Raw genomic sequence first — 72,089 nt, 5'->3', positions numbered from 1 at the left:
GATATATGGTTTAGAAGATACGGGCCTCCAAACAAGGGTGTTTTTTTTTTGCTAACAGACCCCTTGCTCACACCATGAAGCAGACTTCACAGGTTTTATAAATTTTGATTGATTTTTTTTGGCGCAGTTCCTAAGGGCGTGAACCCTTAGGCCATGAAGTTGCAGAAAATGGTTCACGCCATGAACTGGACTTCACAGGAATATTAAATTCGAAATTTTTTTTGGCACGGTTCCCAAGGGCATGAACCCTTAGGCCATGAAGTTGCAAAAATGGTTCATGTCATGAACCGGATGGACTTCACAGGAATAATAAATTTGATTATTAATTTTTGGCATGCTTCTCGAGGGCGTGAACCCTTAGGCCGTGAAGTTGCAGAAAATGGTTCACGCTGTGAACTTTTCACGGGAATATTAAATTTGATTTTTTTAGCACGGCTCTCGAGGGTGTGAACCCTTAGGCCATGAAGTTGCAGAAAATGGTTCACGTTGCAAACTCGACTTCACGTGAATATTGAATTTGATTTTTTATTTTTGGAGCCTGGTGGGAAATACAAATTTTTCTTTTTTGGGGGGAATATTTTTTGAATTTAAAATGAAAGAGATATGGGCATTTTCCCAAAAAGATAAGTGGGAATCAAAAAATTCAACCTTTTAATGACATCCCTTACACTTTTCATAAATGACTCCCAAAATGGACAATTTGACAACTCATAAGTATCTACTCATTGATAATGAGTTATGTACAAAAATGATTAAGAATTAATCTAAGTTTAATTCTTTCACTAATCTTTTCCTCTTTTACACTAACCAAGGACTCTAATTAACCACCACTAATCCCTAATTAATTCATACAATTGAGCACATCATTAGATAGAGCAAGGGAATGCTAATCTTTGTGCATCATCAATTATGTAACTTAATCTAAACTAGGGGATTATTTAGATTCTTAATTATGGTCTCCTCTTTTAAGGTAAAACTAAGCAAAGAGAGTCTAATTTTTCAAATTAATGAAAAAATTGATGTAATTAGGTGTTTTGGTGCATCTAGATGCTCTCAATATACTAAAAAACACCAATTTTGACTACTCATATGATCAATTTAGGCCCCAACTAACACATTTTCTAAATTTTTTACCTCTTGAACAAGATTAATCACCCTTGACAAAAACCAGTCCATTAAGATAAATTAGTCAAATTCAAGGGTTTTTTATGGTTTTAAGAAATTTTTTGAAAGATTAAGCTACTCCTAATGCTTGCTAACACTCTAATCCAAACAATTTCATCAATAAATACATAATTAAACTAAAATTAATGATCTTAGTTCTATGTTTAATACTAAAGGAAGTTACATTCACTAAAAATTACATTTTATTACATTGTTTGATGCAATGGATGTAAACTAAGCCTAATAAAAACTATGTGCAAGCCCTAAGAACATAAAAAACCACAATAACAACAACAAAAACAATAAATTAAGCTCAAAATAAGCAAAAGGCATTCTTTTCAAGATCAAAAAAGAGAGCTATTCTACATCAAATCTCACATAAATCACCATCAAATCCACATCTTTTTCATGGGAAACCATCAATCAAGAATATGGGCAATGGGTAATGTGTAATGTGTAGATTAGAGGAAAAAATGATGGAAAAATCCAAGGGATGGTTCCTCGGTTAGTGGTGCCAAAAATGTTAAGGCTCACCCTAACCCTCCTTGAAACACATCCAAAAAGAGATTACCTAGTGAACCACAACACGAGAGGATCTTTCCAATGGTCGAGCTCGTAACCCTTAAGTTCTCCAAGCTCTACAACTCCTTGAGAAGCAATTCCACCGTGCCTCCCACGAGCGTTGTCACACCGCCGCATTGCACACTACGGGTACTCGTCCCTCCTCTCACCTCACGTCACTCACACACACTCACTAGCATGCATTAGGAAGATAGATTAGCAAGAGGATTAGCAAGAGCCATACTCAATTGCATAATGGGAGAGTATGTTGTATTATGAGAGAAATTCACTTATATACATGGCCATAAGTCTTCACACTCACTTAAACTATGGCCGGTCGGGCACTTTAGGCTCATAAGGGCCCTAATGCTATTACAATGACTACTCTCATAATATATATATGAAGTACATCACTTAGGACTTCATCCTAGCTTTCTTTTACCACACACTCTTGAAGTGGGAATCACTATAAGTACTCTATAAGTACTCCGTCACACCATTATACGGGTGGCCGTCCAAGTTGTAGCTTTGGACACCATTGCTTTATATCTTGAATGTATGACCCTTTGGTGTATCTATCGTGACTCCTTGATGTAAGATAATGGTGATAGCTCTTGTTAACCCTAGAATTGGGCTAACACCATCTTACCCTCTATAAAATTATTTTCCCACTTTAGTAATTTCCAAAAAAAATCAGAGTGCTTTTTGTGTCTCCAAAATCCTTATTTTTACTACAAATTACCATTTTAAAACCCCAAAGTGTCCTAAAAATTACCAAGCAGTTTCCTATTTATTTTAAAAAAATTCTTGAACTTTTGCCAGCAATTCAGTAAGTTTTTAGCCAATTCAAGCCACCAACAGGAAAATTATTTATTGTTTTTCTTTAAAACATGACACACTTAAAAGTATCTTTTTGTCAGAATATCTTGTACACATCTGGATGACTCGAACATCTCCACATAACCTTTCATCAAGTGTCTAAATTCTTGCAACTTATGGCAGAATGTCTTTGACTCGCTTCTATATTGGAATGCCATTCAAACTTATTTGAGGCATTGGGGAGGCATTGCTACATCTTCAATGAGACAAACTCAAGAATGGTAAAAAAATGTGGACGCATTATCATGAAGGGTGTTTTGTCATGATGAGGCATTGCTTCATATTCAATGACAAACTCAAGGATGAATGGTCAAAAATCTAGACACACGATCATGAAGGGTGTTTTATCATGATACCTATTAGCAACACTTGTTTTTTTCCTCCCAACATTCGATTTTGTCAACTCATATAGAACAACACGAAATCAATCGTCGTCGGTATTGAATCGCTGAAAGTCAAATATGAACACTTTCTTATTTAAATCATCTTAAATCTCACTTACCCCCCCTCTGAAAAAGATATTTCACGGTTCATACACATGGTTTTAGAGGATTATGAAATAACAACTTTCACATTTTATTTCATAGCACATAAACCATCCATTAAAGGTGATTCGAATAATTTTTTCTTTACCATTCTAATTCATAGTAAATAGTTTTTTCTTTCTCAAATATGCTCTTGTACTATTAACCATCTTGGCTACCTGATCATGCCCTCATCGTTGCTTATCCATCCTTGATTGCATCTTATGTTCATACTAGCCTCCATGATGATTTTTGATTTTGTGTCAACTAAGGACAGTTGCTTCTCACCCTTGGGGCATATTATGAGGAGTTAATTCATGGAATATTATATTCCCACATTTCTCATTATTTATGAATACTCTTGGACCGGTTTAGATTGGGACGCCTTTCTAAATCCGGGTGTTTGTAGCTTACTTTATGTGTATGGGTGATCATAGCTTACTTTATGTGTATGGGTGATCATAGCTTACTTTACGTGTATGCGGGTGCTTCCATACATACATCCCAATATGGGCTACATCGTCTTGATTTTATGAGTTTCATGTGGTTATTTATATTTTTAATGAATTAATTTATGAATTGATTGGAATAGTTGATGTAAGTGTAGATCCTTGGGTTGGATAATGGAGGCGAGCTGATGGTGGTAGGACGACGGTGAGACGAGCGGCTACGATGGAGCTCTTGAGCCTAGCTCGAGCTTGGCGGATAGGCAACTTCCCATGACACGTTAAGGTAGGGTTTCCTTAACATCTTTGGCATCATACCAACCTAAGTGTACGGCCGTACCATTCTCAATAAAAGTTTTTTTAAAAATAATTTTTAAAAAAAACTACGGGCGTACTATCCTTTAAGCATATGTCCGTACTGACCCTAGCCATAGACGTACCATCCTAAGCATATGACCGTACGAACCTAAGCGTACGACCGTACCATTCTTATATGACCATACGAACCTAAGCTTACGATCGTACCATCCTAAGCATATGACCGTACGAACCTAAGCGTATGGCCGTACCAACCCTAAGCAGAGGCGCACTGTCCTAAGTGTACAGACATACCAACCTAAGCGTACAGTCGTACCAACCTAAGCGTACAGTCGTACCATTCTTGGAAAAAAAAAGTAAATTCTTTTTCACCACCATGAGCGTACCATCCTAAGCATATGCACGTACCAACCTTAGCCATGGGTGTACCATCCTAAGTATACGACTATACCAACCTAAGTGTACGATCGTACTATTCTCAAAAAAAATAACTTTTTTTGCCACAGGCATACCATCCTAAGTGTATGCCCATACCAACCTTAGCCATGAGGATACCATCCTAAGCATACGACCGTACGAACCTAAGCGTACAGTCATAACATTCTTAAAAATTTACCACGGGCATACCATCCTAAGTGTATGCTCGTACCAACCTTAACCACGGGTGTACCATCCTAAGCATACGGCCGTACCAACCTAAGCATACAGCTGTACCATTCTCGAAAAAAACAAAAACTTATTTTTATAAAATTTTTAAAATTTCCAAATCTTTAAAGGTACTTTTGGTCTACCTCCCTGCCTCACTAGGGTTGTTTTTACACGCATAAAATGCCTCAAAAGACCACTTTTAACCTTAAGGGTGCATTCATGCACAAGGAAAAACTAAGCTAAAACTTCTATTTTGGACTCGCACGTGCATCATTAAACCTTAAGGGTGCATTCATGCACAAGGAAAAACTAAGCTAAAACTTCTATTTTGGACTCGCACGCGCACCATTAAAGCTTTTCTAAGCTTCCCCGCACACCATGGACACCCTTTTGTCATGGTTGCATGCACCCATTCCATTCGGCGGCACCCCCTCAATACAAAACCCTCTTTAGAGGTGCTAACCAACCAATAAACACATTTTTTTTTAAAGTCCCTAGGTGATTAGGACCATGGGCACACCTTTTGCCCTCGCCCATGCACCAACAACTACAAATCTCACTGGGCTTTGTCCTTTGCGCACAAACCGCACAAAGCTTCATCGTCAACAACCATCCAAGTACATCTCTAGATATGGGGACCATGGTGGGGGCGCAAGCCTGGTCAATGGTACGACCCATCGTTTGGATCTTCTTAATCACCCCCACTTCACCTGAATAATTGTGCTTCCCATGCCAAATCAATCCTACCCTTAACTTCTTCTTCAGCTCCACATGTCTAGATCCTTGCCATCATATACCACTCCTATCAAACACAGAATCCCAGAGCTCTAATCACAAAAAAAGACAAAGCACAAAAAGAAACACAGAGAACACTGCAACCTGATGACTCAACATCCACGAGAGCCAAGATACCCATCACGGTGTCTTGACAAAGATGCTAGAGCTTCATGTACATCACCATTGACATACAACATCTTGAAGGACAAGCAATCTTCATGCGAGTTTCCTCCTTGTCCCTCCAAAATTCCCCCCTCGCCACTTTCTTACTAACACCATTGTTTTGCTAACTCGTCTTTAATCATACCACCTACTACTACTGGGATACTGGTCATTAAGTATTCCATGCTAGTTTACTCATTCAAGTACTCTGATTCCTCTAATGAGGATCCCGCAAAGGTGCCAAAAAAGAAAAACACTAAAAACAAAATGAAGAGTACTACTAGTGGGCATATACAAAAAAGCCAACTCATAAGAGCCCATAGGACTAGCTGGATAATCGCCAATACTCCGCTAACTTCTTTCCATCTTACTAACTCCCCCATCCCCTCTCATTTTCGGAGAGATAGGAGAACCACCAAGTGCGACCCTTCCCCGCGTGCCTCACCAACCTCTTACCGATCACGAGGATGCGATTGACTTTAGGAAGGGGAGTATGTTAACCACATACTGGTTAACACATGCCTACGATAAGGCACACTTATGTAATGGGCGCCGGCATTATATATTACAAATCCCATCATTTGATAAGGAAAACACCCTAAAGACGCTCCCAAGTATTGAGCTTCAATGGACAGACAAGAGGACCTTGGTTAGTTGGCCAAACCATAGAGAAAAGCCTTGTAATTATGTTTTGGGTGGCCCGGGTCACTTACTAACCGGTGGGCAGCCTAGTGGGAAAAGGCTTAGAACTATAAAAGCCAATTTCTTATGTTTGTAACTCATTCTTCCATTTGTGCAATAGAGTGGAGTATTCTCTCTCTCCCTCTCTCTTGCAACTATAATCTAGCATGTGTGGCATGCTTAGAGTTAGGGTTTGGGAGTGATTAGTGCTAATCACTTGTTCTCTCTCTCTCTCTCTCTCTCTCTCTCTCTCTCTCTCTCTCTCTCTCTCTCTCTCTCTCTCTCTCTCTCTCTCTCTCTTTATTGAGTGATTAGGCTAACCAACGCGATCCTCTTCCATGGAGATCCCACATGATCTTCGCGAGAGAGCTTGCATCACTTGTTGGATTGAAGCAACCGCCTTGGTGTGACAATGAGTGCGGGAGGACTGTACTAACGATGGCTACGGTGGAGCTCTTGAGCCTAGCCCGAGCTCAGCGGATAGGCAACTTTTCACGACACGTTAGGGTAGGGTTTCCTTAACACCTCACCCTCTCAAGGAATCACTAGTGGAGTGACACCCCTAGTGTGGCAAGGTTGAAGCCCCTAACTTCCTCACATCGAGATTTTGGCACTTGCTTTGCAATTACCACCAAACCCTTGCATTCTCCACTTCTTCCCCTTGTGCAAGGCTTAAGAGTTATCCATTTGATGAACATCTTTGGTGCCATTGCCGAGAGTGGTGTTAGCTTAGGGCTCCCTTGTATAATTTCTTATTTTGGAGTCCATAAGTTGCCCAGGTGTGGGTGTAAATCTGTCGATTATGTGTGTTGATATTTGAGTTATTTGTTGTTTTTGTTATTTATTGGAGCTTTGCATTGATGGAGAACCACAATCAATGTGGAGCATCCAAAGATATATGGAAGTTTTTTTGTTGTTGAGCAACAAGCTTAACATAGGGTTTAAATAATTAATTTTTGCTTGATTTTGGTTGCTTTTTATCAAGATGAGTACATAGCTTGCTTAGCATGTTAATTCAATCCTCAAAGTTCCATAAAAAGAAAATAAAATCTCTTGATATTCATAAAATTGCACTAATATACTAGTTTTTGGAATTAGTGATTAAGGAAAAAAATCAAAAGGCATAAATATTAAGCTTAAAAGTATTGATGAGAGTGTTTGTTGTTAGTGATGATGGTTGGGTATAGACCACATGTCATAATCCATTTTCATGCTTAAAAGCATTAATTTAGCTCACATTTATGAAATTAGGTAGTAATTAAGCCTCTTTTTTGCTTCATTAGTGAGTGATTAAGAGAGGGAAAATTTTAAAAACATAAAAATTAAGCTTAAAAGTATATATGTTAGTGTTTGTTAATGTGATGATTGGGTGTAGACATAAAAATTAAGCTTAAAAGTATATATGTTAGTGTTTTTTAGTGTGGTGATTGGGTGCAGAACACATACCATAATCCATTTCCATGATCAAAATCATTGATTTAGCTCACATTTGTATAATTAGGCACTAATTAAGCCTCTTTTGTGCTTCATTTCAAGTGAAATTAGAGGTGATTATTGTGGTGCTTAATTGATATATTAATTACCCCATTAGCACCTTAGAAATCTAATTGCTAAGGTGCTCGACCAAACAATTAGGAGAAATAAGAGGCCAAACAAGGGGATTAGGTAGCCTAATAAGCAAAACTGGATAAGTGAAATTTCTCACTAGACTTCGAGAAATCTCCAATTTCGTGGATACATGTAAGTTTGTAGGAGCCTCCAATGATAGCCGCCAAAGAATATTTGAGAGGAAGTTAGAAAGGTTACATACGAGTTATGTTATGACCTTTCAAAATACATTGTCTAAATTCAAAAAATCCTCCTTTCCTTGGAGTTTCAATGTCCAAGAAAAAAGGAATCCCCCCCTAAATAATCTTTTTCTTGGAAATTTCCACATTTTTTTCTCTTTCTACTTATTTTTTAAAAGTATTTTTTTCTCTTTTCCATTTACCATCATTTATTTCTCTCTTTGATGACAATTCTTCTTTTTTCTCTCTCTCTCCACATTCTCTCTCTCTCTCTCTCTCTCTCTCTCTCTCTCTCTCTCTCTCTCTCTCTCTCTCTGCATACCGTTGCTCTCCTTCTGCTGCCCTTTCTTCCACAATGGCACCACTCTCATGTGAAGACCCATATGAAGTTTCTTGGGGTTGTGCAAAAGAGTTATTATGCTGGTATGTTTGAGTGCCAATATGTTGTGTGGCAATTTTACACAATAACTACACAATAAGATCATTTTTTGTGGCATGATTAGTGAACATAAGTGGACTATACATAGTCATATGAACACTAATAGGTTTTCTTAACATATTATCTTCTTTTGCAGGCCAGTTATCTACATAGTACATTGGGAGGCTTGAGTATACTAGTGTATGCTAAGCAAAGCACATTTAATATGCATGATAATACATGAGGGGTTTCATAGCCACGAGGTTTAGAGAGGCACATCGTGGGCCAAGGAGCTTGTTGAAGAAGCACTTTCCTACCTATCTTCCTTCGGCCCACAAAAGATTCAAATGTCCATTGTAAAGCGGCTTGTCATTGATGTCATGGTGGTTAGAACTGATAATGAAGTACATAAGAAAATAAGCCAAAGGAAGTTGTTTGATCTACTCTCGCACATGCATCCTCTTGTTCAACAAATTACACAATGTTTATTTAAACATCCCTAAGGGGGGTATATCTTTTATTTAGTGTTGTAATTTAGCATCTAAATTTTCCTTATAGGCTCAAGAGAATGGTCAAGAATTCAAAGAAGGTGGGCATGCACACAAGGACCATAGTCAAGCATAATAGAGTTGAAGAAGAAATGCGCATATGAGTTATTTCATGCTAGCCATTTTTCAAAGCAAGAAACCAAGGAACACGAATGAAATTATGTTTTAAGATGTCAACAATTGGGCCTGCCTTTGGAGTGGATTTGATCAACCAAATACATCAAACTGGCAATGGAGATTTGAAGAGGGCATAGGTTTTCTTTGATCATGTACAAGAATTTTCCCTTGTCCGAGAATTTTCTTCCTTGGGTTCTTTATTAGACATGGCATTAACCATTGGTGATTGAGAATTGTTTCTAGGAGTGGCCATTGTAGATGAGGTTTTGTGGTAGAGATCCTTGGTGACACTTGTAGAAGAGGTTCTTGAGACATAGTGGCATGGGCAGCTCTTCCTTCAAAAGATGTGCCCCTTACTTTGAGCCTTGGTGAAATGGAATAGTCATCTTCATGGAGATCCGCAGTTTGAGGACTCTAAGTATATAGATTTGGGGTTGGTTTGTCCTTTAGGGATAAGGCTGATTTAGAAAATCCATCACAAAGGATCTTTGATGAAGAGGGTGGGTCTTTAGCAAGAGTGGCCCTTGATGTAGAAGCCAGTTGTCTCTTTTGGACAAGGCCATAAAGAGCATTGAGTGTTATTTCTTGCGTGTCAAAAAATGGCACCACCACTTCTCTGCTAGAAATCTTCATGGCACATGTTTGGTTAACGAAATTTGGTATAGCTTGAACCAAGGTAGTCCAACCCCTTCCTAGGATAAAATCTACTTCCAACACGAAGTCTAGCATTAAAATCTTACATTTCAAGGGGTTAGACTTCACATAAATTGTGCATTGAGAATATCCTAGACATGTCATGCTTTGAGTGTTAGTTCATGGAATCCATTCGTGAGCTTGCAAGCTTGGCTCACCTATATGACACCATAGCTCATATGTCATGAGATTGTATTTTCTGTAAGGATAGATTTGAGATTGGATGGTTTGGACCCCTAAGCTTATTTCGAAGTCAATTTCTATTCTACAAATCCATTGGAAAGGTTCAGGTTATGTTTTGAAGCTTCAAGCTATTAAGCTTTCAGTGGTTTTGACTCTGGTAAGAGATGTTCAGACTCTACCGTCTCACTTTTAGAAAAAGGTTCCTCTGGTCTAGAGCAAATGTGAAGGATGTGTTAGGGGTTTCCAAGAAAATGGTTTGCTTGCTTTCATCAATGGAGAACCATGTGTTAGGGGTTTCCAAGAAAATGGTTTGCTTGCTTTCATCAATGGAAAACCATGTGTTGGCCAACCAATAACCACCCAAGACAACCTCTTCTAGTTCCTCAGGGATAACTTGGAATTCACATTCGATGCTATCAATTATGTGTGAGAAATAACCCCAGACTTCAAGGTCTTGGACATTAGCATTTAGCACATTCATTTGTCTAGGAGTGAGCATGGGTTGGCCTAAAATTTTCCAAATTCTTCTTGAAACAGTATTGTGATGAGTAGCATTTAGGCCAATCACTAATTGTTTTCTTTCTAGCCAACGTTGATTGGATCCTAAAGAGGTAGCATAGATGTTTCAGTGAATGATTCCTGTTCACTTCCAGATTCATTTATTTGAACTTTTGCCTCAACTCATATTCTCTTAGAGCACTTTTTTCAGATCTACATTTATTCGTTAAAGCCTGATCAAGAGTTTGAAGGTCATTGCTAGGGTCCACAACACTAATTGTGTACAAAGACACATATTTATTCTTCGTCAAAGGCTGATGAAGAGTTTGAAGGTCATTGCTAGGGTCCACAACACTAGTTGTGTATAAAGGCGTATATTGTTTACCCCTTCCCATCCCAATCTCTTTGTCTACTTGCAAAACTTGTTTTTTTCTATCAATATCAAAGATGCAAGTTTTGATGTTTCTTGTGCAGCGGATGCTCCCACATCGACAATTAACTTGATTCCCTTTAATGAGATTGTTTTGATTTTCCTATCCTCATTTGAGATTGTTTTAACCTTCACCTTTTACTTCCCCTTGGTTTTTTTGGGCTTTTGTAGAGGTTTTAGATTCCTTTTATTTGGTTGAGCTTTTGGTTGGTTTGAGACTTATTTATCTCCATTTAGTTTTTGTTTTTTGATTTTTGGGATTCATACTTAAGCTAACTTTGGATCCTCACTGATCTAATGTCTTACAATGTTTTCCTTAGCCCATTTTGAAGTTTCAGCAGTTGTAAACTTTGTTTAAGTTCACACCTTGGCTTACACCCATGTTAACACATTTAATAGTACGGTGGTTAATTGTCCATTATGCAAACTAACAATGTTGAGTGATGTTGATTCTGTTATATGTGGTTTTGTTGTGTTTAGTTTCAGACAGTCTTTGCACAAGTGTTATAACATGCACATTACTCACATTGGGGTTTCAAAGTGTTGGCAGTGCTACTAGAGATGGGGTGTTTCAGATAGGGCAATCTACTATCTTGTGTGGTCCACGATAATAAAAACAATAGAGTGACGGTCTTATCATGTCCTTACTAATTTCTACCCCTTGTTTGGTTCATTCTGGGTCAAGGGCACTACATATTCTAATGTGAGTTCTTGTATTTGCAAGCTTTGAAGGTTTTGTGCCTTGTGTTGATTCATTTGTATAGAATTTTATCGAGTTGAATGTGTGGCATCGTTCCACCCCAAGGTTGGTGTGTACAATTGTGTTTATGATTGATTTGGTTTGGTTGCATAATCTTTAGGACAAAGTGTAGTCTCATGGCCTTGTTTGTAATGATTACAATAAAAAGCATTGGCTTTATGCCCGACAGAAGAGGTTTCAAATTTTGTTTTTTTTTTTTACCCATATTTCTCTTCCCACCATCAAAGCAATGTAAAGCGACTGAGATTAGTGAGCTTCGAAATCAATTTGTTTACAATCCCATGTTTGGTTGAGGGGTTCCCCACTTCTGGGTCATCATCCAACATGTTTTCATCCAATTGGATAACCTCTTTGCAACATTGGTCAAAAGTCTCACGGTTCAATACAAGGATCAAATTGTGTAAGCCATTTTTCTTTAGTCCCATAATCAAACATCATTTTAATTGAGCATCATTCAATTGAGCATCATTTTAATTGAGCATCACTCAACAACTCCCACCATGATTCCTAAGTTTTTATCTAGAGGATAAAATGTCATATGGTTTCATCAGTTTTTTGCTCAATTAATTAAAGTTCATGTGATGCACACCACCACTAACCCTGCCTTGAGAACCCGTAGACAAAAGCTACCTTAAAAGTTTTGAAATCAACTTTGATCTTGGGCTTCTATGTGGTAAACCATCGATTGGCTTTGCCCGTTAAGCACAACGTGAAAGCTTGAACCTTAGATGGGCCGTCAATAGCTCTAAAAGCATCACAACATTGTTCAAACACTTACACAAACTCATATGTGTCTGTGGAACCATTAAATATATTCATATATTTGGATATTTCCCAGGCAATAGGTTTAAGGGCATTCCTTGAGCTATGTGCAACTCCTTCTTGGATTAGGATCTAAATTGTTCAGCAGGGAAACAATTTGTTCACTAAAGGATAAACGTGGAGAAGTGATTGGGTTGGAGTTAGTATTCTGCAAGGAACTTCAGACTGAGCACTTATGTGTATAGTGTCGATGTAGGTATGAAGTCCCTAAGGAGTGTGAGGCCTCAATGGGTGGCATGGGTCTCAATAGCTACCTAAGGCTGGATTCAAGATCTAAATAAGACATCTGCATGTGTAGGGATAAGCTTTGACCTCCTAGGCTCACCATTATTTCCTCTTTTGACCTTGTTCTTGCAAGTCTCTTGGCTAAGGAGGTCCCCTTTCTCTCAAGTTTCTAGCATGTGGGACCCCTTAGTCTGAAAGCCACGTATGACTTTGAGATACCTATGGTGATAGAGTTCAAACTTAAACTTGCATCAATATTTCATAGAAAACACAATTACAAAAAAACACTGCAAGTAATTTAGAAGTGTAGCACTTGTTGAGGCAGTCAGTTTGGACCCCTAGATGATAAAAATTGGACTTATGTGCAAAACAGGGCCTCTAGAAGCTTTCAAATAGGTTGGGATTCTTGAGCCAAAGTGGAAGCTCCTAGCTTTCAAAAGCTTCTCCTCACTCCCTTTTTCTATTTTAGGCTTCATCTACTTTCTTTTGGCCTTGTTCTTGCATTGTGATTTTGTAGGTTTGAGTTTTCACGGTCGTGATTCTGCAGGTTTGCTCGTTTACCATGATTTTGGTTCGTAAAATCGTTATCCATGTGATCACATGAGTCTTTTGCGTGACTTCATAATCACGTCGCTTGTACACCGTGCTTATGGTCGTACGACACCTGATCATGTCAAATTTTTTTGTGACTACAAAATCATGTCGCTCGTACACCGTGATTATGGTCATATTTCATGGTCACGTAAAATTTTTTCGTGAGACTGCAAAATCACCTCGCTCATACGCTATGATTATGGTCGTATGCCGACTGTATAATCATGTTGATTTTTACCATGACTACAAAATCATGTCGCTCGTATACCGTGACTTGTCCGTAAACCATGACTATAGAATCACATTGATTTTCGTCTTGTGACTGCAAAATCACACCACTCATATGCTGTCATTTGTCCGTATGCCGTGCGACTGCAAAATCACGTTGATAAAGATAAGGTAAGGCTTACTATTTTTGGCCTCAAAACCTCAAAAATCATGGTAGGAATCTCGGGAAGATAATCACAGGCATGATCGTTAAGGAATCATGACCGTGATTTTGCAAGTTTTACCCAAAGACGTGATTCTGCAAGAAACTCAAAATTTGATTTTTGGAAAGTTTTTTGATATTTTTGCTTGACCAAATTGTCTAGTAGGGGTCTCCTAAGTATGAAGATCATGAATATATGTTCAATGGAGCCCAATCTACTCTCTAAACTCTCTTTTTTTTTGCCTCGACTTCACTAATAAAAAAAGCAATATATTAGTGAAAATTAGCAAAAATCAAGAGTTTTGTTTTGTTTTTTTAAATGAATTTTTTAGTTGATTAAGCTACCTAGTATGATTGCTAACATGATAATGTAGTCAACTGCAACAAAAAACCTAGTTAACATATAGAAATTAAGCATCTAAGCTATATGTTAACACATAAAAGAAAGTAAAGAGAGCAAAAATCACACCATTTTTACCTGCATCAAATCCCACACTCGTTCATGGCACTCCACTATTCAAGAGTGTTGGAAATGGGTAAACTGTAGATTAGAGAAAAACAAATGACAAAGCCAAGGATTACTCCCCGGGTATAGCAGGCGGCGACGCCAAAAATGTTAAGGCTAAAAGATAGCAAAGAGGGAACCACTCACCTCTACTCACCTCAACGTGCCATGGGGATCTTTTCGATGGTGGCCAAGCTCATAACCCTTGAGGTCTCCAAGTTTCATTGATGAACTACAACAAAATAATGTTGGTCTTACCCTATGAAGGAAAAATTAAAGGTATTTTCTCATTTTCAATACTTTGTTGCTATGGTTGAAAATAAAATTCACTTAAAATTTCAAAGGAAGAGGGAGAGAGAGATAGTGGAAAGAGAGAGAGAGAGAGAGAGAGAGAGAGAGAGAGAGAGAGAGGGAGGCATGATGAGGGGAGAAGAGAGACAGGACAGGGTAATAGAGGGTATAGAGAGAGAGTGGTTGTAAAAAAGAGATCGGTCCATGCCCATACCCCCAAGGTCGGAGTGCAAGATGGTCCAAGAATTAGGTTGCCTTATGCCATTTAACCCTCCCATGCTTGGGGGGGTGATATGCAATAGCCATGGTAGGAGGCCTACGATTGGGATGATGAGTCCTAGTGCTTTCCCAATGGTTATCCATGAGCATGTGTGCATGTTCTTGTTGCTCCAAATGTAGGGCGATTGTGACATGTTTATGTAGAGGTGTATTGAACTAGTACCTTCACACACATTAAAGGACCCTCTTCTTAGTGGAGGTAAATGGCCACGTACTTGAAGATTGCTCCTTCTCTTCAAATAAAGCTCAAGCAAATTGTTTTATCCAAGTGTTGCTACCATGCTAGAAAATTGCATCAACCCCAACAAAACTCTGTTTTGCATCATCATACAATACATTAAGTTCAAGTACGACACCTGAGTCCTTCATATACCACTTCACGACTCTCTCTCTCTCTCTCTCTCTCTCTCTCTCTCTCTCTCTCTCTTATTTTCTTCTTTTTTTTCTATTTTTATAAAGATGGGAGGGCTTCTTATAATATCTTTCATTTCATCAAGTCAAGAAATATCTGTGTGTGTGTGTGTGTGTGTGTGTGTGTGTGTGTCTTTCTTTCTTTCTTTCTAGAAATATCTATGTGTGTGTGTGTGTGTCTTTCTTTCTTTCTTAGAAAAAAGGCGGGACTTCTTGAAAAAACATATTTTGTTTATCTCGTAATCATAGATGTGATGCACGCATCATGTATGAAAGTTATTGAATGGGAAAGTCATCTTCATTGTGGACGAAGTTTATAAAAATTGGAATGTCACCACTTCGTTTGAACTTTACGTGTGTTCTAGAATGATCAAGTTGAACTTTACGTGTGTTCTAGAATGATCAAGTTGAGATAGTTTACACATCAAGAAAGTTAGGTACATAAAAAAAGTTGGTTAGAAAAGGATGGCATGCCTTCATGATAAGGACACTACCTAAGCATATAGGTAACACTTGGGGTTAAAGATCGTCAAAAGAGAACAAGTTGTTAAAGAAAACAAAGCATTCTAACCAAGGAGACCATGTGAGAATTCTAGAAGTTGTAGAGTGGTTTTTTTACTATGGTCAATAAGTGGGTGATCACAAGCAAGGTCCACTTCTTATGGGTTTTCTTTTTCTACAAAAAAATAGCAAAGAGTTTCTAGCCATTCCCCAAACAAATTTGTCCCAAACAAATTTGTATAAACATTACTCAAGCTAGTTTTGCCAAAAAATACTACAGGTTTCTATTACTTGATTTAATTTTTCTCATTGTTAAACTTTTCACATCTGGTGTGTAGTTCTATTGAAACCACTTTATGTTATTATGCCACATTATTGTGCCACAGGACCCTATGAGAACGCTATTGAGATTGGGGAAACTTTTCAATATATAGAGAGAACTCTTCTTTACGTGGAGAAGGTCCTATTGGAATCACCGCAATTACACATTGTTTGGTGTTGAAATTTGAAGGTTGGAAACGCTTTAAAGCCAATTTTAACCTTCAAAAGAAACTCACCTTTGAAAATTGGGTTTCAAAAGGAACCCACCTTTGAAAATTTTAACCTTCAAAAGAAACCCACCTTTGAAAATTGGGTTTCAAAAGGCGGCCACCCTAAGTGATTTTTGTTGAATAATAATAGGTTTCACGTGAGGCCCAAGGTACCTTGTAGGCTTCAATTTTGAAATTCAAGGTGGGGTTGCAAATTTTAGCCCAATGACAATGGTAGTGAGCAATGATTCTAGTATAGGGTTGAAATGTACGTCAGGAAAAATTTGTGGTAGTGTTGTCCACATCCTTAAGGCCTAGAATTTGTGCAGATCATTATGGTCTAACTACCTTATGAGGTCCGTTTTCAGACTCATGAGACCAAGGCTTTGGTAGCCACTCAGTCGAAAAACTTGGTTTGTAGTGTGTTTTTCCATGTTAGAATCGAAAGTTCCCTTGTTGAAATTTGGCACTCCCTTTATTTCAAGGAACAAAAATCATATATTTTAGATTTTATGTTGAAATTTGGCGCCCCCTTTATTTCAAGGAACAAAATTCATATATTTTAGATTTTAGTTATAATCTGGGTATTTTCTTTATTTTTAAGTGAAAAAACCACCTACTTCAAGCATCACCTTTATTTTGATTGCTTGGAAAAAACGCGCATAAAAATGATGACAGTGGATCGTGAGCTGGGCGGGTGACGTGGATGACACCGTGTGTGACGTACGATCCAGTGGTGCCGTCCTGCCACGTGGGCGGCAAGAAACCTACTCCTATAAATAAAGTCCCGCGCATGCGATCATTAGTTCGCTGGTTCTCTGTAAGCATCTAGTTTTTAGGGTTTCTAATTATTCCACGTTAGGGTTTCAGCCTCTTCTCTGTTCCACAGTGTTCCCATCCCAATCCCAATCCCAATCCCCATCTCGATCTCGATCTCCATCTCCATCTCCATCTCCATCTCCATCTCCATCTCCATGGCCACGCCCTTCGAGAACAAAGACGGCCTTACCTGGGCCGACCAGTGGGACTACAAATCCGCGGCAGCCACGGACGGCCAGCAGCAGAAGCAGGAGCAACAGGAGAAGCAGAGCAAATTGGCGGACTACAACAAGAAGATCAAGTCGGCCGCCAGCACTGGCGTGGACAAGGCCAAGGTGGCCGCCTCTGCAGGCGCCAAGAAGGTCAAGTCCGGCACCGCCTCTGGCATCCAATGGATCAAAGACCAATACCAAAAGAAGACGCAAAAGTGAGATCTCCCCTCTCCTGCAGGGCTCCTGATGTACAGAGTTCCTTCATCCATATTGTTTCTTGTGCATTCAGTTGTAACTCCTTTGATTCTTGAAGGGGCAGCATACATATTTTGTATTCATTTATCTCGCATTTGATACGATTTTGATTAAGTTTGATTACCCCATGATTTGATCCATCGCATACCCTTTGCTTGATGCTGTGAGGCATGGGTTGATCCATCTCCTATTTGTTTGATGTTGTAAGGCATGTATTGATCCATCACCTACTATGATGTATGTCCCCCCTTTTCTTGACGTCGTAAGGCATGGGTCGATCCATTGCTTTCTTAGGCGGGCACTTAAATATAAGAGGTTAAGAGTGCTGATTGAGTATTTTAAAATATGGCCTTGAGCTTCATTATTTATTCGCATCTGTGGAGAGCCCAGAGCACTTCGCAGAAAAATAAAACAAGCTCCGAAACGAAGCCGTCTTTTCTTATAGGTGAAACAGAATGGGTAAGGCCAGGTTCAGGAAAAGTCTAATTACACTTATGGTTCTTTGGAGGATTTGTTAAGTGTAGTAACAGCTTACCGAGGCGGATTTGCAAGGGTTTGATTTGGATTTAGAAGCTGTTTTGTGGTCCTGCACTCCCATTGCATGAAGCTAAGGAAAGAACCAGTCCATTTGTGGCACTCTGAATTATTGAATCTTTAAAACGACAAAAGTAAGGGCAGCCCTCCAACAAGATGGAAGAAGGATCCGTGGATAGGCAAGAATTGCTGGCAGGTTGTCAGGAACATTAATAGGCAACTATAACAGCCAGCTATTTTAAATGTCTTGTGACGGTTCACATGTGTGCGCAGCCCGGTATGGGATCATTGGCATGTTATTTACAATGGCAGGCAGCTGTTTTGTAGAGTGCAGCCCATTATGGGTTCACTGGCTTTGTAGTATGTCATGCACTGTACTCCAACAAAAAGTTATGTTCTTGCGCTTCGACTGTTAGTAGAAGTTGTAATTATTTCTAAGGTTGAGAGAATGATTGGTGGGTAGCTGATTGCCATACAAGTCTACGAGATAAAATTCAACATAAACCCACTTCACGTTTCGAACGTTTGATGCTTTTTTCACAAGTTTTGCAAATTACTTGCACTGTCCATCTCAACTTATATGGCCTTTCTCTAGTTTCATTGCCCCTCCATTTTGCCACTCTTCCAGTTTGTAGTCGTCATCCCGGTGGCCGTGGACGACGACTGCAAGCTCAAGTTTTTGGAGCTGAAGAGGAAAAAAACCATTGCTACATCATCTTCAAGACGGACCAGGCCACACAGAGGATCACAGTGGAGAAGATGGGAGGTCCTAACGAAAGCTATGAGGAATTTACAGGCTCTCTTCCCGAGAAGGATTCAAGAAGATCATCCCCTTCTTCTACCCCACTGATTATGTAAACTCCAAGCATGCATAAGTATGGTTTCCTTATTTACTGTCCCTTTAGTTCTTGAATAAGATAGATATTATCAATGGGTGTTGAGGGAATGTAGCCCACCTCATTCATCCTATAAAAGTGGCATTACTTGAGTTACAAAAAATAAAATAACAAATAATAATAGCAACAATACAGATCATGAAACAAAAAATGGCATACTGATTCACTGGGTGTTGAGGGAATGCAACCCACCTACAAATAACAGTAGCAACAATATAGATTATGAACAAAAATATTATACAAATTCAATCTAGCTATAAGTGAGAGAGCCTTTCCCTCATTCGCTTCCTTCATGTCTAGAAGAACAATATCCACATAAGGGTGGTATTGTACTTTTTGTTTAAATGCTAATTGGACACAATCTTGATTTATTATAACTTAATCAATTAGTTAATCTAAATATTATAGCTTACGCAATTAGTCAATCTCAATAGAGTATGAACATTTCAAGAACTTACCTCTGTGTCAACCTCCTCCTCATCTTCCTCTGCCATGTGACTCATCTTTGTCTTCTTACGCCACCTCCTTTGTGGGCGTCTTCCTAGACTTGTTGTTTGGGGTCTTCTTTCTTGGCCTCTACACAATTTCATCTTCCTCATTCTCTTCTTTGTGGGGCAATATATTTTTTAGACCTTCTTTCTTGGCATCATTGTAAAGACATCATGTCTTTACCTACATCGTCGGCCTTATGCTTCTATGTGTGTGCTTGCTTGATACTTGTATGCTACTTTTGGGTGTCTTTGATTTAACTTTTTCTTCATGCACAATAGGTGCATTTGGAGTTACTTTCTCCCATCCTTCAACATTTGAAGAATTTTTTTATCCTTGTATTAATACCTAAGCACAATTTGTAAGAAGAATTTCATGATCCTTATATTAATAACTAAGCACAATTTATAAAATGTCACCTTTTCACAATTTTGCCATAAAATAATATAGTATTAAAGTGAATGATGAAATATTACATTTGTAAATCAAATGATTTAAGCTTTTCATTGTATCATAAAGATACACAATATCTCCATTCTCTATTGGAAACGTGGATGGGCGATAATGACAGGGCGACTGAGAGGGAGGGGTGGCCGACCGGAAGGGAGGGCCAGCCAAGAGGCGAGGGGGAGCGATGGCCCAAGAAGAAGGGGCATCCACTCCTAATAACGGCATGGCTAGGAGGGAGGGGCACCCAAGAGGTGGGGGGAGGTTGGCGACCATATTCAGAGGGACGGAATGCAAGCAAGGCGATGGGGGGGAGAGTGGGATTTAGGGTTAAGGACTTACCCTAACCCCTCCAAATATGGTCATTGGCCGACCATATTTGGGTCCTCCAAATGTGGTCATCACCAATGACTACATTTGGAGAGGTTAGGGTTAGGGTTGGGCCCTAATCCTAAAACCCCATTTCCCCACCTGTTTCTCCCCTTCCCCCACCCCTCTCGGTTGCCCCTCCTCTAGACTCTCTTGGGCTACCTCCCCTCCCTCCTAGCTGGCGCCTCTCCCCCTCGCCTCTCTCGGCTGCCACTACCTCACAGCAGCGGTCATCTCGATACCCCCTCCTTCCCAACCCCACATCCATCCTTCCCTCCATAATACCTTCCTCATTCCCATTTCCCTTAACCCCTATAAAACAAATTCCTCCCTTATTCCTCTCTGTCCCAACCTTCCCTGTTCATTCAGTTTGCAACTTGATGGATTAAATATTAAACCTTGTAGGCAGTGTCTGCATTAACGTGACACCCTTTAGCTTAACCTATGGCACTGAAGTAGTTATACCCATGGAGTTCTTGTTAGTGCCAAATTTTAGAGTGGTTGTACAAGAAAAACTCATTGGGAATATCTTGAGTGCTTGGCTTTTGGGAACTTGAAAAGCTGGATGAAACGTATCTCACAGATGTGTATGGAATGTTGGGCATAAACAGTGGTTTGATGACCAACTCAAAGACAAGGAAATGAATGAGGGGGACATGTTCCTCCTCTATAGCACTAAAAATCACAAAAAAAAAAACTCAAATACCGAGAACTAGGACCTTTCATAGTGATTGAAATAACCCCACAAGGAGTAGTGCGCATCGAAACCCTCGACGATGTCAAGATGGCTAGTTATTTCAATGGTAGCAAACTAAAGCGCTATTATGTCCCACTCACACAAAACACCTTAACGGGCCATTCATCTCAAGAAACCAAAAAAACATCAACATGAAGAGATGAAAGAAATGGCACAACATGGAGCCAAGGAACGACAAGTGATGCTTTAGCGAAAACAAATCATAGTAAACATGGCCCAAGTAGTTGACCGGGAAGAAGAGCACTGGGAAGTAAAACCTGCATGTATGTGGCTAGGAATGACCACTCTTACGGGTTTCACACAAAAACTAGAACTTGTTGATATAGGTGCTAACCATAATTTAATTCCCTATGACACATGGCACTCTCTTGGAAGGCCATCCTTATTGAACACCCTAGCCATTGTCACTATTGTCTCTTCACATTTGGTTCAATGTTTAGGTGTTATTCTTACAGTTCTGTTTCATATCAGGCATAACTCCTTAGAATGAAAGTTTTATTTTCTACTTGTAAGAAAAATGCACAAAGAGATCCTTTTGGGACATGGATGGATGGGACACAACCGATGTTAAATCAATTGGGATGCAAGGATGTTAACACTACAACTGGCCTCATGGCAAGTTATAGCCCTTATGATAGATGAAGAGCCTGAGCCACATAATTCCCCTCCACAAGGTGACCACTTCCTATCACCATCCACAATCACCCTACTTCTTGACCAACATAAAGCTATGCCACCCAAAAAGAGGCTTCTCCTTTGCCAATATACCACACAACTACTCCAAGAGCCTTGTCTGCACCAAGTTCTACCACAATTTTGTTAAGATGTCAAGCTCAACATGAGCTGACACTCACGAGGTGTCTGCATGACCATTCAACATTTACATCACTGGTGGGTTTGGAAGCTTGCATTTACATATCTTCACCAGAGATTCTACAGCTGAACTACATCGACTAGTCCACACCTACACACTCCATTTAGCGCGTTCACATTATGGACCGCTTGTATATACTCTATTATGTGTGTTAGTCACTTTATCTTCTTTGTAGACCTCTTTTATTATGTAAAGAAGAAGAAGAATTTTCAGCCTCTCACCTTGTGTGTTCTCTTCTAAGGTTTGTGTGAGTGTGTGTGTGCTTGAAAGAGCTTAAGCCATCTTCTCCCTTGCATCTTTTCATGGTATCAGAGCCTGGTTCATGCTAAGGTGCGGAAAGCAAGAGAAGCGCAGGAAGCGATATGAGGGTAAGAGCTTTATCTACTCTTTCCCCTTTGTGCTGGCTACTACACCCTTGTCAAGAGCTCTTCAGGAGGCACCGACAAATAAACTCCGATTGAGGAGCTTTCTTCGCGGGAGCAAAGCTACAGAGCAACATTATTTTTTGGGCCAAAATTACATTTTGGGCGCATTTGGATCTCCGTTTTTTAGTTCGCCTGTAGAACTCTATTTTTGGAACTACAGGAAGAGCGATTGGTTGTCCATACACTGTGTGTACTGCAAATATGTCTTAAAGTTGCCATTGTATGTATGCAAATTGAGGTCACTGGTTGTGACAGTTTGGGTCCAGTATAGTACCGCAAAGAATACATCAATTTGTGCAGGTCAAACAAGAGTGTTGTTTTTGGTAAATTTGTGTTGTAAAAAAGAGTTTGAATGATGGAATAAACCAATTTTTTGTAGAGAAGCTTGACAAGAACAACTTCCATGCTTGGAGGTTTAGATTGACAAATTTCCTGATGGGAAAAGGTTATTGGGACTACATTGAAGGTGAACAAACATGAGGAGGCACTAGAGATACCAGAGATTAATCCAAATGCTACGAATGTAAAAAAATTCAAGGATTGGAATCAAGGAGTAAGGAAAGTCATGTATTGGCTTTCTATTAGTATACAGGACAACATTATTGGGCATATACAGGATGCCAAGTCACCTAAGGAGGCATGGGACACCTTGGTGAAGCTGTATGAAACCAACACTAGGGCACGAAAGATTCAGTTGAAGAATGAGCTTCATATTGTGGAGAAGAAAAATATGTCTGTGATTGAATGATTATGCCTTAAAGATCAAGGGCATTGTGGAATCCCTTGCATCAATTGGTGTTTTTGTTGTTGTTGATGATGATAAGGTGGAAGTGTATCTACGTGGTCTTGGGCCACAATACAAGGCAGTCAAGATGTCTATTCGAACTCGAGAGAACATTCCCAACTTCACAGATTTGGTGTTAATGCTGAAGAGAAGAATTTGGGTGAAGATCAACAGTCTTCACAAAACAAAAACACTTCAGAGTAGCAAGCCTTCTACATATGAAAGGTCCCTGCCCTCTCCGCGCAACGAATTTGGGGGTGCTATCAGCAGAAGTAGCACTTTTTACGCAGGGCAGAGCCTCTCACTCGAGGCCTCGCCCACAGATATCCGGACAAGAGACTAATCCCTCGGTTCTTCCAAAACCAAACCCGGAAAAACTTCCCTCGCCCAGTAAACATAGGCGATTCCTCTGGGATATTTTATTCTAACGTAGTCAAGGTCTTAACTAACCAAACTGATATGACCGAACCCGTAAGTCATATGGTCAGATCAAGGAAGAGACTTGTACTTGGATCATAGAGACCAACGCTTTTTCCTCTTCAAGAGAGACAGTCGTTGATTCCTTTCCATAGAACAAGGGTTATCTGAGGTTTATTTCAACTATCGTAACTTAACAGAATTGAGTCTCATTTTAGCTATCCATCATTCCAGCCTAACCCCATCATCCCATGGGTTAGCCAACTGCCCAACCACTGTAGTGATAGGATCCATTTGGGAATTTGGTTATGTTTTGCCTCCCTGCTGATACTAGGAAAAAGAGTTCCCAGGTCCCCTAGCCGACGCTTCAAGCAAACTTCAAGATAGTCACACCACTTACACACCCAATATGAAATTGCCTGTTTCACAGATTCACATCTTTAAAACAATCCTTTAATGAAACCATAGTATCGCTGATCATAATCCTCCAAAATATCCAACTTGAATTCTAATTTCTAATCATTCCTTCATCGGTGTACCTATAGCATCATTGGCAACCAGAACGCTCACCACATGTTCACTCAAGGGCCTTTTCAATAGTTCCTAGCTCATAGTACCCGGCAATATGATCACATAAGAAAATCCAGATGGACTCTTCGTTGAAGATCAGCAAGATCAACCAACATATCCATATAAAAGAGCCATGGACTCATCCATTGAAGACCAGCAAGGACAATCAACCAGATCCATGCCCGAGTTCAAAAAACAACTCTAATACCTTGTTCCATTTTTCTTCCCCGACGCACGTGTGGGTATCTTCGGCGACCCAGAGCCCGAGCACCATATGGTCAGCACCCTCTAGGCTCTTTCGTAGATCACCCAGCGCTTCACTCATAGGTCGCTTCCTTGGTCCCTCATCCACTGTACCGAAAGCTCACCATTTAAATCGAGCCGAGGCTGGTCAAGACCTCGGCCGACCTTGCTACGCGAGACGTCTTCCATTGACTCCGTTAGCTGTTGCAACTTTATCACTTAGATCTCCAAGATCTCATTCACAAGATGGTCAAAATGCTTCCCCAGCAAAACAGTCATTTTAAAACAGGTTTCATAAATATAGTTTCTAACAAACTCTCATCTTTCCACATTATTCCACATCATTTCTCGTTATTCCACATTTTTCTACATCAATTCACATTGCTTATTTCACATCCAGTCATATGTATTCCCATCGTCCTTCATCCATTCTTATCCAATCATATCATATTACATCTCATCACATCACATCACAACATATCCACATCACATCTCATCCATTTATATCACATCACATCCATCTACATTCGTTCAGATCCACATCACATCCACATATCATCACATCACATTCACATCTATTTACATCACACATCCATTCACATTTACCCAAGTCCACATCACATCTCATCTATCCACATCATATGTCATCCGTTCATATCTAACCAGATCCACATCACATCACATCCATTCATATCTCACCACATCTCACCACATCGCATTCATATCTCACCACATCACATTCATCACATTCATATCTCATTACATCACATTCATATCTCACCACATCCACTCACATCTCATCACATCCATTTACATCCATCACACTTATTCACATCCCATATTCATTCACATCTCGTCACATCCATCCTCATCTTATCACATCCATCCTCATCTTATCACATCTTGTTCACGTCCATCCACATCTTATCACATCTCGTTCACGTCCATCCACATCTTATCACATCTCGTTCACATCTATCCACATCACATCTCATTCATTCCATCCACATTACATCACATGCACATCTATCCATATCACACCACATCTTTTCACAGCTCATCACATTCATCCACATCCATTCGTTCATTTACATTCATATCTATCCACATCCATTCATTCATTCACATGCATATCTATCACATCACATCTCATTCTCATCCATTTACATCACATCACATCCTTTCACGTATCATCACATCTCATTCTCATCCATTTACATCACATCACATCCTTTCACATATCATCACATCTCATTCTCATCCATTTACATCACATCACATCCTTTCACATATCATCACATCTTATTCACATCTCATCACATCCACATCCACATCCATTTACATCACATCACATCTCATCATATCCACATCCACATCTATTTACATCCCATCCACATCACATCACATCACATCCTTTCACATATCATCACATCCACTCACAACGCATTCACATCTGTTCACATCGCATTAAATCTCACTTACATTTTGTACCGTTTTCTACTTTCGATACCAATGGGACTTTTCTAGGTTTCTGCCAATTGCTTGGCCTAGTTAAAGTACTTTTCTCGATGGATATTTTCATATTCTTTCTCAAATTTCTCAAGTGACATATATTCAATATTCTTCTTTTTGAGTAAAAGATTCATGGGATTTACAAAAATCAATTCTACCCATATTTCCTAATAAAATTAATAATGCTCAAAATTTCACTTTATAAATACTCATAATTTGAATTATGCCAAAAATCCCTCTTTTACCATTTAATTACTTGGATCTCAAATATCATGGGAATTCCTCTTTTTGCATAGAAATAAATTTACCAAAAATTTCTCTTTTTGCATAAAAATAAATTTACCAAAAATTCATCTTTTATCATTTAATTACTTGGATCTCAAATATCATGGAAATTCCTCTTTTTGTATAAAAATAAATTTACCAAAATTTAATCTTTTCTCATAATCAATTAATTATGCATAATTACAACAAAAAAATATTTCTCATGAATATGATAAAATTATTCCTTTTGCATAGGATGTCCAATCCTAGAATATGGTAAGAAGTCCTCTTTTAGCATTATGCATAAAAATAAGATATGTATTATTTTTTAAAAATTTTACCATAGCTTCGCTGCTATTATTGATAATTCTCAAATTTTTCTAAAGAATAAAAGCTTGTAATGAAAATATGATAGTAGTTCCTCTTTTATGCTTAAAATCAAACTATGAATTTAAATCATAATTTTAACCATAATCATAAACTTAATTATGATTATCCAGTAGATTAAGCTAATTTTATTATTTCTCTTTTCTCAATTTGATAGGATAATCTATTTCTCATTTAGAATCAATCAAAGTAGTTTTTAACTACTTATAAATAATCTAAAAGAAATAACCATTATTTTGTTAACACAAAATCATAAAAATACGATTTTCTTAATCTTTAGCTTATCAAGTCTAGAGTTTAGCTTTGAATTAAGAGACTCATTGAGAAGCATCCTTTTTCAAGGGATTTAACCATAAGGATGTCTATTCTTTTAGAGAGAGAGAGAGATTTACTTAAAGAAAGCATTACAAATAAGCATAAAGATTAACTTTCTCTTAATTATGCATTAAGACTTTAAGGGAAAGCTTGATTTGAATTGAAACAATCATTTAGAAAGCTTCTCAAGCTTGAGAGGGGTTGAGAAGAAGAAAGTTATTGAGAAAATTAGAAAAAAAACCATAAATTTTGATTTTACCTCCAAGTTTGGCTTGATTCTCTAATTGCAGTGAAGCCCCCGACCAATCAATTGGTCCACCAAGAGGAGAAGAGCAACTCCAAGAGTTATTGTAGAGAGAGAGAGCTCCAAGCTCCCAAGAGAGAAACATTTAAAGGATAATAGAAAATATGATTATTTTAATATAATACTGGCATAGTATAGCTCCAATATTCAATTACAAATGACTAAGGGTCTATTTATAGGTGAGGGAGGCCACTAACCAAGTCCAACTAGGTTCTAGAATTTTCCAGGTTCAGTTTGACTCAATTTGGACAAGATTTGGACCAATTTGGCTTCTTTTTTTATTTGGTTTGAGTGAGACACCTAAATTGGTGATCATCACACTGATTATCAAATAAAAAATAATATGCACAAAAATCTTAATACATGATTCACACATGTGAAAGAGACGCCTACCTCAAGAGTCTCCCTTTCCTTACCAAGGTGTCAAAAATGCATCATTATTACAAAATATCTCATTTTTTAGTAATATCTCTTAATTTTTAACTAATAAACCTTGTACTCAATCAACTCTTCATCTTATGTGAGCATTTACTCATTTTTTGATATTTTCTTTTATTCTTTGGTTTTATCTCATCCCAACACTTGGATTAATCTAATTGGCCTGTTGGAACCTTAATTGGACCATAATCCACAAAATTTTTAATGTAGACCCTTAGGCTAAGGTCCCTTATACTATTTTCAATTAATTCCTAATGCACATTAGAAAGTTCATTTTGAACTTCTGTTTCAAGGGAAACCATTTTAGACACTAGGAGGATTTTTATATCCAAAGATATCTCAATTCCTAATGCACATTAGAAAGTTCATTTTGAACTTTTGTTTCAAGGGAAACCATTTTAGACACTAGGAGGATTTTTATATCCAAAGATATCTCAATTTGGATTATCTCTCTCTAGATATTTTCTCTCTCTAGGCCAAAATAAGGTAAAACAATATCTTTCTTTTATTTCAGAGAGGGGAATAATTTCAAGAACATAAGGGGAGGTTCTTACACCTTTACACCTCAAAAGCTGGAGGGAGAAATCTTACAACACAAGTGCAGGTAAAGGACAAGGTAGAGGTCGTGGACGTGGCCAAGGTGGTAGTAGCTGTACAGATAATCAGAATTATGGTTAGCAACATAGCAATAATCCCAAGATTCGTAACAACACATAGGTGGAAGAGGCTAGTTTAGAGATAGGGGGAGTCAAAGAGGTTGTGGTAATTGGCAAAGGCAGCATAATGATACACGAGGTTGTTTTTACTATGGTAATATGTGTAGGCAGATTTCTATAAGAAACAGAGTGACATGCAAAATGAAAAAGTGCAGCAAAATAACTATGCGTCCTCTAGCAGAAATAATGAGGATAATGAGAGGTTATTTGTTATGCAACATGTACTTAATGCTGTGTTTGGAACTGATGTAGCAGCATGTAAGGATAATGTATGGTATGTTGATTCAGGTGCTTCGAACCATATGAAAAGTCATATTGAGTGGTTCAAGGAAATGAAGAGTGTTGAAAGACTAGGTTTTGTTGAAACAAAGGGATGGTACTGCTCATCCGATTGCCCATGTTGGAGATGTGCCATTGTCTATGCAAGATGGTAAGGTGAAGTACCTTACAGATGTACTTCATGTTCCGAACATTACAAAGAATTTGGTTTCAGTTGGTGTCAGATGATTGAGTAGGGTTTGCAGGTGCGGTTTAACCTTGATGACTGTTATGTAGAAGACTTTAAAGATAAGTGCAAGGAGAGTGCAGGTTGGTTGCAAAAGGCAATAGAGTGGGTAGAATTTTTACATTGAATGTAAATATGCCTGAAGTGAGTGCTGCAATGTTTGTAAATGGTTCAGAAGTTGTTGCAGATACAAACATTTGGCGCATAAGAGAATTGGCCAAGTAAATGTGCAAAGAATGAAGTCTATGCAGACTAAAGAAATTGTGATAAGACTAAGTTTAAGGTTGAAGGTATGTAGAAATTATGTGAAGCATGTCAATTTAGAAAGCAAACAAAGCATGTATTTCCACATGACAGAAATGTGAGCAGGATTGTACTAGATGTTATGCATTCAAATGTATGGGGTTCTGTGAAGACTTGTCTATGGGTGGCTGCATGTACTATATGTAAAATTCATTGATAAGTGACCACACGAGGAAAGTGTGGGTGTACTTCATGACGGAGAAGAGTGAAGTGTTCACTCATTTTTATAATTTCAAAGTGATGGCTAAAAAACAGACAAGAGAGCATGACCACACGAGGAAAGTGTGGATGTACTTCATGAAGGAGAAGAGTGAAGTGTTCACTCATTTTTAGAATTTCAGAGTGATGGCTAAAAAACAGAGACAAGAGAGCATGTGAAGTGCCTAAGGTCAGATGGAGGGAAGAATACTTCTCCAATGAGTTCTCTGAATTCTTGCGAAAGAATGGCATTCAGAGACAATTTACATGTAGATACACTCCGTAGAGCAAAATCGAGTTGCTAAGTGAAAAACAAGCACATTACAGAGATAGCATGAGCATTGATGGAAGAGAAGAATATGTTGCACAGATTTTGGGCTGAGGCATATTCTGAGAACAAGACTCCTACTATAGCCATACATGATGTAACGCCAAAGGAGAAGTTTACTGGCAAGAAACCTGATTTGTCTCCGTTGAAAGTTTTTGGATGTATTACCTACTATGTGCATGTGCCAGATGAGTTACGTACTAAGCTAGATCCAAAGGTAGAAAAATGTGTATTTATTGGGTATTCCCTTGAGCAAAAGGGATATGGATGCAATAATCCTACTGCACATGAATTGAGGGAAGCAAAAATGTTAAATTTGATGAGATGAGTAGCTTGGGATGCTACTGAAAAATATGCTATTGCGGGCTGATGTAAGTGGAAATGTGGTTACACAGAAAGCAAGTCAGTAATCACAATCATTGAGTGGACCAAGAGAGTCCTCATCCAGTGGTTCTGTTGATAGACCATGGAGTGGTAGGGTATGTCATAATACCAATCCTAGAAATGTAGGTGGTACATCACATAAAGGCAAAGAGAAAGTGGTTGAGCCCTTTGGTATACCTGATAGTTTTGCAGAGCATTCGCTTGTTGATGGCTCGGAGATGAGCCTTGATGAGGAGCTTGGGATTCAAGCAATTAGGACACTTAGTGTGAAGAAGGTTATGGAAGCCATGAAAGCAAAGTTACGAAGATCTGGAAGAGTCAAAAACCATGTGGAGAGGTTGACTTATGATGGTTATGTGGTACATCACTATGCTTATATGGAAAAAGTTGTGCAGGGTGTAGAACCCATATGTTTTGATGAGACTATTGGAAATATGTGTTGGGAGAAAGCTATGGATGAGGAAATGGATGCATTGTATGGAAATGAGACTTGGAATTTGGTGTCATTGCCTGAAGACAAGAAAGCTATTGGGTGTAAGTTGGTGTATATGGTGAAACATAATAGTGATGGTAGCATAAGAAGATACAAGGCTAGATTGGTAGAAAGCCAAAGGATATGCGCAGACACATGGGGGGATTGATTATGAGGAGACATTTACGGTGGTTGTAGCAGTAAAAAAGTCCCATTGAAGATCATGATGATAAGGGTCCAAGCAAAGAAATTGCAAGAGCAAGCAGCCCTATCCATGATATCTTCTACATCAAAATCCCCCTAAGAGAGAAAAAAGGGAAAAGAACGAGTAGAGACCATAGTAAGGGGAAGGCACTGGCATTGCTAAATGAGCCTATAAGAAAACAACTCGGGCCGAGAACTTCCCAAAGTTGCAAGGTGGTAAATGAGACCAAAGAGAAAAACCCAAGGGATATACCTGGCTATTTTGAGATTAAGGATGTTCCAGATTCATCCACTCAAATTACCTAGAAGAAGAATGGGGAGTGGGAAACTTTGTCGAGCAAATCCTCATGGACATAACATAAGAACTTAGGAAAAAAGTCCAAAAATGTCACAAGCCCATAGGGAGAATGAGATGCGCAAATAAACCAAGGATCCAAGGGATAATCTAGGATATATCATGTTATAAATATATATTTTATCATATTTTTGATGCTTAATAATCATAGAAAAATATGCTTTATTTAATGTGTGCACAAATTGACTTATTGGAATGTGTGAATGTGCACAAGGTTATTATACGTGCGAATGAGCACGAGGTTATTTTATGAGTTTTTTTTTGCCATGTGCCAAATATTTGTACATATTATTTATGCACGTTTGTGCATGGCGTTGCTACATTTCTAGCACATAAGTAGAAGAATTTTGATTATTTACACATAGTGTGTGAACAAGCTCTAGTGTTTGAGCTATTTTTGTAAAAGTGAAAAAAGCAAGCCCAATTTTGTATGCACAATTATTAATAGCTCCTTGGGCTATTTATTGAATAGAATGATAAAAAATAGTCATGTAGTGGAAATGGAGCTACACGCGCATGAGGGGGGAGATTGCACCCAATCTTATCTTGATGGTGATGTTGTTCTATCTCTCTTGTTTATGCTATGTTATGCTCTGTCATGTTATTTTAATTCAAGTCTTTGTTTTAATCTTTGATGTATTTGTGAGTTTTTAATTATTTCTTCGAGAAGTACAAAAAGGTCATGTGTGACAATGGTGTCAGAGCTTTGGTTTGATTCAATCTTCTTGAAGCCGATCAAAGAGTTGTGGACAAAGAGGTGAAAGAGACAAAGGCTAAGGTGATTTTAGTAAATTTTCAATTTAATGTGAAGAAGAATATGTTTATGGTTATGTATGGTTGAAAGAAGGCTTGTTGTTAACCATTGGACAACAAATCTCCATAAATCAATTGTGCCCAAAGGTTAAAGCAAGGTGGAAAACCATTAGTGGGTTTGTGAAAACCACGAAACCATCTTTAATTTCACTAATCCTCTTCATAATCCATCCATACGAATTGAAACAGCAAGGGGAGTAGCATATAGAGCCATAACAAGATTTCTAAGCTATTGGAAGTGTCTAATTTCTATAATGGACAGATATAGGAGCCTCTCAAGTCAATTTATGGTTTAAAAATCAAATCACTTTTCTTCTCTCACATAAATCGAAGAATTAAATTGGCTAATTTTCCCTTCCTTCCCACCAATTTGGTGGCGGTAGCCAACTTTAGGATTTTTTTTTGGTTTTTTTGTTTTAATCACCCTCTTCTTACGACAACGTAGGCCGTGTGCACAATCTGCTGGAGTTTTCTCCCTTGTGCACCGTTTACAGTAGCTGTGGGCGATGAAGCTTTTTACAAAGCTTGATAGCTTTGGTTCCAAGCTTAATAAAGCTTGATAGCTTTGGTTCCAAGCTTAGTAAAGCTTGATAGCTTTGGTTCCAAGCTTAGTAGAGCTTTAATTAAAGCTTCTATTTAAAAGCTTTAAAAACTTAAAGCTAAAAAGGTTAATATTAAAAAAATTCATAAGCTTATAAAAGTTTCACTACTTCATGAATTTCAGGATTGCAAAAAATTACATGAACTTCCTCATATTATTTGGAAGCCTCTTATTTCTTAGCAAGTGGGTAAGAACTTTGACGAAGGTTCTTCTACAAAATATAACATCCCTTTTCAACATTTCTTCAACCCATTATTATTGGCATTATTTCGACATCAATAAATTATTATCCTAGTTATCTTCTTCGACTCTTTTAAAAACTTCTCCAACGAGTTATTATTTGGATTTATTGTCAACAGCAAGGCATTATTGGATTATTATTCTTCGTGGATGCCATCGACTTCAAGTGCTCCAAGAAGGCTTCTTTCAAATATATGAGACTCAAATAAACTTGCTACTTTTTTTTATTTCTGCACTTTCATATTATTTAGCTTCATTCTTCTACAATGGCAATCTATCCTCTACCTCCAACCATTCAAGAACAACTTTAGTCACTTCAAAATCAGATCCTTGTTGAGAAAAAGTTGACGATGGATTTAGAAGACAGGTTATCCCACAAAAAGAGGCATAGACATGTCAGGCTCCATCTTCAAATTCCAATGGTAATCAAATTTAGAGAACCGTACAAGTTACTCTCAAACCTCAGGAGTATACAAAAGAAAAGAAGATTAACTGCAAAGCTTCTACTTTTCATAAATTTGATGGCAAGAAGAAAGCTCACACCATACTTGCTTAGCTTAGTTAACTAGATGATTATTTTTCTAGAGATAAATTTTATAAGAAGGATAAGGTTAAATGTGCTACTAATCATTTGGTAGGTAGTGCAACCCTTTAGTGGAACGTCATTAAAACTAGCAAGCACAAACCAAAATCTTGGAAAAGATTTCAGAAACTCATCAAGAAAGATTTCCTACCTTCACAATACAAAGCTAAGGCTCGACAACGATGGTCTCCATTTAGACAACTTGATGGAGAGAATATATTAACTTCTATGGACAGGTTTTGGCAAACCTTGTTACAAATACAAGTAATCGAGAAGGTTCGCACACCAAGGATCAAAGAATAAAGTTCATAGCAGGTCTAAAATCTACAATTCGATCATGGAAGTGGAGCTACATGCATGAGGGGGGAGATTCCACCCAAATCTTGTCTTAATGGTGATGTTATTCTATCTCTCTTGTTTATGTTGTGTTATGCTCTAGCATATCAATTTGATTAAAGTCTTTGTTTTAATCTTTGATGTATTTGTGAGTTTTTAATTATTTCTTCAAGAAGTACAAAAAGGTCCCGTGACATATTGAAATTGAAGATATTTTGAAACCTTTTATTCAAATCACTTTGAACGAGGAATGAGGGACGAAAAGTAGTGTTGTAGCAATCATGATGGATACGACATATGAACTCTTGAAAATGGCTAAGAAAGTTGTGGGGAAAGACAATACAAATAGAAACCAAAACAAGAAGAACCCCTTCCTAAGAAACTACAAGAATACCCTAATCCGAGAGAGGAAATCTCAAGATTGAGTGAAGCATATAACTCGGTACAATGGACCCAATAAGAAATAGAGGGATCATATGCTATTTCTATAAAAGATTCATATACCAAGCCTCTAAGGCCGATCCTCATGGGGTAGTGTCTGAAGCTAGGAATCACAAAAAGATGGACAATCGAATGACCACTCAAGACAACAATGGGAAAACAAAGAAAGAACTATTGAAGAGGAAACCTGACAAGCCTTTAGAGTGTGAAGATGTAGGAAACCTGAGAGTGCTACATGAACATATCCTAAGGGAATGAGAGATTCATGAGAGGTAGCTCTTTCGTTCGTGAGAGAATCAATGCTAGGAGAAAACACCGAGTGAAGTGAGTCGAAGTGGGCGTGGGTGTCACAACAATCAAAAGAAAACTCATTGTAGACTATGCCTTTAAACATCGGCTCAGAGGAAGAGTCAATGACTATAGCCAACATGTCTTCAATAAGGCTATAACTCAAGGAAGAAACAAGAGCCTTGAACCTTGCTTGCCCTTGCAACTTAAAAGTATATAAAGGAAACCAGAAGCCTAGAATAAAAACCACCAATGGATGAAAAATTAGCTTAAGCCATTAGGAGACGTAAATGTGAGATTGACTAGGAAAACCCATTAGAAGTATATAAAGATATGCATGTTAGTGTAGTGGGTAAATACTTCAAAGGTGATGACATAAATGTTAGAAAACATAAGTATCTCAAGTAAGAGTCGTGAACAAATGTGAGAATGTAAAACACTAAGCTAAGGTGGATGCACACTTATAATGATGAAAGATTAACACTAATAAAGCTTGGACTCAAGTTTAGTTAGGTGATAAGATTAAGAATTTTACTCATAGAAAGACTTGAGAGCTTGCTTGATTTGATTGTTAAAAAATGATCCCTTTTATACGCGGTGGGTATAACTTGGCTTTGTTAGCTCACGTGGGATATTCATACTTGCTCATGTGGCTATTTTCTAGAATGACACTCACTCCCTACCTTCCTTGTGCTCCATGGCACCACAGTTCTTAACATCCCCCCTTAGTGCCATATTCTTAGGCTACTGTAAGGTGGTTGGATGTGAGGTTTATAACTCTAATATCGCCCTTAGGACCATGGCAGGGTGCAAGCCTAGCCCATGATATGACCCATCGCCTAGACCTTAACAATCAACAAGACCCTTTCGTGCCTCATCTTTGACCACCCTAACCATTCAATACACCTTGCCTCTAGCCCACACACTCGACAACACTAGGTCCATTGAGGCATAGAGGCTGTGTGTGGGCACCACCATGTGCAAGTTCATTGCCATGCCTCTAACAAGCTTATGATCTTGACTCCCCAAGAAAAGGGATGTCCTAGTAAATGTCGAAGAGAAAGCAACAAAAAGAGTCAAAGAAAGAAGTTGTGTTGAAGAAGTGCACCCGCATGGGCACGCCTCCGCCCATTGCCCATGCATGTCACTGCATATTTCACTATGGGCATCACTTTTTTTTCACTTCTCGCATCTCCTGTCATGCGCAAACACGTTCCCCTACACCTAACCTTGTCAATGACAATCCTCCAGGTACATCTTTGAATGGGGGGACCATGGTAGGCGCAAGCCCTGGCCATGGTATTACCCATTGCTTAGAGAACTCTTAACCTTGCAAGTACCTCCAATGCCATGCCTATGTCTTCTGCTTTGACTCCAATTTACCACCCCAAAAACCTTGCCCTTGGCCAACATATAATGCCCCATATCTAGGTATCACGCTACCTTGTCGCGCCAAGACGTCCCGAACCTCCCTCTACCCATGCCAATAATTCCATAGTGGTCCTAGCACTCCGTATGTCAAACAAAGGGTGAGGATTGCTTCTACCAACTACCTTATGTTGAATGGTCCACACTACTTTTGCAACCATTGGAAGCCTAACATGAAGAACCTCTACATCACTTATCACTTTCCATGTTGCCTTGACAAGCTGCTTGCCCCATCAGGGTAGCCCAACACATCACTTTGCCATGTATCTAGTTGTGGATTGGTCCCAAACTAACCACATAACCTTGACCCTCAACTTCATGGCATATCCTGGACCATCCACATGATTGATTTCTTAGCTCGAAGTTTCACCTGATGGGTGCCCGCGAGGATGCGACGGTCACCATTAGAAAGGAGGTATGTTAACCACTCCGTTGGTTAACATAGTTTTGCCTGCCTGACCACTTCGCCATCTTACCTGCACAAGAACAAACACTTAACTATTATAAGATGGCACTGGAACATGTAAAGAAGCCTTACTATGCGCTTAATATCACATAAGGAAAGTCTATGGACTTAGTGTACATAGTTGCTTAAGACTAGTAATAGAGGCCGGAACATTTATAAGTTTGGTCAACCTAGTGTGAAAACTAGTCACTTGTATATAAATCACTTTTGACAATAAGGAATAGATAATTATTCCCTTGTAATAGTTTTTTTGTGAGCTCTCTTCTTCCCTCTTATTGCTTGCTTGCATCTTACATGCTTGATGGATGCTTGTTTGGATAAGTGTAATTGTAGGTTTCCCTCTTACATTAGCTTCTTCTTTTCCCGTCTTTTGTTAGAGAGAACCATCACAAAGGACCATCTCTTCTTGCCTCCATCTAGGCATTGAGAGATCTCCCTTCATCCCTTTGGTAAGGAGCATTCCGATGTAACAATGGAGTGAGGACACGACGGGACAAGCTAGCACACCCACATGGGAAGTTACATTTGTAGGCTTGAAGGCAAGACCCAATGACACATGCTTTGGCAAGGCTAAGGTAATCTCTTGACTTGAACAAAAGCCCTTCCCCATATAAAAAAATCTTACTTAATACCTTAGCCTTAAATACCTCTTTTTCAAGTCATAATTGAATCTCGGCTTTGATGACACTCTACGAGTACTGATCAAGACCACACTACATCCAGCAAAGGGCAAGTTGCTAATTAACTAGATCAAGAGGAACTGAGCCATACAGCTTTCTCCCTTCCTTGGGTTTATGATTAAGTTGTTCCTCCTTTGCTTTCTTTTTCTACATGGCCTGGCTACTACCTTTATATTTTTTGTGCTCCTTTATCTCCTCTAATAGCTTCAATAAATGACTTATCATCCCTCTTCTCTCTACCCCTTGTTGCCTCTTGTTTAGCTTTCTTTTTTATATCAATTTCGTCCTAATCAACCCATCAGCCATCTTGGTTCCCTTGTTCCACTCCCTCGTCTCAATCCTCCTTTCTCTCTTTCTCACTCTCTCTATGCTCATGCGGTACATATTCTTCATATTCTAGGTTTATTGTGTCCAGCTTAATGAAATGGAAAATATTCACTCCCTCTATCTCTGCTTATGTGGCACATATTCTTCATATCCTACGTTTTTTGTGTCCAGCTTAATGAGATGGAAGATGAATTAGTCCATTTGAAGGGTTTTGTTAACGAGTCTAATAGGATCCACCCTCTTTTCAAAATTCTCCATCAAATGTCTACATGGATATACTTTCATAAGCATGAGAATTCACTCCTATTCATTGGTGCATTAGGACCACCTCTTCCATGACATCTCTCCTTTGGATAATATTGCATCTTTGGTCTCTGGACAAATGCATACTCTCTTAATTGGCTACTAAAGAGTTATTTCTCTTCTTGGAAATGACTATACTAAAGTTTATGTGCTTATTCGTCATTCTCCCTTAAGATCTCTAAGCTCTATTAGTAATGGTTTAGGCGATGTCAAAGTCTTTAAGCATTAAGAGCTTGGTTACCCAAGTGTATGGAACTATCTTAAAAGTTCTTTCTTTTATTATGTGATTAAACTAAGTCTTTCAAGCATAAACGTGGGAGTGACTTGGGGCATGGACATCTTAGTGTACATGCAATATGTGCTATGTGCACCCATTGCCTACCTGCTCTGTATCTTGAAGCACCTAAAGGGTGAAGGCAAGTGCCTTATTCTTAACAATTTGGTAAAATCATAAACTCCATCATACACATCTATGCTATGACATCCCTACTCAAGGCATCAGTGCACCTAGGAGTAGGTGTATGCTTTAAATCATTAACTTCATCATGCATAGCATAGACTACATGCTATGTCATTAGTGCCTAGGAGTAGGTGTATGCTTCAAATGATCAACTCCATCATGCATAGCATAGACTATGTGCTATATCATTAGTGCCCAAGAGTAGGTGTATGCTCATGCAAAATGATATGCCACCTTAGTAGTAGACACATACTCATAGATAAGCCATTGAGCTAAGATTTTATCACTTCTCTAGAGTTAAAGGGAAGATTTAGTTGATGAAGGCTACTAGCAGTACAAATTGCATGTGCATGCACACAATAGTTGGTTGGGCATGCCTTGGATAGAAGGGATTAATATAAACCAGTTTGCTACAACTTAGTCTTTTTTGAAGGCCTAGACCATTCCTCATAGCCAAACTCTAGTCTAATGTCGTTAATACCTTCCATAAAAGTATAGAAGTAATGTATAGTCTCTATATGACTTGTCAAGCAGCAACAGTTAAAGGTAAGATGATAGGATTACAAGACTTTGAAGACAAGGGTATGCATGGGCTTGCTTGTGTCAGATTCTATATAGTGATCCATTTGAAGGGAACATTTAGCCATGATGTAGGCTAGCACTACAAAACTTGCACACAATAGTTGGTTGGGCAAATTGCACTGCTTTGGATAGAAGGGATTAATATAAACTAGTTTGCTGTAGCTTGGTCTTTTTTGAAGGCATGGACGAATCCTCATAGCCAAACTCTAGTCTATTGTTGTTAATACCTTCCATAAAAAAACAAAAGCAATGTATAATCTCTATGTGACTTGTCAAGCAACAGTTGAAGGTAGCATGATAGGATTACAAGACTTTGAAGACAAGGGTATGCATGGGCTTGTGTGTGCTAGATTCTATAGAGTGACCCATTGTTTTGTGCTATGGCAAGTAGTTTTTGCAAAACTACGGTTTGTACCATTTGAAGTGTACAAACTACACCAATGTGTGAGGTTGGGACACTATGATAAGTCCATAGCCCGTTCGATCCGAGTGTGTAAGGATCCCAATGCGTGAGGGCGCCCTTGCATAACAACAATGAATCACATTTTGGACCAGTAGAAGTTTGCTGCATCATCGTTCGAGGTAGGCCTTTACCTCTTCCCGTCGTCCCCGTCTCTATGTCTGTTTGCTCAACAATTTTCTTGGTTCTGTGCTTTGTCCTTGAATTTGGCTTCTGTGTTGATTCAGACATGGGTGTTCGGGAGGCGGGCTCGCTGACAGGACGGGCTTTCTCTCGGCTTCTGCGTCAGTTGGAGCGTAAAACGGCCGTTTCTCAGGTAAGAATCCACGGCCCTTGGGCTAGGGTTAGGGTTGGGGTTCGGGCATTGCATATTCCGCAATTCCCCCTCTAAACTACCCTGTCTCCTCTTTATTTATAGATCCCCGTTTCCTGTTGTAGCCTCAGTTATTGAAATAATTTAGGGTTTAATTTGCTGTTGTCGGACTTGAGCACTGCATTCGAACAATATAGGATTTTTCTTTGCAATCCAATGCAGGGTTTTTTCCCCCTTATGCTATATGGACTAAGCTCTGTGATAGGTCATCAATACGAAGCAGATCTATGAATGCGGCTCCTTGAATATATAGGGGTTTCATTCACATTTCATGTTCAGAAATGCTAGTGGCGCATAATTAAATGGCCATACCCATGTGTAAGTTCTTTAATACCCTAACCTTATCATCTATTTAAGAAAAGGTAAACGTTATTTTCCTCACGACTTACACACGAATATGCAATAGCAAGTAATGTGGGTAATATTGTTTACCCTTATATATACAACATGTTTGCATGTAAATTATGTGGAAAGTGTAGTTGAATACCCTAATCTTCATGGGTAAAATACATTTTCCACATGGCTTACACATGACATGACTTACACATGAAAGTGCAAGTCATGTGGTCAGTGGGCGCTTGCCTGAGTGGCTCAGCTCATCCCGACCCACAGGGGTGGGTTTGAGCCTTGACATTGTAGGTTTGTGTGTGTGAGTGGTGTAGCTTCTAGCTTGTCTATATCCCCTTGGAAGGGGGTTTTTGAAAAAAAGAGTGCAAGTCATGTGGAAGTTCATGTGCAAATCATGCGGAAAATGTATAGTCGAATACCCTAAGCTTACTATTGCATGTTTCTTAATCTTTTTATTAGACCCGCTATGCTGACCTTTATGAACTATCTTGTGACTCTTTTGACAATGTACCATAGATATAAGTTGTAATGAAGAATTAAGAAATTGAATCTGGCATCCAAAAAGGATTCATTTATGTCCACCAAAAGTGGAACATGTACTATTACAATTCTTTTTGTTTTGATGTTTGTGGGAGACATTTTCTATGGCATTGGAGGAACATGTGATGGCTAGGTATTCTTGCCAGAAGGTTTGAATTCTCATGGAAGCATGTCAAACACGATGGTGTGGGTTATGAGGGGGATGTGCTCTACACCAACGTAGTTTGCAGCCTAAGCTGTTTCTAGCCAAACAGCAATTGCAAGGAGCTTTGCATATCATGATTAAGGGATTCCTTCCATGCTTGGTTGGTTGAAAGAAACCTGAGGTTTAAATTTGTGTTCTCATTTCGTGTTCTCTTCATATGGTGTTCTAGAAGCATGGCTATTTTTATACGTTTCCATGGTGCAGTTGAATTACTAGAATAACGGGTCACTAGTGGATAGCAGATACAGAGAGCATCAAAAGTTCTAAGAGCCTTTTGTGTTTTTTTTGCTTATGATATCATGGGCACTTATGTTCTTTACGCTCAACCTGAACAAGCCATCTTCCAGGGTTGTAATTTTGATCATTGCTTACTTGTCATATCTTACCTAACAATAATGCAACTGCCGCAATATGCTCTTTGCTTGTGAATGTTATGGAAGGGTTTTGCATTCTTTTAACTGTTTTCTTTCTTGTGCTTCAGACAGCTGTCACTGTGAATAGGCAGCAGGATACCGGAGACAGCACCAGAGCAGGATCTTTTAGAGCTTTGGCTTTCTTAGGAGCAGGCGTCACTGGTTTTCTAGGGCTTGCAGGTGTGGCCTATGCCGATGAAGCTGAGCATGGCTTGCCTGCCCCAAACTATCCATGGTCTCACGAAGGCATCCTGAGTTCCTATGACCATGCATCGTATGCCATATGATTGTCATATACACTTTTCAATTATGATATAGTTGGAGCTGTTCTAATGCCAGTCTTGCCTTTTAAATCCTGATTACGTGTGCTGTTGAGTATATACTTACTTATTTTATGGTGCGTTGAAGAGCAGAATTCGGCGAGGGCATCAAGTTTATCAGCAGGTGTGCGCTGCTTGTCATAGCATGTCCTTGCTAGCATATCGTGACCTTGTTGGCGTTGCATACACAGAAGATGAGGTAAAAGCAATTGCAGCAGAGGATGAAGTCATGGATGGTCCCAATGATGAAGGAGAGATGTACAGCAGGCCAGGCAAGCCCAGTGATCGATTTCCCAGTCCCTATCCAAATGAGCAAGCAGCACGGTTTGCAAATGGAGGGGCATATCCTCCAGATCTGAGTCTGATAACTAAGGTCTGTATGCTAAATCCTGATGATGAATCAAGTCTGATGTTAGCACAGCCTTGTTGGTTTTTGCAATTATTACTTTTGTGTTGTTCAGGCACGTCACAATGGTCAGAATTACGTGTTCGCTCTTCTCACTGGGTATCGTGAACCCCCGGCAGGGGTTTCGGTATGTTCTTCTTTACTTCCTATAGCAGGATGGTCCTGCTCTTTTTATTGTGAAAAGTGTGAAGCATTTAGGTGCAGTTGCTTATTACCTCTCATCGACAGCTAGAATGCTCATATTTACCGGGTCACAAGTCTTATATACGAGCTGGAGTCCCTTGAGGCTAAAAGGTGCCTGCTTTGGCAGGTAAGGGAGGGTCTACATTACAATCCATACTTTCCTGGTGGGGCTATTGCAATGCCTAAGATGTTAATTGACGGTGCGGTTGAGTATGAAGATGGTACACCTGCAACAGAAACCCAGGTACCTCACGACTTTTCTCAGCTTAATGAATGTTTTATCTGTTTGGAATACATTGTATTTGGTTAGGAAATGCCAATAGCATCGTCAAGTGCTTGGAGATCATAACCTTATTTCTTGTAAATGTGCTTCGTGAAGCAATGATTTGGTAAGAGGGGCAAGACACTTATTTTTTGACCCCAAGAGGGCAGAGTTCAAGTCCAACCTGTGTCACACAGATTAAGGTTAGGGTTTCACACAGACACACAGAATCAGTAGCAGCAAGCTAGTACACAGAGGATAGTGATTGATGCCCACACAATAGATTGCATTGGAATGAGTGGAGTTGGAGAGTCAACACCATAATATCAAAAGACAATAATAGTAGTGGTGTCCTTTCACACCAGATATACAAGGGGAAAAACCCAAAGGGAGAAAAGTGCCCTTGGTTATCCCATGTTCACATGTGGCACTACTCATAGCATATATGCCAATAAATCTCCCATGTAGTGGCAATGTGAACTTGGACAAGGTCGGCAGTAGATCACTCTCTGGAGGAGAGTAAAGCCTAAAGCCTCGCAGAAAGGTTTAAACTTCTCTCGAGTTAACGCTTTTGTGAACAGATCTGTAACATTGTCCTGTGTAGAGCAGTAAGGTAATGAGATCTCCCTTGCATGTATCCTCTCCTTGACATAATGATAATTAATCTCTATGTGCTTAGTACGCACATGAAACATTGGGTTTCGTGCCACAGCTATAGCACTTTGATTGTCAGTGAGTAGGGTGGTGGGTGTCTGTTGACACTCACAAAGATCATCAATCAATCTCCTCAGCCATACACAATCTACTGTGGCTGTAAAGGTTGCCCTGTACTCAACCTCACAAGTGTCGTAATAGTGGGTTGCTTTTTGCTCTACCATGATGAGCACGAATGTCCCAAAAAGAAACAATTCCCACTGGTGGATTGCCGTGTATCGTGGTTACCAGCCCAGTCTAAATCACTGTAAGCATGTAACTGCAAGTTGTCCCCTTCCCCCCGGGTATACCAAAGCAAGATCCAGGGAGGATTCGCTTCACTGCTTGCCAATTCTTTATACCTGGGCTGTGCATAAACTTGCTACACTGGGAAACCCCATATCTTGGCGTGTGTTGCATAAATAAATGAGGCATCCCACTTCATGGCTGTAAACACTCATATCAAAAGGCTCTCCAACATCATACATGCTCAATTTGAGCCCTGGCTCCATCGGAGTAAAGATGGGCTTACAATCTTGAAACCTGAATTCGTGCAACAGCTTTTGAATGTACTTTGTTTGTTGTACATAAATCCCAACATCTGTCTGCATAAATTGTATGCTCAAATAATAATGCAACAATCCCAAATCTGTCATCTCAAATGACGTTTGCAATTCAGCTTTGAAAGTTGAAATTTTCTCCATATTCCCAGTTAGCAACTTGTCATCCACATAAAGAATGAGCATAATCAAAGTGCCATGATCCTCTTTCACATAGAGGGTGCTCTGTACTGGTCAAATAAGTATGTATCTTCTCATACCAAGCTCGGGGACCTTGCTTGAGACCATAAAGTGCTTTTCGAAGTTTGCATGCATCGCAAAACCAATGGGCTGATTTACATAAACTTCCTCCTACAAATCCCCATTGAGAAAAGCCGATTTTATGTTCAACTGATGCACTTTCCATCCATGATGGGCAACCAATGCAACAACACATCTAACTGTGGCCATACAAGAAGTAGGTGTGAAAGTCTCATTGTAATAGACCCTTGTAGGCCATAATAAACTTTTTTGTATCATGCATGTAGATAAAGTTTAAAAGTGATTTTAGGTAATTTTGGATGTTTGTGCAAAGTCTCATATGAGTATGTTTTGACAGTGACTCATCCCATCTTCACAAGTGCATACATTGGGATTGATTTTTGAGCATGTTATGGATTGAATTAGAAAAAGTTTTGTATGTATGAAATGTAGTCCGTATCACATAGAACAACTTTGCCAGAGTGAAGATTTCATACTTTAGTCGTTTTCAATCTCGTTTGACGCCTTGGAATAGAGAAAAAGTAAGAAAATGCCTGTTTTTCATTCTCTCTAGAAAATTCAATATTAAAGTCTGTTTTTTGAGAATTCGGAGGCAAGTTTGGAGAGAGAGAGTCTCACGGCGCTTGTAGAGCTCGCCGAAGGAGAACAAAACATTATCTCACGAGCGTAGGTAAATTCTCATCAGTTTTGGAGATACGGAAGCTTGAAGAAGGGTCGATTTTTCTAGTGTAAAAAAAAAAAACCTCAACTTTGCTAATCTTTTCGAAAAGTTTTCTTTTGCTTTTTACCACGTTTTGCAGCATCGATCGCGCGCCAAAATTTGCAGGAAAGGGCCGTGTGCTTTTGGAGCACCGTCTCGCTTTTGGCTATTTTTGGAGAACGCGTCTCTCTATATTCGGCATACCGCGAGTGTGTGTCACATATCGCGAGACCTCTTGTGATTGCGATTGTGAATGTGATTGAGAGCGTGATTGCGATTGAGAGTGTGATTGCGAGTGTGAGTGTGATCAAGGCAGCCTATGCATACAAACGGTGGTCGGGTGGTCGAGCTTCTGTATAGAGGTACTTTTTCTGTTGTAACCTCTCGCAATATAATAAAATCTCTCTCTCTCTCTCTCTCTCCATCTATTTGATCTTGTCTTGTTGTCTACCAATATTCTGAATTGTGTTTAGAACGGTCTTGTAACTATTCTGTATTGTTTTTAGAACGGTCTTGTTACAAGACCGTTCTAAACACAATACAGAATATTGGTAGACAACAAGACAAGATCAAATAGATGGAGAGAGAGATTTTACTATATTGCAAGAGAGGTTACAACGAAAAAAGTACTTCTATACAGAAGCTCGACCACTCGACGTTACAAGACCGTTCTAAACACAATATAGAATATTGATAGACAACAAGACAAGATCAAACAGATGGAGAGAGAGATTTTATTATATTGCAAGAGAGGTTACAACGGAAAATGTACTTCTATACAGAAGCTCGACTACCCGATCACTCGGCCACCGTTTGTATGCATAGGTTACCTTGATCACACTCACACTCGCAATCACGCTCTCAATCACATTCATAATCGCAATCACAAGAGGTCTCGTGATATATGTGTTACACACTCGCGATATGCCGAATATAGAGAGAGGCGTTCTCCAAAAATAGCCAAAAGCGAGACGGTGCTCCAAAAGCGCGCGGCCCTTTCTTGCAAATTTTGGCACGCGGTCGATGCTGCAAAACGTGGTAAAAAGCAAAAGAAAACTTTTCGAAAAGATTAGCAAAGTTGAGTTTTTTTTTTAAAAAAAAAAACACTGGAAAAATCGACCCTTCTTCAAGCTTCCGTATCTCCAAAACTGATGAGAATTTATCTGCGCTCGTGAGATAGTGTTTTGTTCTCCTCGGTGAGCTCTACAAGCGCCGTGAGACACTCTCTCTCCAGACTTGCCTCCGAATTCTCAAAAAACAGACTTTAATATTGAATTTTCTAGAGAGAATGAAAAACAGACATTTTCTTACTTTTTCTCTAATCTAAGGCATCAAACGAGATTGAAAACGACTAAAGTATGAAACCTTCACTTTGGCAAAGTTGTTCTATGTGATAAGGACTACATTTCATACATACAAAACTTTTTCTAATTCAATCCATAACATGCTCAAAAAACAATTTCAATGTATGCACTTGTGAAGGTGGGATGAGTCAATGTTAGAACATGCCCATATGAGACTTTGCACAAACATCCAAAATTACCTAAAAATCACTTTTAAACTTTATCTACATGCATGATACAAAAAAGTTTATTATGGCTTACAAGGGTCTATTACATACTATACCTCTAAACTTCTCTGATCTTGATAACAAGGTTGAAGTTTCAAAAGACATGCTTAAACAAATGGATGAACAAATGACAAAAATCAAGAAACACATACGTGAGGCTCAAAAGAGACAAAAGAAACACTATGACAAGAATAAGAGGGGTTTGGAATTTGAAAAGGGAGACATGGTTTTCTTAAGGGTTTTGCCTCAACGAAGTAATTTGGTTTTGGGGAAGGATAGAAGATTGTCTGCTCGTTTTGCTTGATCTTTCAAAGTTTTGAAAAAGATAGGATCATTGGCTTATGAACTTGAACTTCCTTCTCATGTTAAGGTCCATCCAGTTTTCCATGTTAGTTTGTTGAAGAAATATGTTTCTAATGTTCACCATGTTTTGCAAGACAACTCTAAGCTTCAAGATGATGGTTCTCTGCGTGACAATCCCATGGATAGAACACAGTCCAGGTATATACGGGTGGCACCAGTTTGGCTCCCGTCCAAACGACACCGTCCTGCTAACACACGGGTGGTACCAGTCTGGCTCCCGTCCATGTTATGCAAAAATACTGGTCCCTTCACATGAGACATCGGCCTGGCCTCAAGTGAACGAGACAAAAATCTGGGGATGGACCAAATGGTCGGCCAATTGGTGATATCCCCCCGGGCTTCTAAAGAGTTGTCCTCAACTGAAAAGCCTCAAGATATGCCTGCAACAGCTGTGGGTAGTCAATAAAATAATCCTCATTTACCCTCTTTGCATCAATGGGCAAATAATTCTTGAACTTCACAAGGTATCTCCTGGAAAGCTTTCCTGCAGGTAGCTTTCGCTCCTTGTGAAAGACAATCTGTTCTGGCTGGAGGATCTTCTCAAGCTCATCAATCTTTGGCGGATCTTCTGTGACAGGCTTGTCAGGATCTGGCCCGTAATATTTTCGGAAAAGACACATGAAATGCATTGTGAATCTTCCAATGACTAGGTAAAGCAAGCCTGTATGACCTTCATTGATCTTTTGAATCACCTTGAAGGGTCCATAATAGCGAGGAGAAAGCTTAGGATATGATCCTTCTCGTCCTGGCCTCTTCCGAAGCCTAGCCGTCTCAAATTTTAGCAAAACCCAATCACCTTCTTTGACTTGCGTGTCCCTTCTATGCTCGTCAGTAGCCATTTTATGCTTATGTTGTGACCTTGCAATGGGTGTCCATACCTGAGCAAAGGCTACATCCAAGTCACGAATATACTCATCAGCTCAAAAAATCTCATCCTTTGTACGAAGGATGGGTGGCAATACCACTTTGCCATAAATAATCTCAAACGTGGCCTTTCCCGTGGAGGCATGGATCGTATTGTTGTAGGCAATCTCAACAAGTGGAAGATACTTCTCCCATGCAGTCTTTTGATCTGCCACATAACACTTCAACAAATCCAACACGGTTGAATTTGTAGTTGCACTTTGGCCATCCGTTTGGGGATGATAAGCTGATGAAAACTCAAGTTTAGTGCCCATATTATCAAATAAAGCCCTCCAGAAGAGGCTCGTAGTCTTGGGATCTCTATCCCCAATAATGGATTTAGGCATACCATGATGTTTGAAAATGTTAGCAAGAAAAAGCTTTACCATATGATCAACTTTAATGGTTTTTTTGACGGGCAAGAAATGAGCTTGCTTGCGAAACCTGTCCACAATGGTCCAAATAGCATCATTACCATGCTGGGATCTAGGCAAATCCATAATAAAATCCATAGTAATACTTTCCCAAGGTTGTGAGGGAATAGGCAATGGCTGAAGCAAACCTGGAGGTTTTTGCCTGTCAAATTTCACCTTTTGGCAAGTAATACATGCACGTACATAAGCTTCAATGTCTTTACGCATGCTTGGCCAAAAGAAATATCTCTCAATCATGCGTGTAGTGGGCATGATACCTCTATGACCAGCATAAGGCGGAGCGTGACATTCCTCCATAACCTTTGGACGCAAATCCTTCACCACACATAGGCAGTTATCTTTCATAAGATAACTCTCGTTGATAACATAAGAGGCATGTGAGTGACCAGCCCCATCAAATTAGTCCATATATGGCAAAAATCAGCATCCAAATGATATAAATCTCGCATAGCAGATAAGTCCCCATGAGAGGCCACTGAAACTGCAGCTACATAAGGCCTCCTGGATAATGCATCTGCCACCACATTTTTCTTTCCCGGAGTATGCACAATCTGAAAATGAAACATGGAAAGAAAGTTTGCCATTCTCATCTGCTTCTCCGAAAGCTTTGTTTGAGATAGAAAGTATCTCAAGCTTTGATGATCTGTCTTGACTACAAATTCAGCCCCAAGAAGATAATGTATCTATATCTTCAAGGCATGAATTACAGCCAGGAGCTCTTTCTCATAGATATCCATATGGAGCTCAGCATCATGCAAACGACGGCTCTCATATGCAACTGCATGTCCTTCTCGATTTAGGACAGTCCCTATACAATCGCCACAAGCATCACATTCTACTACGAATGACCTTTGCAAGTCAGGAACAATCAATACGGATCCACATATGATAGCATGCTTGAGTTGCAAGAAGGCATCTTGTTCTTTTGGAGTCCATTTGAAAGTGGTTTTCTTCTTTGTGAGATCATGTAGAGGTGTGGCTATCATAGCAAAATGCCTTATGAAACGCCTATAATATGAACATAATCCCAAAAAACTACGTACTTGATGTACGTTTTGCAATTCTGGCCAATTTCGAATGGTTTTAATCTTTGCAAGATCCATTGTTACTCCATCCTTGGATACAATGTGACCCAAATAATGTATCTCTGAAAGGAAGAACTCACTTTTCTTGGCATTAATGAAAAGTTTATGCTTCCATAACTCTTCGAACAATGTGACCAAATGAGTTCTATGTTCCTGCTCATTCTTGGAGAAAACCAAGATGTCATCAAAGAATACACCTGTGAATTTGCGATGGGGTCGGAATATCCTATCCATCATACAATTAAATGTGGCAGGAGCATTGGTGAGACCAAAAGGCATCACCAAAAATTCATATAATCCAAAAGCTGTCCTTAATGTAGTTTTATGGACATCTTGTGGCACCACTCGTATTTGGTGATAACCACTCTTCAAATCAAGACGGTTGAAACAAGCCGAACCATCAAGCTGATCCAAAATATCATCAATACGTGGAATTGGGAATCTATTCTTGATGGTAAGCTTATTTAAAGCTCTATAGTCCACACACATGCAGAATGATCCGTCTTTCTTTTGAACAAGAAGCACGGGAGAGTAATAAGGTGAGGAACTAGGTTGAACCAAACCTTTCTCTAAAAGCTCATTTACCTGCTTCATGATCTCTTCTTCTTGTGCGGCACTCACACGGTATGCGGGTTTGTTAGGTGGAGAACTGCCTGGCACAAGATCTATGCGATGATCCTCGGGCCTTTGGGGAGGTAATTCACCTGGCAATGAATCAGCAAAACAATCGTTGAATGCATGAAGAAAATTCAGCCTATTGTAAGTCATAGCATCCACATTTTGATGACTTGGTACAATGCTAACAAAAACCAAGTACGCAGAAAGACTCTTTTTCATTGCTTTATTAATTTGGATGTGAGATACATGTGGGATGGAATCCCCTTCTTTGTCGGCATCAATGAAATGCATACGGCCTCTATGCATAAAAGAAATCATGTTTGTCTTGTATTCTTTGTGGGGCTCAAGCCGATGATGCCATGGCTTGCCTAGCAATACATCACATCCATTAAGTGGTGCAACTAAGAAATGCTCGTTATCAAGGTAGCCCTGGATATGTATGCGCAACTCCCCTATCAGTGGGGTAACCTGCACCTCTTTACCAACAAAGGCAGCTTTGGCTTCAATCTGAGGTCTCATGTTTTCAACCTCAATACCCAAGGCAGCTGCCATCTGAATAGAGATGAAGTTGTCGGTTGCACAATCATCAAACATGAATAAGGTGGGCTGATCCTTGATTTGATCCCATGCTTTGCATACCATCCGCTCTTTTGCATCATGTTTTGTGTTTCCTTGCACATCGGGAACTGCATGCACATTAGCCTTGGTTTGCTTATCCTCATGCTTTGGTTTGCGGTCAGGGCATTGTCGAAACATGTGCTCTTTGCTGCCACAAGAAAAACATTTTCCCTCCTTGGCATATTGCTCCCTTTGCTCGGGGGTCAAGCCAAATTTGTTTTTCTTTGAGCCCTGATCTTTAGATGAGGTATTTTCAACTTTACCTCCCTGCTTGGTCTCTTGGAAGTTCTTTTTAGGTGGCTGTCCACCTTTTTGCAGATTTGGGACAGCCTTGTCTTTGTCCTTTGAACTGCCTTGATCTTGCTTAATTTTGAGCACCAATTGCTCCGTAGCAAGAGCAGAGGCTGTAAGCTGTTGCAAAGTATGTTTCGGGTGCAATTCAATGCCCGAACAATAAGCTGGTTGCAATCCGGAGCAAAACTTCCTCTTTCTTTCATCCTCCGTGATTTTCATAAAAGGAGTTACCTCAAGCAACACTTTCCAAAACTTATTGACATACTGTTGCACACTTTCATTATCTCTTTGCTCAAGTCTATCCCACTTTTGGGTGAGAGTTTGCTCTGCATTAGGTGGCAAGAACTGAGCATAAAATCTGTCCTTAAATTCTTTCCAGGTGCAAATGGGATCTTTGGTGATCTTTTCAGTGATCCACCAATGAGCAGCGGTCCCCTTCAAGAACATGCTAGCATGGCGTACTTTAGACTTCTCAATGAAGTCCTCATCGCTAAAAGCAATGTCAAACTGTGCCACAAATGCTAACACTTTGGAAGCATCATGCTCTCCATGAAAAACATCAAACTTAACGGACTTGTCACCTGCTTTAAATTCCTTGAGCTTTCTGGCATGAGGCTCATGGTCCTCTCATTTTCTTTTCCCCTTATCCAACGGGGCAGTCCTATCTGCATGGGCTTCATGGGCCATCATGGAAGTTTCATGAAGCACGGTGGCATGTGCTCCATGAACTTGAGAATCAGATGCATGTGACTTTCCTGCATAAGGCAATGTCTCTCCATGAGACAACTCAGTAGGCAAGGCTCTTCTAGTGGCAGACCTGTCACCCCTTCCATGGGATACATGTCTTGAATGCAGGTGACCATCATGCCCTCCATGAGCACTAGCATACATATACCTGTCAGCCTTTGTGCCTTGTGGAGAAGATGCATGACGAGAGGTGAACGTCACCTCTTCCCTTTGCATAAATGACCTCAACCTTTGAGATGCGGGATCTCCATGCTTCAAGCGAGGTGGATTTCTCAATTTCAGCTCTCCATCTTCCCCCTCTTTGATGTCACCTTTGCGGAGGAGGTAGGAAAGTGCCAACTCCCTTGGCTTCTTGCCCACTTCCCGTGCCATGGACTCAAAAGTCACATCTACCATTGCATCGGCTTTCCTTGCTTCAATGGCACTTTGCACTTGGCCCTCCTCTCCCAGAATAGCAACTCATGGACCTTTCTTGGCTTGAGGGGCTGCCCACTTTTATGGGACTGTTTTGTCTTGCCCATTTATTTTGGGACATGATTTTGATATTGGTATTACGGAGACTTATTTAGTCTCGTCCATTTATTTGGGACATGGATACTTACAGTTGTATTGGATTTTTGAGACTCTCGTCTGACCCACTTGATGGGACATGATTATATCTTGGATATATGGCTTGAAACTTAAAGTTGCGGACAATTTTTAAGAAGCTAGGTAGGATGTTACCAGCCTGGACATTTTCCAGTACGAAAGGGGTCTGGTGGACTCCAGGATGTCTAAATATTTGGAAAGTACAAGCTTTGGGAATGGGGGATTATCCTGCAATACAAAGGATCACACTCCTAAAATTTAGGAGAGTTGACCTGTTGTATACCTGCTCGCCCTGCACAGTTCAGTACCAGTGGACTGTACCTGCTGCGCATATCTGAAGTTAATCAGTCCACTGCAGTTTTCGTACTGCATCTGTTGTGCGTACCTGTTCCGTACAGTCGCCGTATAGTCGACTGTACCTGCTCTGTATAGCAGACCAGAATCTGCTACGCCTTCTTCGAACTGTTGTTCACCTACAGTTGACTTGTACCTGCAAAAATCACAGTTGTGGTAAGCTTTACAAGTTTTGAAATTTGGGCATTTTTCTCTGTGAAAAATTTTTGGCAGATACAGGCAGATTTTCTTGCAAAGAAATCTCTACAGGTTTCTTGCAAGGTTTTGGGTGCAGTAATTTTGAGGCATTTCTGGGCATTTTGGCTCTATGTAAGCCATTTGTGCTGCTCTACTCAGTCAGTGGTGCATTGTTTTGCACATTCAGAGGATTGAGAGTGCAGGCATATTTAGGTTAGCTGTATTTAGTGGAGTATAGTTGCTTTCAGGGTTCTTGCTATTGGGTTTTTTGATACACAGGTACAACATTGTGCATTGGCATAATGGCAAATCAACAGCAGAATGATGTATTCACGTATTTGTCTAAGGAAGACAAATTGGACGGCACGAACTACTCCTTGTGGAGTTTTATGTTGAGAAATGTGCTCGTGGCGAAAGGTCTTTGGAATTTTGTTAGTGGTGATGAACCACGTCTAGGTCCATTGGCTCCAGAGACTCCTCCCCAAGGGGGTGCTCGTGGACGAGGACAACAGGTACAGGCACTAGGTCAGCCATTGCCTGTTCAAAGAACAAATGCTCAGAAGACATGGGATGCCAGAGATGCACAAGCCTTGTCACTCATTGCATTGTCAGTACAGGGGTCTATTATACCTCATATTCGTTCAGCTGGCTCTTCACGGAATGCATGGGTGACTTTGGAGCAGATGTATGCTGCTCGTAATGAGGCTCGGATCTCGTTTTTGAAAAGAGAGCTGGAAAATCAGAAAATGCATGAAGGAGATGATATGTCTAGCCACTTGAACAAGCTGTAGGATTTGAGAGAGCAACTCATCAATGTGGATGAGATTATTCCTGAGACACAGCTTGTGTCCACCATCTTGAACTCTTTGCCAAGATCTTACTTGGCCTTTCATACCTCTTTGAACCTCAGCATGAGGATTGCTGTTGAACCCCTTAAGTATCAGGAACTTGTTGCTCTCTTGCTACAAGAAGAGCAAATCAGGAAGAATATGAATATGAACACAAGTGCTGAACAAGCATTTACTACAGGTCAAAAGGGGAAAGACAAATCTCAGCCAAAGAGTTCAAATCAGAATTCAGGTGATGGTGGTTTATCTCAGGATACCAAGAAAGGTGATGGACAGCCCAAAAAGAAGGGCAAATGCCATTACTGTAAGAAGCCAGGTCACTACATCACAGAGTGTAGAAAGTGGATTGCCAAAGAGAAGGCAAAGGAATCTGGGATGTCTGTAAATGATGCCTCTAAAGCTCCTCCAGAGACTGCTTCTTTTGTTGAGGACAGGGATTACTGTTTCTATACATGCAGCTATGATGTCTCTTGGTCTTCACAGGCACTCAGTATGACAGAGCATGCATGTACTTGGTATTTTGATAGTGGTGCTTCAAAGCATATCACATCTTGCAGGGATTTGTTTTGTCATGTAGGCCCTGTCCCTGTTGGCAAAACTGTTGAGTGTGCCAATAATGCCTCGTATCCAGTTCGTGGCATTGGGGAGATTCAGCTCATAGCCATTGATGGCTCTATTCTTCGCCTTACAGATGTCTTATATGTACCAGGGATAAAGAAGAATTTGTTGTCCATTTCTTCTTTAGCACACTGTGGTATGCAAGTCCACTTTGATGATGACAAGTGCATGGTCAGAGACAAAGCTAATGCTTTGACCTTGATGCTTACTTCAAGGCAACGATGGGGTGGCTGGTGACATGGCACTTCAGGGAAGTGGCCTCAATTTTGCCATTTTTCTCCTCCCAAATTTTGGAGAATGCAAGATCTTCAACTTGGCCGAAAAAGCCAGCGTACGAGGAAAGACGGGGTCAAGATCAGCTTGTGCCTGGTAAGGGCCAGTAAGGGGGACACTGCTAGGTGGGGTGCCAGTGACAGAAGCGCGGTCAGGAGCGCCCCCAGCCAGGGGCAAGACCGGGAGGAATCAGAGCGGTGGCGGAGATGCTGGTGGCAGAATCGGTGGGTAGCAGAACAGCACTGGCGGGCACTCACGCTGAAGATAGTGTCGGAGTTAGAAGGTCATGAGTGGCTGGGCGACAGGTGGATTAATGAGTGGCTCCAGCTAACCTGGCTCTGATACCATGTTAGATATCAGAGTACACCACAGGTGATGATGGCGGCTAAGGAGGATGGAATATCTTCATGGTGCCTGTGTGCAGGTGGAGAGAGAAAGAGAGAGATCATTTGCACGCACATTCATGTTTTGATTAATTGAGATGATAACCTTGCTTTTATAGGCTAATAGCCTTATCTTTGACACATCACATAAAAGGGGGCAATGGCACATGGCTAGGCCAATAACATCACTGCTTATCAGCTACACACATAAACAGCTATAAGAGGAGGTGCACACACACTTACTCACTAACATGAGTGACTGTTCACACACACACACACACACACACAAGGTTTGTTCACACACAGATACAAGCAAATACACAAACAGGGGTACACATATACGGTTGATATATACACAGTGACTTTGAATACCCAACAACACATACGGACACACAAGTCAGATCACAGCTGTATGAACTCAGGCGCTTGATCCCTGTGTGCATTGAATCCATCTTTTTACCTGACTGCACCTTGGAAGTGTAAAAATAGAGAACCTCCTGCAAGGTTAGCCCTTAAGGACAGGATTCCAAGCTAGATCCTATAGGAGCCACCCTCTTGCAAAATTCAGTTTTGAGTTTCCTATTCTGTCATGCAAAATATGGTAGGTATGCTAAACTCAGCATTAGCCGTTGAAGTGTCAGGGTTTGCATGCCAAATGTGGTCGGTATGTTAAATCAGCATATGTCGAAGTGTTAGGGTTTGCAATCTTTATGCAAACTGCTTTGTATGCTGGTGCAGGTCATCTGGCTTGCTTGTTCTTTAACCTGAGGTGTGCAATGCCCTTGGCTAGAGATGAATTCTTGTTTTGTCATTCGAGGTGATATGGTCGTTACCCACTTGGGCTGAATTTAAATTATAGCTAAGGTCTGAAGGGCCCATACATGAACAAGCATTTTATTTCTTGAAAATGGTCAATTGTCCCCAATGGGTCATTTTATTTCTTGAAAATGGTCAATTGTCCTGATGGCTTTTGAGGTACGAAAAATTTGGTTTCACTTAACACCATATCTATGCTAACATGGACTTGCCTTGACTTCTATGAGGCGTAGTCATCATCCACTATGAGGTGTGCCTTTCTCTGGCAGAGTAAATAAAAATTATGCGTTCCTTTGTTTGACAGATGACTAAGGACGTGGTAACATTTTTGTCCTGGGCAGCCGAGCCGGAGATGGAGGAGCGAAAATTGGTAAGCTCGTCTACTGTCCTCTTATGACTTCTAAGCACTGGTGACTGAAGGCCCTCATGCTGTGCAAGGTAACCATTTTAGTACTGTACTCATATCCTTTTTCTGTTGGCTCGTCCAGATGGGCTTCAAAGTCATGTTGGTACTTTGCTTAGCCCTTTTGCAAGCAGGTTACTACAAGCGGTGGAAGTGGGCACCCGTTAAGTCACGGAGAGTAGTTGTGGATGTCATAAACTAATGGAAGGGCACACCTAATCTCAGATCCCAAGGTGTACCTAAACAATAATATGGCATTGCGTATAGTGCAGATTGAGGACTCTGGTCGGCGTCTTTGTGACTAGATAAAAGTGATTCAGCAGGAATATAATTTTTGCTAATAATTGATTGAAACGGTGAGGGTTATGAAAATTTTGGTATGTCAAACAGTTGACTCTGTAAGTTAGCTTTTGGTAGTAGTAAATAGCTTGCTAAACGTAAATTTACAAAAGAAAAGAGGAAAAATAAGATTAAACGACCAATTTTCAAGATTACATACTCTATGCTAATTAAAAAGGCTGTGTTCCTCAAGCTGAGCCATGTATTCTGTTTTGGGGGAATAAGCAAGGTCTTTTGCCATCCTGCAGTAAAAAGCTGGCTGTTTGTGTTGTTGAGTCAGTACTATAGGAAGGTCCTGCTGCTTTATATTGACGTTGGAAATTGAAGTAATCACCTCGAAGTCCTTGTTTCAATTGAAGGTTTATATGTTCTCATAGCTCTGCTTTATGTGAGCTCATGGGTGGGTGCTACATACTTGAAGTTTGTTATGGGGTACTGTGTTTCACTTGCACATCCTGGGTGCTTTTTGGTAGAAAGTTGATCCTAACAAAAGGTCTAAGGGGCTTGATACAATGGCATGTATCTAGCTATGTGTCATAGACAGTGGTACGTGACATTAAAAAAACAAAACCAAAAGGTGAGTACATGCTACAAAGTGGCTAAGAAAAGAGGCAAACTTCATGAAGCATCCTTGAAGTTTGTTTTGGAGTGTCGTGTTTCACTTACATGTCTTTTGTGGTTTCTTGTAGAAAGAAAATGTTATTAATGCTTAACAAAAGGCCACGAGAGTTTACCTTTGGGGTAATAGTACAGCGGTGGCGGCCATACTTCCTAGAGTGGGGGTAGTGGGTGTCACCATTTGGCCACCCAAAACTTCACTCACTATTTGTATGCATTGGATTGGCTATGCATGGAATTGATGCTTGTCATGTGATATTGTGGATATGCTTGGAATGTCATGTTGGGGATAAGGTATTATGTTGGGACTTGTGCGAGTGTGTGTATGTTTGGAATATTTGGTGGATTTGGCTTTCCATTGGGACTTGTGCGAGTGTGTATATGCTTGGAATATTTGGACTTGGCTTTCCATTGGGACTTGTGCTTGTGTACATGCCGAAAAACACTTGGAGGATTGGTTTTCCGTTGGGTTTGGTACCTCGTGTACTTGCTCGGAAATATTTCTTGGGTGTACTCAAGAACGAGAATTGTCCATACCAAGGTTGCATTGAATTTGACCAATGTTGTTTGCATGGTTGTCCGACCAATGTGTAGTTTTGAGTAAGGGAATGCTTGTCCTTGAACCGTGCATGTGAAACTGTATGTGGACATGTAGTATGTAGTATTGGTCAAATTGCATCGATTTATCTCTTAAGACTTGTGTTAATTAATAAGTGAGTGTATTCACACTCTAATAAGTTATGGGAGATGGAAGCTCATAAATTTTGACCAGTCCTATGTACACACACGTAAGTCTTGAGGCGGTCACAACTCAATGTCTGCTCAAGCCTTATCTCTTTGTCCAAAGTACGTATCTAGCTATGTATCACCTCTACCTTGCATCCCTTTACACTTACCTTTTATGGGTGGACCTCTCTCTCTCTCTCTCTCTCTCTCTCTTTCTTTTTAAAAGTGGGCCCTTGCTTCAAGAGCACTAGATGGTTGTATTTTTTGCTCTCCTCTCCCAACTCCATATCCAAAAGCTTAGTAGAGTGTTTCTTAAGCATATCCATGATTGTTTCTAGGTCATATTTTTCTTCTTACATATCCATAATGACTTAAATTCAATAAAATGATCCATTTGTTTGTTGTAATTCTTGATCTTTTAGTTGAAAACTCTAATCTCCATTTCAAAGACTTCCGTTGTCAACAACTCTACTTGTGATTGGTAACCCTTCATGATCAATTACGGAAGCAAGTAGTAAGAGGACAGGGTAGGGCTTCATTTTCATATCTTGTGTAGTGTTCTCTTGCTCTATGTGCTCTTTTGAAGATTGTTTTTACCATGTTTGGGTGGAATGGTAGAGAGAAAATGGAAGGGAACATGGGCATATGAAAGGATAGTGTGAGAAGGCATAGTCTTCATCGACAACCAGATTGTTTGCAATATTGTTTTTTTATGCATTGGTATGGAAATTTAGTCATAAATACCCATGATATAATGTACTTGATTCTCTCAAGGTAAATATACGTTATCTGAAGAAGGGACCGATCATTTTGGCTCTTTGTGCATCTCCTGTCAACTCCTCGTGAGAGGTTATGGTTGGAAATGTACCAATGTATGTTCAGGGACCAACCATGCCTCATGCTTGTGAGAGGTTATGAGTGAGAATGCACCAATGTATGTTGAGGGGCCAACCATGCCTCATGCTTGTGAGAGGTTATGAGTGAGAATGCACCAATGTATGTTGAATTGTCAATCATGCCTCATGCTTACATGGCTCAATGCATTCTCTTTTGTTTCCAAAACGATGCTAGTCATAGGGGCTATCCCAATGGATACAGACATAGGGAAACATGTTGAGATACAAGATAATGTATCAAAAGCTCATAAGCATGTTCTTGAAAGGCACTGCAGCCGACTCCCAACAGAGCTCAAGTTAAATGGAACTCACAAGGTTAACCCCGCATTCCAAACAAAGAGTGGAGCAAACTAGTAGACAACCACCTAAATGTTGGAATTAGGGTTAGGGTTGCAACAATGTACACACATGATAGAGAAGCTTGAGAGGTCTTCAAGATTAAACCTCTTCAATAGCTTCTGTATATATTTAGATTGTAGCATAACAATGCCATCATTGCGTTGCATAAACTGAATCCCCAAATAGTAATGTAAGGGTCCCAAATCTGACATCTCAAACGATGACTGAGAAAATAAGCCTTAAGGGTTAAAATTTGAACTATATTGAGTCCCATGAGCAGGATGTCATCAACGTAGAACGATGACAAAAAATGTGTCCTTACTTATCTTCACATAGAGGGTACTTTTTGTTAGACTGTTGCAAAAATCATTTGCAACCAAGTATGCATGAATCTTCTCATACCATGCCTAGGAGCCTGCTTACGACCATAAAGAGCCTTTTTCAACCTGCATACTTTAGACTCTTCTCCTTTCATAGTAAAACCAAGAGGTTGCGATATACATCTTCTCATGTAAATCACCACATTCAAGAATGCAGTCTTAATGTCCAACTGATGTACATTCCACCCATGATGTGCTGCCAAAGCAACGAGACACCTAATGGTAGTCATACGAGACATGGGTACAAAGGTCTCATCATATGCAGTTTTGTTGGGCATACCCCTTTGCAACAAGTTTGGCCTTGTAGAGCGATCAATGCTACCATCTGCTTTTTGCATTTTAACTTGTAAACCCACTTAGTACAATGACCTTGCCATGAGGTAGATCTGTCAAATACCAAGTGTCATTCTTGAGGATAGAGTTATATTCATCCTGCATAGCATGCATCCAATGATCATCATCCTGTGCTTCCTCCTAAAAGGAAACAGGTTCCTCCTCATTACATAAAGTAGAAATGAGAACATGATCCACGTGAGAATAATCTGCATGATGAGAACCTGCTTGAGTTCTGCTAGGTAAAGGAGATGTCGACTTGCTATCCCTCAATGTATGCAGAAGCCATTTTGGCATACGCCTAGATTCGTCGATGGCTGCTCTCTCCTCATCCACTACATCCTCAATAATTACCTCATCAAAAGGTTGATTTTGCACCTGCGCAAAGGTTGAATTTCAGTACTTGGTTGAGCATTCAATTGCTCTACATATAGTTGCCCTCCATTAAAGAAAGGTAGGAGCGAATCAAACATGTCTTGTGAGCATACATTCTGTAATTTTTTGCATGAAATCATGAACTTAGTTTTTGACAAAAACATCTCTACTTACCAAAATCCACTTTAAGGCATCGGATGAGTCTACATCCCTTGCATTTTGAACTGTATTCCAAAAATATGCATTTAGCTGTCTTATCATCAAGCTTACTACGTTGTTGCTTGCTCAGGCACAGGAGCATAAGCAAGAAAACCAAATACACGTAAATGAGACACAGAAGGCTTCTTGTTGCCATGCCAAGCTTCATAAGGAGTTTTAGACTGCAAGGCCTTGGTAGGACATTTGTTCAACACATAGTTGCCTCTAACCAAAAACCATGAGGTAAATCTTGGGCTTTCACCATACATCGTGCCATCTCCATGAGAGATGTTCTTCCTCTCAGCCACACCATTTTGCGGAGGTGTGTATGGCATTATACATTGATGCCTTATGTCTTTTTCAACCATATATGCATAAAATTCCTTGGATATATACTCCCTCCCTTGATCTGAAGAACGAAGGGTGCTATCTTTACATTCACATGCATTTTGCGGAGGTGTGTATGGCATTGTACATTGATGCCTTATGTCTTTTTCAGCTATATATGCATGAAATTCCTTGGATATATACTCCCTCCCTCGATCTGAAGAACGAAGGGTGCCATCTTTACATTCACATGCATTTTTAGCCACAGATACAAAGTGTCTAAAGCACATAAAAACCTCTAACTTCTACTTTAATGGATACACCTAGCTATATCTGGAGTAATCATCAATAAAAGTGAGGAAGTAGAGATATCCCCCAATAGATATTGTCCTCATAGGACCACATACATCACTATGTATAAGCTGTAATTTCTCAACAGCTCTCACAGATCCATCCTTTTTGGAAATGATGCCCGATGCATTTTACCAAGAATACACCACCCCACATACATGTCTAGCATGGGTCTCAAGAGTTGGCAACTCAGACACCATATCATGCCTTTGGAGGCATAACAAACTGCCATAATTCAGATGACCAAATCGTGCATGCTATATTTCTGTATCACTCATAGCAAGAGTCATAGAGATTGAGCAAGAATCATGCTGTAAATTCTCAAATACATCCATCTTGTATAGGCCCATGAAACAAGGTACCTAAGGTAATGATAGAATAATCATCATTTCTATCATGAACTGTACATCTGTCATCCACAAATTTCACCATTAAGCCTGACAAGGCTAAGGCTGAAACTGACAGCAAGTTCTTCTTAATGCCTGGCATATATAAAACTTTAGAAAGAGTAAATGGGTCCCCATTTGTAGCAGTGAGCACAACTCTACCAACTCCTTTGACATGATAGGAGGAACCATTTGCACATGTGATAGTTCCTGCACACTTGGGACAGATTCCAGAGATGAGAACAAATTTTTTTGTGAAGTAATGTGCTTACTAGCACCACTGTCAAAGTACCAAGCATTCGATTCTACCACATATCCGTACATCATGAACAGAAGGGTCATAACTACAATGTATAGTCCATACCCAATCATCTTAAGAAAAACTTATAGATTCCTTCTTCTCTGCACTTGGTGCAGATGCATTAGCCACAACTATGCCGCCGATTCTTTCTTTTTCTCCTTCTCTAGCCTTTTCTTGCACTGATTTATGTAGTGCTCTGGTTTCCTGCAAATAGTGACACTTCCTCTCCTTTTTTGGCTTATCACCTTCTTTCTTTGCATCCTTACCTGAGGATTCTAATTTTGGCTTATAGCCACCATGCGAAGAAGCTTTATCTTTGTCTTTCTGACTGAGCTTAGTCACCAACTTACATAACAGATCTATTTTGCCTAGACTGCTCTTATTGCAAGAGTATTGAAACCAGCTTATCAAAAGTAAGGGAATTTGGATTTCCCTTCATCATGAGTCTAAGGGTAGAGGCAAAACTCTGATAAGAATTAGGCAATGCATTGAGAACTATGGGCACCAATGTACTATCAGGATATATCTCATCCACACTAGTGAGCTGCTCCTTAAAATCTTTGATCTTGGTCAAGAAGCTGTCCATTGAGTCTCCCTCATTCATGTGCTCAGACTCCAATTGTTTGCGTAGAGATGCAACACGTGCTTCATTGTGCACTTGGTATAATGCAACAAGTGCGTTCCATGCCTGTTTTGAAGTCTTATATGACGGAATATGAGGAATAATGCTTTGCTTCACAGAAAGTGCAAGTAATGCATGTGCCTGTGCATCTCTTCCATCCCCCATCTCGTTTGAGCAACAATGGGAGGTACTAGTGGTGCATGTGGAGGAGCCAAATTTGTATCAGATTCTACTTCAAATATACCTGCAGCACCTGGTTGCACTGGTAGTTGTGAAACAGGATGAGTTTCACTACCATTGACCATATTCCAAAGGCCTTTAGCAACCAGTACATACCTCATTATATAGGACCACAAAATGGGTAGTTAGTTCCATCAAGTTTGTCCACACAGTAGCACAGGCAACATGTTGAATACATCACTACTGCTAGCCATGACTGCCTACCAAATGTAAAATCTTTCAACACACTGCAAGTACTCTCAGTGTTCAGTGAATGCAACCCCGGATGGCTGCCATCAACAACTGACTGAATCACCTGCAAAGTGTATGAAAAATAACACAGAGTAGAGAATAGAGTGTTACTGGCGAAAGCATGATGGTCAATGTTGTTGAAGACACTGTAGATGTTGCTGCACACCAAATCTTTGCCGCTGCACAGTCCAAGCACCCAAAATCGAGCAGAACCATCCAAAATGATGCCTCTCCAAAACGTCTACCCAAAAAGCACCCGAAACGCACTTGAATCACGTCGCGGACCTCAAAAATTTTGTATACATTGTATATAACACACTACAGTATATAACTTCTTCTCCTAAGAGGGTATCTCAATTGGAGATAGAAAAATAGGGTTGTGTAAGGAGGGAGGCAGACTACTAGATCAAGTGTCAAGGAAGCTACCTCTAATACCAATTGTTGGACTAAGGGTTAGGATTGCAACAATGCACACACACAAGATAGAGAAGCTTGAGAGCACACAAACTCACTAGATAAGAATAATCAAATGTGTGCCAGATACAAAAGATAAGTATACACCCCAAAATGATAAATAAGAGGGTGTACATACGCACGGGGGAAGAACCTCCTAGTGAGGAAAAAAGTGCCTCGATGGTCCTAAGTGTGTTCACACACATCACTACCATATAATACTACAAAACGGGACCAAAACTAAGCTAAAAATGATCCAAAAGCTGAAAATAAGTTTGCTAAGAAGCGTACCTATAAAGTGGCAAACTAAGGTCTTACTGCTGTGGAGTAGAAAGAGTAGTTAGGTGATTTATAGACGCACAAAAGGGCTCTCTTAAGGAAATATTAAAAAAAGAATGGGCTAACCAATGAGCGAGCTAGGATTCTAGATCCATAAGGTGCCAACAGCTTGAATCCGTGCCATGGTGCAAGAGAATCATGAGGGAAAAGAAGCAAAAGATAGGCAAGAATTGGATCGCACACAAGCAGTTACCCCCCCCCCCCCCAGGTGTAGCAGAGAGGCCTGACATGGGTCCGGGGTAGAGACAGGCTCAACATCGAATCTTCTATCACCAAATCTTACAAGATCAAGCTAGTGGAATATAATGTTAGGACTAAATATTAAAAAACTAAAGAAATGTTAGATTTACATTGTCTTCACAATAAAATATTATAATATCAAAGTAGTGAATTTTCTTTCTACATCACGAATTTCTTTCCCTCTTAATCGTGAATTTCTTTCCCACTTTCTCTTTTCATACTTTGATTTTCTCCCCTTTTCACTTTCCCTCCTTTTGTCCTCTATGAAATTTGATTTCATCATATTTCACACTTTCTTTCTTTGTTTTTTTTATAAAAAATGAGTGTAAGCATCCTCTCTAGTATGTCTATCTTATAGTAAAATGTTATCTCTTTTGGACATAATCTCTTTGAGATATCACTGATTTCTCATGACGTTCTCGAAGATAGTCTCTTTTCTCTATTTTTTTGGAATAAATTTACAGCTAGGTTTCTCTTTAGTAGGTAACATTTTATCTCCTTTGAATTGAAGCTCAATGAGATAATTCTAATTTTACATGGTATTCATCAAGTTGGTTCTTTTTATTTTCGAAACAAAATTTAGAGTTAGCATTCTCTCTCATATATTGATGTTCCAAAAAAAAAATACTTCGTTTAAATAGAATATTTATTTCGCCTTATTACATTTTCTATTATATTTTTGGAGTCATAGAGGTCCAAATACATTTTTTTTGGAAGTTTGAGATTTGTAATGGAAAATATTAAGAATAATTTTTAAAATTCTAGTTTAAAATGATTCGCATGCTACTGTTAATTTTTAAAAATCTAGTTTAAAATGATTCGCATGTTACTGTTAATGTTAAGAGTTTGTCTTTTGTTGGTTTTGAAGATCTGAAGATTTTTTACTAAATAACTTGTCAAGTAAGAAGCTTTTTACATTTTATTATTCTTTAAAATTAATCAAAGTTCAGGTTATAAATTGAATATTTTTTAAATATGTATTATAGGTTTTTGAATTTTTAGTGTTGCTATGGAGATCTTTGGTGTGTTGCTCTATAGTTTTTGAAGCTATGTGTTGCTCTATAGTTTTTGAAGCTTTGTGTTGCTATGGGGAGACTACTTTAGGAAAGAAAAAGGTAATAAGCAAGTTTCATTCTCTTGTCATTCAAAGTTTGCTAATCTTTAAATGATAAGTTTTGGATTTTGCATTTTGTTGGTAATCTTGATAATGTAATACAAGATATGCTCAAATAGGTTTTTAAAGTTGAAGGCATTAACTAAGGTTTCTGCTTTCAAAACTATCTGTACTATAACATCCAACTTGAAGAATGCTCCTACAATGCACTAAGTTAGTGTTTCTCTACTCAGAGCAACGAGGGGTGCACTAGTGCTTGAGTTATTTTTGTAAAAGTGAAAAAGCAAGTCTTATTTTGTACGCACAACTATTATTAGTTCCTTGGGCTATATTTTGAATACAATTCTCAAAATACCCATGTTGTAAAAGGGGGAGCTGCATGCATGAGGGGGCAGATTGCACCCAAGAGTATGTTGATGGTGATGTTTACTCTATTTTCTTATTCTAAGTTATGCTTAAATCTTATCAATTTGATTCAATTCCATGATTATTTCCTTAATTATAAGTGAGTTTGATTAGTTCTTTAAGAAGTACATGAGGTCTTGTGACATTTAACTAGTAGAATATAATGTTGAAAAAACTTGACACAATAGTAAACCATAACAGTAGTAATAACAACATATTAAATCATAATATTAAGCACATTAATTAAAGCATAATATCAAGCTTAACAATAAAACATTTTTAAAAATTTAAACATAACATTATACATAATATTAAATCATCTCAGTAAAGTAGAGTATAATATTAAACATAAATAATGTGCCATTACATTAAACTTTAATTCAAAAGAAAAATATATTAGCAAACCATAACAGAAATATAAATTACAAAGGAAGCCACTCATCAGGATAGTATAGTTGAAATACAGGTTGAGCATGAGAAAGCCATGGTTACTCTCAAGTAGGAAGAAGACCAAATGAGGAGGCGAAACATCAGAGTCAAGGAAGACGAGCTTGAGTAAGTAAACCTAGGAGATGATCAAGAGCCTAGAATAGTCAAAGTCAGCACAAAATTGAATCAGGAATTCAAAGGAAGACTCATGGAGTTGTTGAAATCCTACAAGGATGTGTTTGCATGAATGAATTGATCCCAAGTTTTACCAGCACAAAATCACCATAAAGGAGGATGCAATTCCTATCAGGTAGAGCAAATATAAAATGAATCCTAACTACGCCAAGAAGGTCAAAGAGGAGATCGATAAGCTGTTAAGAGTAGGGTCCATCTATCAGTTGTTGACAGAGTAGAATGGCTATCACCCATAGTCATTGTCCTAAAGAAGAATGGGAGGCTTAGAGTCTGTATAGACTACCGAAAATTAAATGCCTCCACCATATCAGATCCATTCCCGCTACTATTCATATCTCTACTGGACGCGGTAGCTGGACATGAAACATATTCCTTTTTGGATGGGTTTAGTGGGTACAACTAGGTGTGCAAATAGCCTTCATGACAGAATGGGGGGCTTTTGCCTCCAATGTAATGACTTTTGGGTTGAAGAATGCTCCAACCATGTTCCAGAGGATGGTTTAAGAAATATTCTATGAATATCTAACCCCCTTCATGAGGGTCTTAGTGGATGATTTTAGTGTGTTTGGAAAGAAGGAAGACCACATAAAGCACCTCATGATGTGCCTAGAGAAGTGTAGAAAGTCTAGATTGAGCCTCAATCTAGCTAAGCGCGCCTTTGCTGTCACGAGCAAATCTCTGTTGGGACACATACTGTTTGCAGAAGGACTAGAGTAGATCTGGCTAAGGTTAAGATTATTGTAAAACTACAGCCACCCAAGAATGCCAAGGAACTTGCCAGATTCTTGGGATTGATCAAATGGCATAGTAGATTCATGAGGTTCCTGGTGAATGTGGCAATACCCTTGTACAATCTGATTGTGAAAGATGTAGAATATATCTGGCCAGAACGCTATCAGGAGGCATTCAAGAATCTGAAGTGAATACTATCATCGATACCAATTCTTCAATAGCCAAATTTTGATCTAGTGTTCCATGTATTTGCATGGATGCTTCTGATTTTTCCATTGGAAGTGCTTTGATGTAGGAGACACAACTACTTCCAACTAGTCTACTATGCAAGTAGAAAGTTTTCCAAGCCAAAAAGTAACTACACCATAGAAACGGAATCATTGGGGATGATCTACTCGATCAAGAAATTGAGGCGAAATTATTGGGGATGATCTACTCGATCAAGAAATCCAACTAGTCTACTATGCAAGTAGAAAGTTTTCCAAGCCAAAAAGTAACTACTCCACCATAGAAACGGAATCATTGGGGATGATCTACTCGATCAAGAAATTGAGGCATTATGTGTTTTTCATGTGGATTACAAAAAAGCACTCTTGTACATGGTGAACAAACCAGACCTGGTAGGAAAATTAGATGGATGATGCTCTTACAAGAGTTTTAGTAGTTCACTATCAAGCACACCCTAGGGAACAAGCATGCAGTGGCATATTTCCTATCTAGACGAGAGTTAGGAGAAAATCCAGAAGGGGTAAGATGACCTGATAGATGCTTAGCTCTTTATAACAGATGGGAGAGACCCAAATGGTATGATGAGATGATGTAGATCCCCTCCAACTTGCCCTTTTTGGAGTATATGTCCAGAGATCAGAGGAAAAAGATGACTCTCTGAAAAGCAAGTCATTTATGGTGGTGGCAGGTCAACTTTACAAATGGGTACCCACGAGCATGAATAATAGGTAGGCACATCAAGGGATAAGTGGAGGGCACTTTTTCGGAGAGGTCACCGGGGGGCAAAAAGTGTTCCAGGTAGGATTGTGGTGGTGGCCGACAGCATTGAAAGATGCACACAAGTTTGCAAAGGAGTGTAACATGTGCCAGAGCAGCTAGGCAAGCCAAGTGATGCAGACAAAATGCCTTACACCCCAATACTCTCACTTGAGCCATTCCAAAAATGGGCTATGGAATTTGTGGACCCATTCAAGCCAATTGCTCAGAGAACAGGGAATAGATACATATACTGGTGGCCTACCGATTACTGCACAAAATGGGTAGAAGCCAAGGCTCTAAAAGACTGTAAGGCATTGTCAGCAAAGTTTCTTTACAAAACTATCATGACAAGATTTAGGTGCCTAATAGAGATAGTGAGTGATCAAAGGAGAAACTTCCTCAATGAAGTGATTATTAAGAAGCTGACAAAGCAACATATGATCATACATAAGAAATTAATAGCCTACTACTTGCAAGCAAATGGATACGCAGAATCCACCAACAAATTCCTGAAAGGAATTTTGGTTAAGACGGTGAATGAAAACATGATCGACTGGGACACGAAGCTACATTCAGCATTATGGCATTCATAACAGTTTACAAGAATACAATGGGACTTACGCCATTCAGCATGGTGTATGGACTGGAAGCAATAGTTTCCATGGAGTTCCTCTCACAAAGCCTCACGATAGCCGTGGGCAGAAAGGCTCTCTCTGGAGAAGAATCATAAGTACACAGGATTGAGCAACTCCTTTGTCTGGATGAAAGGAGACTGCATAGTGCATGGACGGCTGAGATTGTACAAAAGAGGAGAAAGCTCTAGGTGGATAGAAACACAAAGTTCAAGATCTTCGAAGAAGGAGATGTATTCCTTCTATTCTCATCAAAATGGGACCTCACCCTAGAAAACTGAAGATGAGGTGGATAGGCCCATTCAAGATTGTTAAGAAAAAGGGAATGGGAGCCTTTGAACTAGCAAGTCTGGATGGTGAAAGGCTAAAGAAGCTGGTGAATGGATATAGACCGAAGCCTTATCATGAACAAATGCCAGTATAGGAAGGAATCCCACAAGAAAAAGCTTGTCCAGATTTGGATAATATCCAACAAGCAGAATTCGAGTCCATGCAGGGATCAAAAATTGGAAGTGGGATAGGATTCTAGAGAGAATGAAAATGGAAAAGAACAAAATCTAAAAATAGGAACTGTTTATGTATATATGATCTTAGTGTACACAGAGAACAAGGATCCAGCTACTGCCAATAGCGTGGAGGTGGCAAGAAAATCGATATTGTCGCCCAAAGAAGGGATGAATAGATGGAAAGGGAGAGGTATCACATCACTTTTGCCCCAAATCAACCCGGCTAATAATGACCTCGCAACTCATGTAGTACTCATGGAGGATAAAATTTTAAAATAATTAGAGAGAATCATGGAGATATCAAGCAGTTATGGCCATACCAATTGGAGGCGTGCACCATGACAGTGGCTGGAAATCAGGCAATTATGGCAGTACTAAGGGGAGGCGTGCGCCATGACAATGTGGTTGGAAATCATATCACTTTCTTTATCGAAGGCCTAATTTGCATGTCTTCGTTATGCAAAAAATCTATGTTGCGCTGTGCTTCCAATACACTCTATGCTAAGCTCTGCTGTCACCCTTACCTTCTGTCTCTCAACCCCAGCTATCTCACATCTTATAGGATGGTGGAATTCAAGTATCTCTCGTCCACCCTATACAAGGAGACATATAAGGATGTTGAATGGTTGGAGAGCATGGGATTGAAGCAATTCGCAGAGCTGCCCTCCAACATAATTTCACAATTGGGGAGTAGTTGGAGCAGCTCCAAAAATCAAACATCATCATGCTACCCTTAGGTGAGAAGAAAGATTTTTGACCCTCTATATGTTGCTGAAGTGTTCAACTTGTCAGCTCTGCTGAGGGAGAGGTGGAGATCAAGCCAATGGAAGACGATGACTTGACTAAGAAATTTGGCCCGCTAGAAGGAAGAGCCAAGAAATATAAAATAATAGGCACAATAGATGAAGATAGGCAAAAGCAGGTGTGCTTTGTGGTGGAGATGATAAATCTCACCCACAAACCGTATTGCATGTCGAGAAAGACCTTTGTGATGGTGAAGGCCATTGAAGCTAGAACGGGAGTCTTATATCATAACTTGAAAGAATAGATAGGGAAGCTCATCAAGCCCAATTCAAAAATGAAGATTGGCCCATAGTAGCTGGAAGCTTTGTTTAAAGGGAAGGCACAACTAGGAGCTCGAAAAGATAAGGAGAAGGGCACCAATGAGAATGCACGAGGAAAGCCTCAGGGGACCAGGCAACTTCCAAACAGGGGAAAAAGCCTCAAGAGACTAGGTGTCTTTGGGACAAGGAAAAAAGAGAACATTTAAATTTGGAGACAAAAAGACCGACAGCAAAAAGGGGATGATTGCAATGGAGGGGGCCAGCGGGGCAATGTTGGAAGCGATAACTGGCTGATAGCTAAAGGAGGACTTGGCCAATATAGGCAAGTTATTATTATCCCAGAGGCTGAAGCAACAGCAAAAGGAGGCTACATCTGCCACCAGCTAGCTAGGTATGTAGCCTACACAGCCACGTCTCTCTGCTTCTATCGAAACTTTGCAACAAGCACAGGCAAGCTTTCTGACTCCATTGATATGGAATGGTGTAGGGAGCCTTGCATTACCTTCAAAGATGCATGAATGATGGGCTGAAGGAGATGACAAAGCTGTAATCCATCATCAAGAGGACACTCCCTTGCAAATGGTGATGAGCCAATAGGAACCCTTACAGGAGGACCTGTGGAGGAGAAGAATGGAAGAATGCTGACTGGATGAAATGTAGAAATAGATCTAAGAGCTCCATCAGGTTAATAGAGAAATGAAGAAGGAAATGGAGGAGATAATGGCCATGAAAGACTAGGAGACCATGCAAATGCAAGAGGAATTGGATAGGGCCATAGAAAGCCAAGCTAGGACAGAAGGACAAGTCACCTTGATCTGAGAAGAGCACATCAAAATCATAAGAGACGTCCATGATAGGGCTAATAGGGATAAGGTGGAACTGGTGAAGGCAAAAGCCAGTGCAAAAGCCAGTAGACTGGCAGTTCTGGATGTAGAAGAATTCCCAGAAGTGTACGAGCTGGACGCAAAAGAGAATGGAACAGTGGAAAGGTCATGCAGTGGATGACCTTAAGGAGGTGTGGGGAGCTTATCTAGAAAATCTAGCAATAGTAATGTGAGCCCCCACACCTTCCTGCAAACAATTGGCTCCCACCAATCAAGAGGTGGAAATCTGGACGGAGGGTCCCAAAATCCGGATCTAACCCTAATAGTAGGTGCCCAAAGCCAGCAAAGGCCTTGGAAGCATAAAAACTTGGCCAAGTGAGAAAAGAAGCTTATAGGTGGAGGAGGTGCCAGCAGAGAAGAAGAACTGCACAAGTAAAATGAGCAGCTACATCAAGAAATTGATATCTAGAAAAAGAGATTTACCGTTTTGAAGGGAGAAGAGAAAAAGCCAACCGTGCAATCCGAAGGGAAGTGGAAAGAGATTGTTTTATGGACAAGATCAACAATGGACCTCATCCGTGATGATGAATTAAAAGAGCATGCATGGGCAACCACAAAAAAAACTGGAAGAGAAAGAGAATGATGAGGCTGCACTCAGAGTCTGATAAAAGAGCTAGAGGCACTTATCAAGGAATTCAAAGAACAACAAAAACGAGATGGCAAGATTATCAAGATCCTGAAAAAGGAAATAAAGGCAGCTACACCCACAAGGGTGACCAGAGACAAAGGTAGGAAGATGAAGATAAATGAGTTGAACGTCGCTTTGACAACAATTAATGTTGACCTCTAGAAAAAGGTAAATCAGATGGAGGCTATAAAGAAAGAACATGTTGAGGAAGTAGAGTCCAGAGACAAAGGTAGGAAGATGAAGATAAATGAGTTGAACGTTGCTTTGACAACAATTAATGTTGACCTCTAGAAAAAGGTAAATCAGATGGAGGCTATAAAGAAAGAACATGTTGAGGAAGTAGAGTCCAAGGAATAAATGCTTCAAGACTTCCAAATCTAGGCCAAAAGAGAAAAAAGCGCAAGGGAAGACATGTAGAGGAAAGTGCAAGAAGAAATGGGCCAAAAAAGCCTTAGTGTTTGGAAGGAGACCGCACTTAGGTGTATGTAGAATTTGCTCTAGACAGCACAACAGGGGTGCCATGAGGCCTTCCAAATAGGATGACATTGATAAATTCATGAGCCAGTTTGGAAGTGCCTAAGTGCGATAGGACAGGGCCAGAGGCAGCAACCCCTTCGCTCGGATCTAGAGCCGTGCGGGGAAGTAGTGGGCTCTTATGACTTGTGGATCAGGTGAGGAGGCAACAGCTAACCCAAAGAGCAACACTGCTAGTGCCCCTCACCAACAGAGTCGCCTAGTAGACAGAGAAAAGATGTGCCAAATTCACAACCATCCGGCATACCACCCTATGGGTGCAAATGGAGTTGAGGTGGAAGAAGAAGACTGAAGGAGTCAGAACATACCATTTTTGAAGAAGATATTATCACTCTAGAATAGACAGAGTCGCACGCTTTTGCGGCCGGCATGGCCATAGATACAATGAAAAGGGATAAGGCTAAGTACCCGAAGAAGGCGCATCCCATAGTCGTGCAATTCAAACAAGCGGATGAAAGAATAGGGTCAGGGCATGCCTGGGTGAGCTGTAGAAGAAGGGATTATGAGCCAAGGTATACCTTAGACCACCCAATCAAGTTTCATAACATAGGATGAATGAGAAGAAGGTGGCTAAAACATGCCATAGTCATCTAGGCGACACGGGCCGGAGGAGTCAAAGGAAATCTGGATCCATAAATATTTCAGAGCAACAATAATTGTGGGCTTCGCTGTTGTTTGGAGCAGCATCCACCGTGATTGTTATGTGTTGGCAAAAAAACCAGCTTGTTTGGCCATCGCCCTGGACTATCCTGTCATGTAACAAACTATCATGGTTTGAGCCTTCTTGCTTTGTAACAAACTTGTAAAAGTTTCTTGTGGAAACGTGTAGTACTTTGATGGATGTAATCAAGAAAGGGGGAACTATTTGGCTATCTCTGGATTAAAGGCTCTGGATTAAAGGATAAGGACATAGGGGTTAGTTGAGTAGAGAGTTGATGAGTTGAGTTTAGCCAATGTACGATA

General features: G+C 39.8%; 2 protein-coding genes across 2 annotated transcripts; both read left to right on the top strand.

Moving 5' to 3' along the window:
- Positions 1-16,984: 16,984 nt before the first annotated feature.
- On the top strand, positions 16,985-17,608 carry LOC147607218 (uncharacterized). Its single transcript, XM_086791088.1, has one exon. The coding sequence runs from the start codon at positions 17,157-17,159 to the stop codon at positions 17,430-17,432; it is 276 nt and encodes a 91-aa protein (XP_086647214.1). The 5' UTR covers positions 16,985-17,156; the 3' UTR covers positions 17,433-17,608.
- A 21,216-nt stretch (positions 17,609-38,824) lies between these two features.
- On the top strand, positions 38,825-55,694 carry LOC147607217 (cytochrome c1-2, heme protein, mitochondrial-like). Its single transcript, XM_086791515.1, has 8 exons — positions 38,825-39,088; positions 39,194-39,282; positions 40,914-41,119; positions 41,259-41,538; positions 41,627-41,698; positions 41,882-41,998; positions 55,224-55,289; positions 55,408-55,694. The coding sequence occupies exons 2-8, from the start codon at positions 39,196-39,198 to the stop codon at positions 55,522-55,524; spliced, it is 945 nt and encodes a 314-aa protein (XP_086647641.1). The 5' UTR covers positions 38,825-39,088; positions 39,194-39,195; the 3' UTR covers positions 55,525-55,694.
- Positions 55,695-72,089: the final 16,395 nt, after the last annotated feature.

The sequence above is a fragment of the Cibotium barometz genome, chromosome 56, assembly GCF_041138505.1.
Source record: "Cibotium barometz isolate CiBa-2024 chromosome 56, ASM4113850v1, whole genome shotgun sequence".
NCBI classification, from domain to species: Eukaryota; Viridiplantae; Streptophyta; class Polypodiopsida; order Cyatheales; family Cibotiaceae; genus Cibotium; species Cibotium barometz.
The sequence above is the reverse complement of the archived record's forward strand: the minus strand, read 5'-3'. Positions and strand labels throughout refer to the sequence as shown.

Coding starts and splice junctions, on each gene's coding strand:
- LOC147607218 (XM_086791088.1), top strand. CDS start 17,157: ATGGCCACGCCCTTCGAGAACAAAGACGGCCTTACCTGGGCCGACCAG.
- LOC147607217 (XM_086791515.1), top strand. CDS start 39,196: ATGGGTGTTCGGGAGGCGGGCTCGCTGACAGGACGGGCTTTCTCTCGG. Junction 41,120..41,258: donor AGTTCCTATGACCATGCATC/GTATGCCATATG, acceptor GTTGAAGAGCAG/AATTCGGCGAGGGCATCAAG. Junction 41,699..41,881: donor AACCCCCGGCAGGGGTTTCG/GTATGTTCTTCT, acceptor CTGCTTTGGCAG/GTAAGGGAGGGTCTACATTA.